We start from the raw sequence: 62,433 nt of genomic DNA on the forward strand, positions 1-62,433 counted from the left end.
GGACCATTGCTGATGCACGGAGACGCTGCGAAACTGACAAGGATAGGGAGAATTTGGATCGCATGTTAGAGGATCACAAAAAGTCGTTGTATCCAGGATGCGATAATAGTCTGAAAAAGCTAGGCTGCACACTGGATTTGCTAAAATGGAAGGCACAGGAAGGTGTAGGTGACTCATCATTTGAAAATTTGCTGAAAATGTTGAAGAATATGTTTCCGAAGAATAACGAGTTGCCCGCCAGTACGTACGAAGCAAAGAAGGTTGTCTGCCCTCTAGGTTTAGAGGTTCTGAAGATACATGCATGCATTAACGACTGTATCCTCTACCGCGGTGAATACGAGAATTTGAATGAATGCCCTGTATGCACTGCATTGCGTTATAAGATCAGAGGCGATGACCCTGGTGACGATGTTGAGGGCGAGAAACCCAGGAAGAGGGTTCCCGCCAAGGTGATGTGGTATGCTCCTATAATACCACGGTTGAAACGTCTGTTCATGAACAAAAAGCATGCCAAGTCGTTGCGATGGCACAAAGAGGACCGTAAGTCCGACGGGGAGTTGAGACACCCCGCTGATGGAACGCAATGGAGAAAGATCGACAGAGTGTTCAAAGATTTTGCAGCTGACGCAAGGAACATAAGATTTGGTCTAAGTACTGATGGCATGAATCCTTTTGGCGAGCAGAGCTCCAGCCATAGCACCTGGCCCGTGACTCTATGCATCTACAACCTTCCTCCTTGGTTGTGCATGAAGCGGAAGTTCATTATGATGCCAGTGCTCATCCAAGGTCCAAAGCAACCCGGGAACGACATCGATGTGTACCTAAGGCCATTAGTTGATGAACTTTTACAGTTGTGGGCCAGACCTGGTGTACGTGTCTGGGATGAGCACAAAGGAGAGGAATTTGACCTACGAGCGTTGCTTTTTGTAACCATCAACGATTGGCCTGCTCTCAGTAACCTTTCGGGACAGACAAATAAGGGATACAATGCATGCACGCACTGCTTACATGAGACTGAAAGTGTACGTTTGGTTAATTGTAAGAAGAACGTGTACCTGGGTCATCGTCGATTTCTTCCCCGAAATCATAACGTAAGAAAGAAAGGCAAGCATTTCAACGGCAAGGCAGATCACCGGCCGAAGCCTGCGGAACGTACTGGTGCTGAGATATTTGATATGGTCAAGGATTTGAAAGTCATCTTTGGAAAGGGTCCTGGCGGACAATCAGTTCCGCGGGGAGTTGACGGGCACGCACCCATGTGGAAGAAGAAATCTATATTTTGGGAGCTAGAATATTGGAAAGTCCTAGATGTCCGCTCTGCAATCGACGTGATGCATGTTACGAAGAATATTTGCGTGAACCTGCTAAGCTTCTTGGGCGTGTATGGGAAGACAAATGATACAAAGGAAGCACGGCAGGACCAGCAACTTTTGAAAGACCCAGATGACCGGCATCCGGAATGGTTTCAAGGTCGTGCCAGCTACGCTCTTACCAAAGAAGAGAAGGTCATTTTTTTTGAATGCCTGAGCAGTATGAAGGTTCCGTCTGGCTTCTCGTCGAATATAAAGGGAATAATAAACATGGCGGAGAAAAAGTTCCAAAACCTGAAGTCTCACGACTGCCACGTGATTATGACGCAATTGCTTCCGATTGCTTTGAGGGGGCTCCTACCGGAAAATGTTCGAGTAGCCATTGTGAAGCTATGTGCATTCCTCAATGCAATCTCTCAGAAGGTAATCAATCCAGAAGATCTACCACGGTTACAGAACGATGTGGTCCAATGCCTTGTCAGTTTCGAGTTGGTGTTCCCACCATCCTTCTTCGATATTATGACGCACCTCCTGCTCCACCTAGTCGAAGAGATTTCCATTCTCGGTCCTGTATTTCTACACAATATGTTCCCCTTTGAGAGGTTCATGGGAGTATTAAAGAAATATGTTCGTAACCGTGCTAGGCCAGAAGGAAGCATCGTCAAGGGCTATGGAAATGAGGAGGTAATTGAGTTCTGTATTGACTATGTTCCTGACCTTAAGCCGATTGGTATTCCTCAATCGCGGCACGAGGGGAGACTAAGTGGAAAAGGCAAGATCGGAAGGAAATCCACGATATGTATGGACGGTCATTCTATGACTGAAGCACACCACACAGTTCTGCAAAATTCCAGCTTTGTGGCTCCGTACTTCGAGCAACACAAGAATATTTTACGCTCGGACAACCCGGGGAAGCCTGAATCCTGGATTAGAAAGGCCCACATGGAGACTTTCGGCAGTTGGTTGCGAAAACATTTAATGAATGACAATGATGTTGGAGATCAGCTGTACATGTTGGCCAAGAAACCATCTTCGACTATAACGATTTTCCAAGGGTACGAGATAAATGGAAATACATTTTACACCATCGCCCAAGATAAAAAGAGCACCAACCAAAACAGTGGTGTCCGCTTTGATGCAGCAACCGAGAATGGGCGAAAGGTCACATATTATGGTTACATAGAGGAGATATGGGAACTTGACTATGGACCCTCCTTTAAGGTCCCTTTGTTCCGGTGCAAATGGTTCAAGCTAACAGGAGGTGGGGTAAAGGTGGACGAGCAATACGGAATGACAATGGTGGATTTCAACAATCTTGGTTACCTTGACGAACCATTCGTCCTTGCCAAAGATGTCGCTCAGGTTTTTTATTTGAAGGACATGAGTAGCAAACCGAGGAAACGGAAAGATAAGAAAACGATCAGTACATCATGCGATGATCCAAAGCGCCACATTGTTCTTTCAGGGAAAAGAAACATCGTGGGAGTGGAGGACAAGACAGACATGTCAGAAGATTATAATATGTTTGGTGAAATTCCGCCCTTCAAAGTGAACACTGACCCAAGCATTAAGTTAAATGATGAGGATGCTCCATGGATACGGCACAATCGTAAGCAAGCAGGGACACAAGGGAAGAATTGATGTGTAATAATTTATTGTACCAAACTTTGTATTTGGTCGATGAATGATGTATCAAACCTTTTGTCAAACCTTCAAGGGATTTTAAAATGAATTAGTTTTATTTTTCTGATTTTTTTGATATATAATTGTATTTTTAAGATTTTAAAATGAATTAGTTTTATTTTTCTGATTTTAAAAGGAAAAAGGAAGAAGAAGAAAGAAGGAAAAAGGAAGAAAAAACAGAAGAAAAAACAGAAGAAAAAAGGAAAAACAGAAGAAAAAACAAACAGAAGAAAAAATAAGAAAAAAACAGAAGAAAAAACAAACAGAAGAAAAAAAACAGAAGAAAAAACAAACAGAAGAAAAAAAAGAAAAAACAGAAGAAAAACAAACAGAAGAAAAAGGAAAAAGGAAAAAGGAAGAAAAAAAGAAGAAAAACAAGAAAAAGGAAGAAACAAACAGAAGAAAAAAGGAAGAAAAAACAGAAGAAAAACAAGAATTTAAAATGAATTAGTTTTATTTTCTGATTTTTTTGATATATAATTGTATTTTTAAGATTTTAAAATGAATTAGAAACAAAATAATATAAACTTTAATAAAATATATAGGTACAAACAAAATAAAAAATATGCCTCCTACTGGGCCAGCACGGCCTGAATACGACTAGAAACCCATCAATGGGCCAGGATTCAGGCCCGCAGAAGGCCCAGTAGGCCCACAAGCACATAGTGACAGAATAGGCCCGTAAGCCTGCATTTGAGAGGAGCTCGAAGTGGTGAGCGCAGCCGCGCTTATAAACCACTGTCGAAGCCTCTCGGCTAGCGAGGTGGGACTAAACATCCCACCGCACCGCGCCAGTTCCAGCACAACGCCTTTAGTCCCGGTTGGGGAGGCGGACCGCGACTAAAGGGTACCCTTTAGTCGCGGTTGTTGTCCCCAACCGCGACTAAAGGGTCTTTCTGCGCGGGAACGAAAGCGGCGCCAAAACCCTTTAGTCCCGGTTGGGGAGGCGGACCGCGACTAAAGGTGACCTTTAGTCGCGGTTGGTGTGGCCAACCGCGACTAAAGGGTACCTTTAGTCGCGGTCCGCCTCCCCAACCGCGACTAAAGGTGCGTCTATAAATACTGCACTTAGCAGTTTCGCCACTTCCCATTCTCCTCTCTCTCGACGCCGAAGCCCTGCCCCGACGCCGATCGACGCCGACGCCGACGCCGAAGCCCTGCCCCGACGCCGACGCCGAAGCCCTGCCCGACGCCGACGCCGAAGCCCTGCGCGCCGCCGCCCCCGTCCCCAGTGAGCGCCGCCGCCGCCCGTGCCCTGCCCTTGCCCGCCGCCCGCCGCCCGCCGCCCGAAGCCCTGCCGCCCGCCGCCCGCCGCCCGCTGGCCCTGCCTGCCGTCCTCCGCGCGCCGGCAGAAGAAGAAGAAGGAAGAAGAAAAAGGAAGAAGAAGAAGAAAGAAAAAGGAAGAAGGAAGAAGAAGAAAGAAGAAAAAAAGGAAAACAGAAGAAAAAAACAAAAGAAGAAAGAAAAAAAGAAAGAAGAAAAAGGAAAACAAAAAACAAACAGAAGAAAAAAACAAAAATAAAGGAAAACACAAGAAAAAAGAAAAAGGAAAAAGAAAGAAAAAAGAAAACAAAAGAAAACACAAGAAAAACAAACAGAAGAAAAAAGGAAGAAAAACAGAAGAAAAACAAGGAAGAAGAAAAAAGAAGAAGAAAAAAAAGAAGAAGAAAAAAAGAAGAAGAAAAAAAGAAAGAAGAAAAAAAGGAAGAAGAAAAAAAGAAAGAAGAAAAACAAAGGAGGAAGAAAAAAAAGGAAGAAGAAAAACAAAGGAAGAAGAAAAAAAGGAAGAAGAAAAACAAAGGAAGAAGAAAAAAGGAAGAAAAAAGAAAGAAGAAAAAAAGGAAGAAAGAAAAAAGAAAGAAGAAAAACAAAGGAGGAAGAAAAAAAAGGAAGAAGAAAAACAAAGGAAGAAGAAAAAAAGAAAGAAGAAAAACAAAGGAAGAAGAAAAACAAAGGAAGAAGAAAAAAGAAAGAAGAAAGAAAGAAGAAAAAGGAAGAAGAAAAAAGAAAGAAGAAAGAAAGAAGAAAGAAAAAGGAAGAAGAAAAAAAGAAGAAAGAAAAAGGAAGAAGAAAAAAATGAAAACCAAATGAAAACCAAAAGAAAGAAGAAAGAAAAAGGAAGAAGAAGAAAGAAAGAAGAAAGGAAGAAGAAGAAAGAAAGAAAAAAGAAAAAGGAAGAAGAAGAAAGAAAGAAGAAAGAGGAAGAAGAAAGGAAGAAGAAGAAAAAAAGAATTTTTACTTAAAGAATCTTATTTTTTAATTCCTCCTCCTGTATGTCCCCTTAATCTTATTTTTTAATTCCTTTATACTTAAAGAATTTTTACTACATGCAGGAGTGAAATATGGCGGACGATAGAGCCGAGCCGCTTAGGGATCCGGAGGCTGAACGTTATCTAATGGGCATCATCAACAACGAGATTCCTTATGTGCCGGGCTCAGAATATGAGCAAGAAGAGGATGTAGTCTCTTCTTTTCTGAACCTTGAAGGTGGAACAGAGATTGTCGATGATCAAGAAGGTGAAGGAACGGACATTGTCGACGGAGGTCAACCGTCAACAAACGACGATCTCGAATTGCAAGTAGCAACCACCTCCGGCGAGGTATATATATACATTGAGCCTCTCGTGATACAAACTTACTGAAATGTGAATACATATGTATTAACGCGGGCGACTCTCTTTCTTTTTTTAGCCCTCCGGATCGAGTACGACAAAGCGTGGCAAATCCAAGGCGATGAAAACAGGAGAAACATATGCCATTGAGTTTGTCAGTGAAACCGGCAAGCCCCTACAGCACACCTCAAAGTTTATCAACCAATGCGGAGTCGTTGTTAGAGACAACGTCCCGATCACCGTCCAGGAATGGAAGGAGCCAAAGAAGGCACGTATTGGTTTCAGTTTTGTCGACAAGAGAACGAAAAAGGATTGCTGGAGAAAGCTTATGGAACATTTCATTCTACCTCCGGAATACAACAAAGTCGATGAATTCGGTAACGAGGTTCCGGGTGGACGTCAGAGGAGGAGGCTAGTTAAAGAGTTCGCTCTTCAGAAGATGGGCGAAGCATTCCGGAACTTCAAGAAAAATTTAACCCGTGACTATGTCAACAAGGGCAAGACTCCGGATTTCAATGGACAACATGAGAAACTGAAAGATGATTGGCCAGAATTTGTGAGGCAAAAGCAATCGGAGCATTTCAAGGAAATATCAAAAAAAATAAGGATAATGCGAGTAAGAAAAAGTTCCATCATATTATGGGGCCAGGAGGATACCGCCTTTCGGAGCCTAGGTGGCAGAAGATGGAGGAGGACCTGAGGGTGCGAGGAATCCCTCTAGGTACAGAGGGATGGGACCCAAGGGCCAAAAGCTGGTGGTACGGGCATGGGGGATCGCTAGACCCGGAGACAGGGGTGTGTGTTCACCGGCAGAGACAGTTTGCTCCCACCCAAGCCCTTATTGACGCAATGACCCAAGCTCAAGAGGGCTTGATCAAGTTCAACAGAGAGAAAGACGCACTGACAATAGCCCTCGGGAATGATGAACACGGAGGACGTGTACGAGGCAAAGGCAAAGTTCCGTGGAAAGTAGGGTTTTCCCAGGACAATGACCCGTACTGTTACAGAAGCCGTAAGAGAAAGACGGACCGGGATGCAGATCTTATGACGAAGTTTGCATCGGAACTCCATGAGTTGAAGCAGACCGTGCATGAACTAGTAAAAGAAAAATCGGCTGCAGGGCCGCATGAAGATCATGAAGCGGATCGCGGAAGCCAGCAGCGGAGAAGCAGCGTGGCTTCCACGGATGCCCCGCCTGGTGCTAGTGCACCGATGATCGAGATTCGTGCACCGGAGCCTCACTACCCCGTGGATGATGTAAAGGAGATGAAAGAATGTGATCTGCATTATCCCGTGGGGAACGTTTCCACGAAGGTAGCTAGCGGCAGTGCTTTACCCTGTACACCTGGAGCACTCCACCACAACAACCCCATTGCATATGGCTATGCTCGTGTCACGGTGGAAGACATAGTCCAAGGGTTTGAGGACCTGGAGATTGACAAACCTACACCCGAAGGGGAGAGCAGACTTGGAGATGTCAAGCGCCAGTTCATTCTATGGAAAAAGAAGTACATAGTGTTTCCAGGCGAGGCGCCAAGGCTAGCAAGTCCACCCCCCTCCGATGGTGGTGGTGGTGGTGGTGGCGGTGGTGGCGGTGGTGGTGGTCGTGGTGGTTCACCTACACCTCCTTCACGCCATTCGACGCCGTCCCCCGATCCACAACCTCCGGCGGGTACGACGCCCCCCAATCCTCCTCCGGCGGGTACGACGCCCCCCAATCCACCTCCGGCGAAGAAGCAGAAGCAGGCGGACAGCAAGGAAACCCGCTCCTGGACTATTAACCCGGACCCTTATGTACCTAAGACCACAAGGGTACCGGAGCCATCACTGAAGCCTCTCCTCCCAAGGCCTGGGGAACTTAGTGAAGCTGAAACCAAATTGGCCGCGTCTGCTGATTATGAGAAATGGAAGGCGGATATGAAGGCGAAAAAAGAGCCTGAGCCCAAGCAAGTATTCACTGAGAAGCAAAAGAAGTGGGCTAAGGATTTTTTGACGACACCGTCCCAAGCCGAGCTGAATATGCCTGACGACTATGGACATGAACTTCGTAGGCAAGCAAAAATATTGAAGGAGGAGAAAGAAAAAAGTAAAAAAAGCGGGAAACAAGTTGACCAGCTCGGGATGCAGAAGAAACAATCGATCCCCCCGCTCATAGTGAAAGCCGGTCCGGAAGAGGACCCCGAGATCATAGCAGCTGCGGCAGCACTTGGATTGACTGTACCGGGTGCCATGGAACAAGCGTCCGAGATGGGTTTGACTCTTCGTGCCTTGTTAGGCCTTGAGGATGCGCTAGTATGTGAGATAGCATTACAATATGTGCGGAATGGGCCTCTCGTCGAGCCTGCGCGGGAAAAGAGTCTACCACCACAAATGCGAAATCTGCTACGTTGGTACAAGCAATTCATAACATGGGCCGACAAAGAATATGTTTATGCGGATGTTACAGATGAGCATCACACCAAACGGTACTCTGTAGAAATTCATATGAGTGAATTGTTCCAGCTGTTCAATCTGCGTGACCTCGACAAATCTATGCTGAGTTGCTACGTTCTGTAAGTGATTTATTTCTACCTCATCTCGTTCTTCATTGCCTGCACTATATATATATATATTGTCCTAACTATATTGTTGCGTACGCTATTATGCAGATTGAAGATTTGGGAATGCAAAATAAGAAACATCCATGATGTTGGGTTCATTGACCCACATATCGTTAATGGACATGTGTTACAACATCACCCCGAAGACGTGGAGAAAGACCTGTACAAGTTTCTTAGAAAGCATCAACTCAAAAGTCATATTCTATTTCCTTACCATTTTGGGTGAGTGTTTCTCTCTTGTGCCCATTCTCTTTTGTTTACTCCATGCATGGTATGTCTAATCGATGAGTTATGCATGACTGTGCATGTAACGTGTCCGCAGGTTCCACTGGATTCTGCTAAATATTGAACTTCACACCTCCAGAGTTCTAATCATGGACTCTATGGATTCGGATCCAAAGCGTTGGGCCGACATGAGAAAAATGCTGCAAAAGTAATTATTTTCAATCATTTGAGCTCTATATCGATCGGTCTCTTTCGTTCATTTCCTAATATCAAGTAACTAATAACTTCCTTATTCATTTAATTTTCTTTGCCCTGTAGGGTTTGGAGACGGTTCTCAGAAGAAATTGTCGGTGAATTCAAACATGAGCTAGATTTCAGAAGGTTAGTTAATGTGGATAAGCAGCCACCGGGGACCAATCTATGTGGATACTATGTTTGTGAGAACATCCGGAGACACACCACGGAGCGGAAGGCATCGGATAGCGTGCGGACCGCGACGGATAACTTGCGGAGGAGGCTTAGTCCAGAAGCTCGCTTCCGACCAATTCAAGAAGAATTAGCAGGATTTTTCATGAGGGAAGTCATCAATCCTAAAGGAGAACACTATACCGAGGACGAAGAAATTTATATGCATACCCGAGATTGAAACTTGTACGAAGTTGTATATGGTCATCCATCCTAATTGTGTATGGAAACTTGTTCGAAGTTGTATATGGTCACCCGAGATTGAATATATATTATATATTCCTCTTGAATTCTTCTTGTTTGAAATTTCATATGCATGTATATAGTAGCGTAAAATATCTGTACTGAAACTTTATCAAAATTAAAATAAAACACAAAATATAATATAAAAGAAATAAAACACTCCAAACTAAAAAGAAACCAGGTTTAGGGGGGCTAAAACCCTAAACCTGCGGAGGAGCCCTTTAGTCCCGGTTGACCACGAGAACCGGGACTAAAGGTCCTCCGCCCCGACGGACCACGGGCGCCCACGTGGACGGGCCTTTAGTCCCGGTCAGACACAAGAACCGGGACTAAAGCCTTTAGTCGCGGTCCGTAAGAGGCGCGACTAAAGGGGGGGGGGTCTTTAGTCGCGCATATTTAGTCCCGGTTGCACAGCCGGGACTAAAGGCTGTTGCGAACCGGGACTAAAGGGCTTTTTTCTACCAGTGACCGGACACAAGGCGGAGGACATGGTGATCAAGGTAGGATTTGTTAGCATACGCCGACGAAAATAGTGGTGCCAATGATTGTTGGAATGCCAAGTGTTCTATTATGTAATGAATAATTTTTAAACCATTAACTCCTTTGTATGAGCCACATTCGGTGGCATAGGACATTGGAGCCCTTGTCCCCGGATCGGATCATGAGCCTTAGCTATGTCTTTGTCTCCCTTTTTAATTTTCGGCCGTTCCAAACCTATCGCCCTAGTGTTTTCCATTTGAAGTTTTTCGGACGCATAATCTCCAAGTTTGGTTCTCTGTGACCATCCAAGGCTATAAATAGGATGGTATAACTGTTTCAACAAAATAATGTTAATGTAATCATTAACTTGGTCTTTTAATACTGGGTTCAAGCTCTAGAGTGAACAACCGACCTAGTAAAATATGAACCCAAAAGCTCGATGGAGGATCTCCTTAATATAGGTCTCCCTACTTGTGGGTGTTATACAACAGCGTAGCCAGTGTGCCAAGTAAGTGACTAATTTAGTTGCCCCTCACAAAAAAAAGTACTGACAGAGTTGATGAAGTTAATGCATATGCGCCATGATTAATCCAGTTAGGGATATAGATTAGATGACCTAGAATTTTAATATGCAAGGACAATACAAATGTTTTTATTCATCATATAGACCAATTAAGTTGTTTGGCACAAGAGCAAGTAATAGCAGGCGCATAGCCCGCTTACATGGCACTTTTGCCTCTGCGGCATGAGAGACATGAACAAATTTGGAGAATGGGCTCTTTATGCAAGAGTCTGCCTCTACACATGCACCTAGGCAAATACAATAATTTGCAGAACGAGAAAAGAGAAGATGGAAAAAAGTACTAATCTTATAATCTACTTTATAGCCAACCTAATTGTATGAGTGATTATAAATGACAATTTTACAGGACATATCAACGTGTTCTAATGTTGGGGTATCTATATGTTGCACATGTTGAGGTAGCTATGTTAATTTTATATTTGTTAAATTAATTATCATGATTGCTAGATGTACCTCTTGTGTGGCGTTGTGCAACATCGATGGATGATTAATGGACTCCCTCGGACTGGTCATAGTGTGAGTAACTTAGACAGTAACATAACGCACACCAAAAAAAGTTTGTTTATGTGATAAGTAGTTGGTGAGGAGAGAGGTCTTTGCGGTAAATATGTTACTGTAACATAACGCAGCCCAACGCAAAAAAAATCTACGTCTAAATAAACGAAGGATTACATGATCCCACACATATGTTACTACCTACTACATTACATTCCACTATGACCAGCCTCAGTGAATGAACTATTAGCATAAGGTGAAGATAGTGTAGCTAGGTAGGAGCATGTAGTTCTCTCCGCATCTACAGGGCATGGATAGTATGAGAAGAGACAATTTAGAGACTAGTGATTGATTGCTTGGAACGCTGTCATTGGTGCACGCGTGAATGAAGGATGGATGGGACGACGAATATGGTTACGCATATAGTGTATGGATGGAGGATCGATGATCCATCATGCATGAATGATTGCTTTTGTATATAGCTGCATGCATGGCCTGCTCTGGTCACACACACGCACACACACACGAAGAAACCGAGAGAGACGGGCGTACGTGGAGAGACGAAGGAGACACCTACACAAGCAACAACACACACAATAATAGAAACTCATACGGACGCGCATACGGACTGTACACTGAAATGTACGTATATGTCGCATGCTATGTCGGTAGGCGCAGCGTGAATCGATCTGGTCGGGATCGATCTATATGACCATTGTCACTGCCGATCCGGTCCCCCCGGAAACATGCATGTGATGTGAGTGAGTCATCACCACCTACGTACGTACGTACTCCCAACGGGTGTACATATATCTGTATACGTACGTTTGTAACTGCAGATCGATCGTATATTACATTCTCGTATTAGAAATAGAGCCTCGACGTCTCCATCTAGGAGGCATTGCCTGGACGTCTGCCAAACTTAATTTGTACCAGGATCCGTGGGCAGGAGTCTCCTTACTGTGTACAAAAGGGACAATGTATCTATCCATGTACTGTATATACATATCTCGTTGTTATGATATATTGAGGGAGGGGACTTTACTTACTGACAATGTACGTACGTTGTCGTCAAGTAGATAGCATACATGCATGAATATTGAATAATACAGCCAGCGGCAGCACCTAGCTAGTCTGCCGACATCGACATGCATACTTGCGTGGCGTGCGTACGTGGAGCTGTCCATGCATGCACATGGGCCCCACCACAAAACTCTTACGTGCAATGCAAACATCCAGAAAAGAGAAGGCACAGACAGATTTGGTCAAATTTCCCACAGCGAAGAGCCTGATCACTGTCATGTCGCTGCCACTGCATCTCCACTAATAATTGTTCATCCGTCACTCCAATCGTTGCCTCATTCAAAAATTCAATCTCATCTCTGCATCATTGCAAATTAAGAGTATCTCTAACCAGAGATAACGAATGTGCCTAAAAAAACCTTTTTCATCATGGGATTTTAGAACACCTCCAAGAATAGCTTGTCAGTCCAAAACTATCTAGAAAATTCAGCTAGGGCCTTGGGCTGTAACACATTCATGGTCGAAGTAATTTGTCCTATAGTTTCACATATATAAGATGCCGTACGTATTTATTTTGCCAATTTAGAACAAAATAAAATTTATGATGTGTATGGGCGTTATTTCCCCTACAGCTCCCTGACCACTAGTAGAAAACAGGGCTTTCGTTCGGGCCTGGCCAGCCCATTAGTCCCGGTTCGGCATGAACCGGGACCCATGGGGTGCATTAGTCCCGGTTCGTGAGCCCAGGGGGCCAGCCGGGCCACGTGGGCCACTGGTTCCGGTTCGTCTGGACCTTTTGGTCCCGGTTCAAGGCACGAACCGGGACCAATGCGCCTCGCCCCTGGCCCATGACCATTAGTCCCGGTTTGTGCCACAAACCGGGACTAAAGGGTTGGTCCAGTTTAGTCCCACCTCGCCAACCGAAGGGCGCTCACACCGCTTTATAAGCCCGTCCCTCTCTGCCTTGTTGAGCTCCTCTCAAAATGAAAATAGATGCCCTTATACAGGGAATTTGACCTAAATTCATAGTGAGTTTCTCTGAAATTCATAGAAATTTATTATGAATTTAGGTTGAATTTTCTCTATTGGCGCATCTATGCTCATTTTTTTTATGTTGGGGTTGGCGATCTTTACAGACTTTTTGTGTGCTGAATATGCACCATTCAAAATCAGTCTCTGCTTTGAATGGTTCATTTTGAACACACAAAAAGTCAGAAATTCAAATAAGTTCAAGAAAATGAAATCCCCTTGTAACAGACGAGTTTTCGTATGAAATCCTGATACTTTGAAAGAGATTGTCCGTTTTGTTCACGAAGTGCATCCACCTTTTGCCGGGACACTCTCAACTTTCTTGCACATGCTATGAAAAATAATTAGTAAATGCATGAAAATAACAAATGAAGTCAGAAAGGATTGAAAAATGATGATGTGGCTTTGAATGGTGCATTTTGAACACACAAAAAGTCAAGAGTTCAAATAAGTTTTAAAAAATGAAATCCCTTTGTAACAGACGAGTTTCCGTATGAAATCCTGATACTTTGAAAGAGATTGTCCGTTTCGGACACGAAGTGCATGCAATTTTTGCCGTAACCCTCTCAAATTTCTTGCACATGCTATGTGGATGAAATGATGATACCATGCCAACTTTCAACCTTTTCAGAGTTCATTTGAAATGCTTTTCAATTTTATGGTCTTATAGCTCAAAATAATTAGTAAATGCATGAAAAATAACAAATGAAGTCAGAAAGGATTGAAAAATGATGATGTGGCTTTAAATTGTGCATTTTGAACACACAAAAAGTCAGGAGTTTAAATAAGTTTTAAAAAATGAAATCCCTTTGTAACAGACGAGTTTCCGTATGAAATCCTCATACTTTGAAAGAGATTGTCCGTTTTCTACAGGAAGTGCATCCAGTTTTTGCCGTAACCCTCTCAACTTTCTTGCACATGCTATGTGGATGAAATGATGATACCATGCCAACTTTCAACCTTTTCAGAGTTCATTTGAAATGCTTTTCAATTTTAGGGTCTTATAGCTCAAAATAATTAGTAAATGCATGAAAAATGGTGCATGAAAAATAAGAAATAAAATAAATAAGTAATTAGAAACAAAATAATATAAACTTTATTAAAATATATAAGTAGAAACAGAATAAAAGAAACTTTAATAAAATTTATGAAACTAAAATTAATAAAGTATTTTCTGTTCAAAACATTATAAGAAACCTCTAGTATTATTGAAACTAAAATCATATAAAATTGATGCAACTAAAATTATAGAAGTATTTTCTGTTCAAAATCATTAAAAACAAAAAGAATTTTCATAAAGAACTTTTTTTGATAGAAACTTTAATAGCAAAAAGAATTATCATAAAGTAAAATAAATAAGTAATTAGAAACAAAATAAAATAAAATAAATAAGTTTTTTGTTGTAAGTAGAAACAAAACAAAATAAATAAAGCAAAAAATAAAACAAAAAACAGGCAAAAAATAAAAAATATGCCACCTACTGGGCCACCACGGCCTGAATACGACTAGAAACCCATCCACGGGCCAGGATTTAGGAGCGCAGGAGGCCCAGTAGGCCCATAGGCACATAGTGACAGATTAGGCCCGAAAGCCTACAGTTGAGAGGAGCTCGAGAGGGTGGGCGCAGCAGCGCTTATAAACCACTCTCGAGCCCTCTCAACTAGCGAGGTGGGACTAAACTTTTGGCCGCGACACGGGCAGCAAGAGGCATTTGGTCCCGGTTGGTGGCACCAACCGGGACTAAAGGGGTGCATTGGTACCGGTTCGTGGCACCAACCAGAACCAATGCCCCCCTTTAGTCCCGGTTGGTGCCACCAACCGGGACCAAAGGCCACCGCTTCCCGCCATTTGGGCTGCTGAAAAGAGGCCTTTGGTCCCGATTGGGACTAAAGGTCGCATTCGTCCCGATTGCTGTCACGAACCGGGACCAATGCTCTGTCTATATATACAACACTTGTGAAATTTTTCGTTCAGTTCTTCGATCCCGCCCCGACGACGCCGCCAGGCTGCCCCTCTGCGCCTCGCCGTCGTCGCCCCTGCCTCCGACGCCGTCCCGCGCCGCCCAGACGCCGTCGCGCCCCGCGCCCCTCACCTCCGCCCCCTGCCTCCTCGTCGCCCGTCGCCGCGCCCCTCACCGTCACCGTCGCCGCCCCCTGCCTCCTCGTCGCCCGTTGTCGCGCCCCTCACCGTCGCCCCCGTGCCCTGCCTCCTCGTCGATCGCCGCCCCCTTTGTGAGCTCATATGAATTTTCCTAATTTAGATGTTCATAGATTTTTTTTGTTCATAGATTTTTTTCTGTTAGAATATGCAAATGTTAGAATTTTTTTCTGTTCATAGATTTTTTTGTGATATTATTATTGAATATGCAAATGGTTGTGTGTTCATATATATGCAAAGAATATGTCAATTTGTTTCTGAGAATTTTTATAATTTTTTCTGTTGTAATTTTGTTCATAGAATTTTTATCTTGTTCATAGAATTTTTATGATTTTTTTCTGTTGTAATTTTGTTCATAGAATAAGAAGAGAAAGTGTTTAATAGAATTAGTTAGAAAAATAATAGAACTAGTTAAACTAGTTTATTTTTAGTAAGAACTACTTTATTTTCTATATTTATAGTAAGTGCTTAGTAGTTGAACTAGTTGATTAATTAATAAAACTACTTATTAAATTTTACTATATATAGAAGTAGTTTATTTTTAGTAAGAACTACTTTATTTTATTTATTTATAGTAAGTGCTTAGTAGTTGAACTAGTTGATTAATTAATAAAACTACTTTATTTTATTTATAGTAAGTGCTTAATTAGTAGTTGAACTAGTTGATTTAACAAAACTAGTTTATTTTACTAAAGAAGTAGTTTATTTTTAGCAAGGAAATTCATAGAACTAGTTTGTTTTTTTTAGTTAAAGCAATTATTCCCGCATCGATGTCGACGTGGCCTATCCCGCATCCTCGTCGTCGACTCGGCGGAGGAGGCCGGCTTGATCAGAGGGGCCATGTCCGGGACTGGGCTCCGCTGGGCTGGTTTTGTGAGGTGCTACCTTCCGGTGGGCGTAGGTTGGTGAGGAGCCAGCCCGTCGTTGACCCGATCCTTGTTTGATGGCGGTCGCGTGGGCCCGTGACGGTGCCGAGGCTTCCGGACACCGCGAAGGTGGTACGTCACCGTGTCAGCGAGGAGGACCAGCACGTCCGTCGCTACATGGTTGCGTTGGAGGGCAGGTTCGACAATACCTGGTAGGTTCTTCAGGGATCTCACTGGAGCTATGATCCTGTGATGGTTCCGTCCCTTTGGGTGTCCACCGCCCGCGCCGATATCCGTCGGGCGCTACAGTTCTAGCTGTACTAGCGATGCTATATGTATGATAGTATTCGAGGTGTATTAGTGATAATATTCGACGATGTACGGACGCATGGAGATGATGTAGTTTTGCTTATAATTGAATGCATCCTAATTTGAATACTACTTTATTTTGTGATTTGATTTTGCTTATTGAATGCTCAAAGTGGAAAACTACTCCTACTTTGAATGCTAAAATTGGAGAGCACTATGCAAGGCGTATGCATATGATTAGTTGATAGCTTATAGGGTTTTTGTTTTCGCAGAAATCTAGGAGCCCCCGGCCCCTCCATCATCCCCGCCGTCGTCCCCGTCACCGCCCCCTCCGCAATCGAGGTGAGACTAGCCAAATCCTCTTTTAGAAAGATAATTAAATGATATTTCGGGTTGACTGTAAGTCTGTCGAGTCTCCACCATATATGAGAGGACGAAGAATCCCGACTGTTGTCGTGGGGGTAGCTTCTCCTTCATTCCCGTGTGCTAGACAATTTGGTGTAATGCACTCGAGAACGAAAGGAGGAGCTACCATCACCGACGGTCGCAAATGTCAGAGAGGAATCAGTGAGGGAGAGTTCCACCATATATATATGAGAGGACGAAGAATCCTGACTGTTGTCATGGGGGTCGCTTCTCCTTTGTTCCCGTGTGCTAGACATTTTGGTGTAATGCACTCGGGGACAAATGGAGGAGCGACCATCACCAACGGTCGAATGTATACACCACGTGAGCTGAGAGTTTTCAAGAAAAGACTCGACAAACCGATAGTCAACCCGTGATGAATAATAATGATCTAACTTAGGTTTTTTAATACATTTATTTAATTGTAGACATTTAATATTTGAATTATGAACATAGGAAATGTCGTACTCGGACGACGAAAGTCTCCCGGGGGAGTGCGACTGGTGCCACCACGACCGAGGTCAGTGCGACAGGCCTCACCTGGACGAAGATCGGCGCTTCAGTATTAAGCTGGAGGAGACCTTCGATGTTGAAACGGTACGCAACAACGACAAGTGTTATTTTTTCGTAATTAAGCACAACTTCAACTATTTCAACGTGTACTTTTCATCTTTTACAATTCGGCTAGCTTATCCCATGCCATGCAAGACGCTACGTCTTGGAGAGGATGGGTTTTGAAGACCATGAAAGTATGGAAACAAAGAAAATTCACCTAAGGACCCATCATGATATAGATTTTGAAGTAAATCTGTATAATTCTGAGAGCGTAACCCATTTTGGTTGCAAAAATTGGGAAGCATTTTGCAAGATGTATGGTTTTGATGAGGGTATGCTTGTCACCATGGATCTTGGTGATCCTGACATCGAGTAAGACAATATGGACATTTGGGTCCTTGTTGATACGCCTCCAATTCTACCGCTATGTGAGTTTCTCAAACATAGTTATTAGCTAATTTATATTGTTCATTTCAAAATAGTTGACAACTTATTTTTATTGACAGTTTATTTTGATTGTTCAAACAATGTGCGGAATATGGTAGACAGAACCTACTACACCGATGGCTCTGAGTTAACTTATAAGGAGAAAACTCATCTGGTCGGATTTTGTACTGATCTTGAGAATTACAATATCTATTGTAAAACTCCTTCACATTATGGTCAATACGTGCCACTAGTGCACGTGTTGAACTACGGTAACTACTATGGAGATACCCTGGTAAGATTTCTTACTATTACGACATCCGTGCATCTTTTGCATACTTCTAAAACTAGTACATCATTGCTAACTATGAAGTTATTACTATGTTTTTCAACAGATAATCCCAGAGGATTGTGTGCCTCGTTTGATGTATCAGAATGGTAGGCTTGATGTTTTGAACATACAACCAGGTCATCCTACGAATCTCAACTGTCCATACCGGATTTCTAAAAGAAGTGGAGACATGCAAATCAAAGAATGGAAAAAATGTATGGACAGTCGCAAGGAGGTTCTTGGAAGTAAAAGGAAGCGAAGCGCAAGAATTGGAGACAGGATGATCTCCATTCTCCATAATGGAGAGTCAGGGTCTATATTGTTTTATGCTATTTTATCTTAAAGAGGGTATTTCGGTCCTACCTAATACTGATGATCATGTGCTAAGAACAATTAAGTAGGGTTGGTTCGATGACTATGAGGACGATGATCGTATGACTTGTTATTAATAACGAGTAGAAGTTGTATGATGATGATTAGTAGGACTTGTTATTATATATGGTGATGCATGATGCGCGCATGAAGAGTTATTATATATCAGCGGGTGAAATGAACATGGATTGGATTGAAGTGAAGGCAACATGCATGTGGTGCATGTTGAAAGTAGTACAATCCAAACTTGATCAAGTTAGGATTAGTATTACTTTCGACATGCACCACATGTTGCCTTCACTTCAATCTAATCCATGTTTAGGCATAGCAGTACGTAGTGTTGGTAAACCAAGCACGGAGATATAAGAGAGGACAATTCTCTCTAATAGCTACCTAATAACAATCTAAACTAACCCCCAAAACCCCTAAATCAGCCCCTTTCAAAAAAAAACCTCAGCTCCAGCCAGATGCTGACGCGTGGATGCCTATTGGTCCCGGTTGGTGTCACCAACCGGGACCAAAGGCCCCCCGGCCTGGGCTGGGCGCAGCGGCCACGTGGAGGCCCATCTGTCCCGGTTCGTGTAAGAACCGGGACTAAAGGGTTAAGGCATAGTAACAACCCTTTAGTCCCGGTTCAAAAACCGGGACAAAAGGCCCTCACGAACCGGGACAATAGACCCTTTTTCTACTAATGGACCTAGGCGATGTGTGGCGGCAGCTGATCTGCCCTACTCTCTGGTGAGTCCAAAGGCCCCTACCCCTATGACTGTCGTTATTTGGGGCTGTGGCCAGATCATGGTGTTGTTGTCGGCGTGGAATCAGGTCTCTCCACCTCTCCTTTGTTCTGGTGAAAGTTCGTTAGAAGGCGTTTGGAATATGGTGTCTCCTAGAACTAGTTCTCCTCGTTTGGCGTTTTTTCTGAAAGTTTGTCTCGGTCGTGCAGCGGGTGGAGTGGACAACGTGGTTTTGTCTCTTGATTCTCCCGCTCGAGTTCCAAGCTTGGACCGACGAAGGGTGCCTAGCCATGGCCTCGTCGGGAAGATTGTGAGATTTATGTTCCCCAACTCTATTTTGCCGAAACTGGGGCATTTAGCCCGTGTTTTCTTCTTTGGCCAAAGATTTGATGCACAAATCATGTCGTCAAAGTTCTCTAGTCTACATTGACAACTTTTCAGCTGCTGCTTCTACGAACTATATATTTGGTTTAAATAAGTTTGCTCCGCTGAAATGGAGGTCTAGAGGCGGCAAAGCTTTGCCCACAGCGTGTTGCAGGAAGAAGACTTTGACACACTCAAGGATAATTAATTGTATGGTTGTTTTGCAAGGGTTTAGGGCATCTCCAACGCCGACCCGCAAATTCCTCTGGTATATGTCCATTTTTGTGTCCAGACATGGTCCGCGGACATGATACGGGAGGGAGTCATCCAACGCTAATTACAAAGTATCGGTTGTAAGGAGAAAAGGTAGGTGGAGACCATGTATGTGGTGGGATATTTGTTGTTTTAGTGCCTGGTTGGGAGGAGAGAAAGAAGAGGGGGACCATGCATGTGCTGTTGGGAGGAGAGAGAGAAGAGAGGATGATTGGTCAAGTGCATGTTCGGACTCCGGCAAAACTCTCCACTTTTGTCTCTAGAATATCAGAGTTTGGACGTCCAGAAAGCTTCGCGGACTGATACAGGTCCCCATTGAATTGCAAAAGTAAACAAAAGTTGTCCGGACACCACATGTGGGAGTTTCGCGGGTCTCCACTCGAGATGCCTTTATGCTACTTAATTTAGTGAACTATGGCCTTTTCACAAGAAAAATAACTAAATAAAATTTGAGGAACATTTTACACAGTAGTGCGTACAAAAACGGGATGGCCGGGCATGCATGGAGGCAGGCGTAGGTGTGGGTGTGGGAAGGAAGGACCAGCAAGCTGCACGTAGTGCCGACTTAAAAAAGCGATCTAACGCGACGAGAATGCCCTGTCATCTCACAGCAACCAGGTGGAGGTACCAAGTTGAAAATAATTCATCTAGTCTAGGCAATATAATCTGCAAAAGTTGATTTCAAAAGCAGTGCATGCATGCATGCAGCTCAGGTGCCACCTCTATCTGGGCTGTTGTCAGTATGGTCTGCCTTGCCAATTGCCTTGTGACTGATGATTTAGCTTCTAAATCAAGGATTGATGTATGCATGCATGCGTGATTACAGTAGATACGTAAGTTGGCACGTACCTAGCCTAGGCATGCAATGGCTTAACGTACGAGCTGAGCTGCTAGTGTGTTCCATCAACAGTCGCCGTAAGTAACCAGTAGCTGTAACTGTAAAAGAACGACGTCGAGATCGGGATCGGGATGGAGAAAGCAATGTCTGCCTGCCTGCCTGCCTTCATGCGTACGTACGTGTACATTTACTTTGTAGTATATGCATGCATGGTCCCGGCCGATCGATCAACCACACGATATTCATATTATGTGTGGTCAGCAGAGACCGAGAGAGAATGCATGCACACATCGTGAAAACGGTACTGGTACACTGCAGCATTTTGTTTTGTCGCCATCGCTATACATGATCTGACACCATTCATTCATTCATTCCGATTCAAATTCAATTAGCCAGCCTACAATCCATATAAATTCAAACCGGCCCTTCGTTGTTCTTTTTCCCGGGAAACCCATGCATGTCACCAACTACGTACGTACTATCTGTGCCACTCGTCCAGTGAATTTCACCCATGCATGGACCATGAGTATCCTAAAACTATCTATCTCCGGATTTCATACTTGGGTCGTTTCTTTGCCTGCTAATCGTGGATATTATTACTTGCGCTCGGACTATAATTTTTTATCTAGGTTTCCTTTTATTTATGTATTTATGTTAATAAATTAATGGAAATGGGCAGTGCCCGATTGAAAAAATAATTCCTTTTATTTTTGATTTTCTTTCCCTTCTGCAAGTATGCCTTCTAGCTAGTTGGCTTACAAGTGTAAATTTATTTTCAGTGCAATTGATAGAATGAGCGGGTGTCTAACTGCTAGCACTAAATTAAAAAAGATAGGGTATATATCGAAAGTGCTATTGTGAGCTCGAGCTCACAGGCACCATTTGCTACAGTACAAACGAAAAAAATTTAAAAAGTTCAAAAAAATCGGACATTTTTTGTCAAGAAACTTTGATGTTTTTTCTACATGCGTGACAATTTTCGTGATGAAATGACATTCATGCTGGTCTTGGCAAAAAAATAAATTTGATGCTCCAAAATGCTTCCAAAAACAGTTTTTTGGAGCATGATTTTTTTCTTGCCGAGACCTCCACAAATGTCATTTCATTACGAAAATTGGCACGCATGTAGAAAAAACATCAAAGTCTCTTGACAAAAAATGTCCGATTTTTTTGAACTTTTTAAATATTTTTTTGGATTTTACTGTTCATCCAGGATCATTGGTGCTCGGGATCACATGCTCCATGTCCGGGTATATATGTACAAAGATAGGGTATGAACCCACCCCAAATCTATTTTCTATAAGCATAGAGACGTGTATGCATATGATTGTGCTTTTGCATCAAAGTTTATAAATAGGTCTGCATAATGTATATATACATATCTTAGTTATTTGTGAATGCTTTATAAGGGTGGAATAAGAGAGACTGGCCCCGCAAAAAAGAAAAGAGAGAAACTGGAGCTTTAGAGCATCTCCAGCCGTTGAGCCCCCAGGAGGCATTTTTTCCGCCGCTTGGAGGGCTGCCGGCGAGAATTTCGGCCTGGGGGGACAAAATTTTCCACTCGTTGCGCCCCCAGGAGCAGTGTTGGCGAGAAGCAGGGCCTGACGCGCGCCTACGTCGGGGACGCGCGCGCCATGGCGGCCACTCCCACCGACGTGAAGGACGAGCGGGTGCTGGTGATCAGCGGCGAGCGGACGAGGGAGGAGAAGGAAGATGGCCAGGCAGGGGAGGTGTACACCGGCGAGGAGCCTGGTGTTGAGCGTGTACGCCTGCTGCACCGACGACGCCCCTGCCGCAGACGACCACACGGCACGCCGAACCCGCCGCCGCTGGGGCTGTCACCAGCCTCGCGCAACTGTCCAACCACGCGCGCGAGGAGATGGCCATGCGCGACTACTTCGAGTTGCTGGGGTACTCTGTCGACGAGCTCGGGTTGTCGCTTGATGCCATGGCAGAGCCCATCAACAGCACGAAGGTGGAGATGGAGAACCAGCACGGCGCAGCGTCCGGGGGTGTCCGCGGCGGCGCGTGCCGAGGAAGACCTGCACGCCTGGCCGCAGCGTTGCGCGTGCGTCCAGGCGTCTGTGGCCGCGCGCACCCCGCCTCACCGCTCGCCCCACCCTGGCCGCCGCGCGCCCCGCCTCACCGCTCGCCCCGCCGCGCGCGCCTCATTGCCAGTTGTGCCCGTGCTCGCCCGCCGGTGCGTAGCTCGTGGCCGGGGCCACCCGTGGCCTCCACGCTCGGGCCCGTTGAGGAGGCCGAGGGAGGCGTGGACGTGAAGGAGGCGCCCAGCGCGTCCGTAGCCACCGAGTCAAGCTGCGCGCGCCAGCTCCAGCTCCCCGGAGGAAGGCCACACGAGGAGGAGTCTCGCCGGAGTGCCCTTCCGGGACACGCCAAGGCCCGAGAATACGTCGAAGGCGAGGCGCGCGAGGGAGCCCGGTGAGTCGTCGATGACAAGGATCTCGGCGCGGAACCGGGCCTGCCGCTGCTACTTCTTGACCTTCCGTGGCCAGGCAGGACCTCGCCTGCGCGACCGCTTCCTCCCTCGACACCAGTGGCGAGGGGATGCCGTCCTTGGGCGGGGACGGCGGTGTCGACAAGGACTGGACGCACCGCGGAGGAGGGCGAGCTGGAGAAGAGGCAGGCGCGGCGACGGGAGGAGGAAAAGTGGGGAGAGAGAGACGAAAAGGTGGGGAGACAGGAGATATCTCACTGCAGGTGGGGCAGCACCTGCAAAACAGGGAAATTAGCCCCCCAGGTGCCCCCAGCTCCCTGGATTTGGGTTCGGGTTGCCGGCGCCAGCTTTTGCTTCATGGAGACTTTGGGGCACGAGTGGGAAGATTTTTGTCCGCCGGCGCGAAAAAAAATGCTTGAGGGGCTTTCCTGGGCCGGCTGGAGATGCTCTTAGGCACGCAGTGCACGAACTGTAGGTACATTGACAGGCGAAGGCGATAGGTACACAGGCAACAACGCACACAATAATAGATACTCATACGGACACGCATACGGACTGTACACTGAAAGGTACACATATGTACGCATGCTAGGTCGGTAGCTGCAGCGTGAATCGATCTATACGATGTAGCGGTCCCCCTCTCCCCCTGGAACCATGCATGTGATGTGAGTGAGTCACCATGGCCCGGCCACACCACCTACGTACATACTACGTGTTCCCAACTGGTGTACATATCTGTGTAGGTACCTTGGCAGCTCCCGTTCGATCGGATGTGACTGATTAGAGATACCAAACTTAATTTGTACCAGGATACAGGAGGAGTCTCCTTACCGTGTGGACAATGTATCTATCCATCTACTATAAAAAAGGCTTTCTTCCCTCTTTATATATAAAGTAACGATTACGAACAACCCAATACGAACACACGCCAACACAACACACACCCAAGGCAGGATACAGATGCACTGAGCGCAGCAACAGCACTCCAAGCACTCCAAGAGCAACCGGAGTCCTCAGCCGTGAACACGCCACCAAAAAGATGAAGCCGCACACGACGAACCGTGGGCTCCAAGGCGACGCCTTCAGAAAGGGAATGACACCGGAGCGCCGCCGCCGCCCGACCCAAGGGTTAGAGTTTCCCCTGAAGCAACACGACGGGCAATGAAGGCCGTGACGACGCCTTTAAGAAGGGAACGAATTTCGCCACCGCCGGTCTGTACGAAGATAGAGCAGGTTTTCACCCCGGACAACACTCACTGCCACCGAACGCAGACCCCGGCAACCATGCCACCCACACACGGCCATGGTCACCGGGCAGCACCAAGCCACGGGCTATGCTCATGAGCACCACGCTACCACCACCAGGGCCGCCGCCCCGGCATCCAAGACCATGACACCACCTCACCCGAGACCACTCCAACCAAAGAGAACCCCTAGCGGTCCCCAGCGCCGAGACCCAATAGGTCGGCCAAAACTGGCCTCAATCAACCCGTCCTGCTGCACCGGGCATGAGGCGAGCTCAATCCTGCTGTCGGGCGCGAGACGAGCTCGGTCCTGCTGCGGGGCACGAGACGAGTTCGGTCTCGCAGCACCGGGCCCGAGACAAGCGATTGACCATAGCTGGGAGAGGGCCATCCCTTCGAAGAAGGTAGCGCCCAAACGACAAGGGGAGGGGGGAAGTCCGAAACAGGCCACTCACCGACGGGCCGACGACGGAGATGTCCAGCTGCCGCCCTGAAACAACCCAGACCACCACGAGCCACCACCACGCCATGGCAGCCCACATCCACGTCGGGACCCCGAGGGGTAGCCCCAAGCCGCCCTGCAATACCAGTGCGCAGAGCAAAGCCATCATCGCCAATACCAGCGTGCACCACCACCCTCGTGCAACCCTCCGCACCACCATGGACGCCCAACACCACCGCCAGTCACCGCCACAGCGCTGCCGCCGCACCCCGCACCACACCGCACCCCGGCCCGATTGGATCGACCCGCGGCGACCCCACCACTCAAGAGGAAGATAGCGTCCCGCAGCCGCCGAAGCCGGACGGGCTATGCCCACTGGCGCGAACATGCAGAGGCGAGGAGGGAGGAGGAGAAATGGGGCTGTGGGTCGGAGGTGGCTAGGACTCCACCCCTGCCACCCACAGGAGCGACAGAGGGAGGGAGGGATTAGCTCGCGGTCCATCTACTGTATATACATAATATCTTAGAGCAACTACAACCGCATTGGGCAAATCCGACCCCTCAAATGCCCGCCGACGCGCCCGGCAAGTCCGCGGGCACTGACCGGGCGCGCCTCATATTTAGTCTTCCACATTCGCGTCCCTCGTATTCTATACCGCAAAACCATGCAATTCATGCAACGCTACGTAAAACACATGATCATAGCGCAGTTCATCGGATTAGTCGGACAAAAGGAACATGATTCATCGGAGTTCAACGGTGGACAGTGCAAATCCATACTAAAAACATAGATAAAATATAAACAGAACGAGGAGCGGAGTGGCCGGAGCTGAGTGCCGGGCAAGTAGGGCCGACGACGTCACCGGCGCTGCGGGCGCCGGGCGCTGACGAAGTGGATCCGCCGCTGCCGGATCCGCCTTGGTCGACGACCGAACGCCTCAATGCGATGTGGAGGGCGACCTCCTCCACATCGTTGGGGTCTGCTTCGCGCAGCAGGCTAGACCACTCGTCGTGGGAGCCGGAGTCCCCACCGGAGGCAGCGCTGCTTCGGTCGCCGGCCATCGGATGCGTTTGGAGGGGATCGGAAGTGGAGTGGGCGGAGAGGGCAGTGAAGTGGAGTTCGGGTTGACTGCGGTCTAGGATTTTCCGGACGGCGATATTTGTGGGCCGGCGTGGGCCAGGCTGGGCCAAGTCGACGTGACAGGCGCCCTGGACCGCCCCATATTTGGGCTGGATATGGGGGTGCCGGTTAGCCTGGACGTTTGAGGGCGGTTTGAGAGGCCCGTCTAGGTCCAAATTCCGTGACCGGGCGGTTTGCCCGGGCGTTTGGGACGGGTTTAAGAGGTCCAGTTGGTAGATACTCTTACATATGGAGGGAGGAAACTTGACTTACTCTACCTACGTTGTTGTAGAGTGGCTAGCATACACGCAAGAATGATACGACCAGCGGCAGCACCTAGTTGGTCTGCCGACATCGACATTACATACTTACGTGGCGTGCGTACATGGAGCTGGCCGTGCATGTATGTGGGCCCCACCACAAAACCCTTACGTGCAAATATATAAACATCCAGAAGAGCGAAGGCACGGAGAGATCTGCCCAAATTTCCGGCAGCAAAGAGGTTGATCACTGTCATGTCGCTGCCACTGCATCTCCACTAATGATTGTTCATCCGTCACTCCAATCGTTCCTTCGTTCAAAACATCAATCTCATCTCTGCATCGTTACAAATTAAGGGCATCTCCGACCAGAGATGGCGAATGTGCCTAAAAATATCCATGCGCGTCGTGGTATTTTGGGAAAACGCCTCCAAGAATAACTTTTCGGTCCACAACTATCTACAAAGGCCAACTTGGAGGAAGAAGACTCCGCCACTTTCAAGGATATTTAAATTTATTTTTCAATTTCTATGGGTATTTTTTGGTACTTATTTTATGAACTTTGGCCTTTTCACAAGAAAACTAACTAAATAAAATTTAAGGAACATTTTACACAGTCGTGAGTACAAAAACCGGCTGGCCGGGCATGCATGCAGGCAGGACCAGCAAGCTGATCATGTAGTGGAGTAGTGCCGACTTAATAACGCGACGAGAATGCCCTGTCCCTGCTACTATAGCTGCTACCGGTTAATTGCATTTGCATTGCATGCACGTAGTAAGTTCAAAATAATCCATCAAGGCAACATAGGAATTAATGAAGGACAAAACTATTGATGGAACGATAGACGTACGTCCGCTAGTCCGTGATATAATCTGCAAAGTTGATTTGAAGAACAGCGCATGCATGCATCCTTTGTCTGTGGGTGTTGTCAGTATATATATGGTGTGCCTTGCCAATTGCCTTTGAAAAGCTTTTCTTTTAGATGTAAAACAAAACTTCTAAATCATGGATGAGTATGCATGCATAATTGGTTGCTTTTCTTTTGAAGACAGTACAAACGACAATCGCTCATACATACACTTACCCATATAAACATACACACGTATAATCTACTCATATGAGCAGCCTCGAGAGACTAAGCCGGCATATCATCTTGAACCCTAGTGGGTAGGGGATACCACTATCCCATCTGACCATCCAACCACAGATTGTTTCGCTGCACGATTGGTTGTTGACTTGTGGAGATTTAGGCGTCAACTCTCAACTGCACCTGCGAACTACTCCCTTTATCCCAAAATATAAGAACGTTTTTAACACTATATTAGTGTCAAAAACGTTTTTATATTATGGGATGGAGGGAGTACGTACGTACCTAGGCTTGCATGCAAGGGCTCAGCGAAATACGCGTGTAGAAGCTGAGCTCCTAGTGTTCCAACAACAGTCCACGCAAGTAACCAGTAATTGTAATTGTAAAAGATCGACATCGAAATCGCGTTTGAGATCGGGATGGAGAAAGCAATACGTGCATGCCTGCTTTCATAGTTTGTAGTAGTATATGCATGTTCATGGTCCCGGCCGATCGATCGACCTATTTGTGGCCAGCAAAGATCAAAGAGAGACCGCATGCACACGTCCTGAAAACGCTACTACTCTGCAGCGTTTTGTTTTGTCGCCTTCGCCCATCGACCATCGCCGGGTCGGGCTCTCGTTCCCAGCACGCACTATTGTGCAGGGCCAACAGGTGGCCGACACCTATCCTGGTACGACCCCACCACTTAAACAACCGGTATCTTTCTAATTGCAGTTAGCTTCCAGAAAATCAGCAAAACCACATGTTTCCCTCCCGCGTAACAACAGATTGCCGCCAAAATCTCTTCGTGGCTTCATCCATACTCTCATACCAATCTGTTCCATTGTTAATTGTTGCCCCTGGATCAAAGGAAAATATATAGATCAAGTTTGATAGGAAATTGTCCTCTCCGTGGATCAACATCTACCGTGTTCTTTAGCATGGACGGAGCTCCTGCCACTTCATCGTCCGCTCCTGCCACTTCATCGTCCGCAGGTATGTTCTTGCGCCTGGGATGTACAGATTGTCAACACTCTTGATCATACGAAGGTGATAAGATTGAAAGAAACAAACAAAGAAAGAGTTGAATCTATGACATGCAAATTACTCCCAGTACTTCATCTTCCGTAGCCCTGTTTCTTTCAAACACATGCAAATTAATCCTTCAGAATTGCATTATAATTATGTTAGTGATGATTACTCCTATGATGTTGCGCACATTATGCATCAGAGTACCACCTAAGTTTATTATAAATTTTACTGCCTGAGATTCTCCTTTGACATATTCTCTTTTTTGCTAACTCTAATGATAGAGATTACTATATCAAAGAAAAAGATCAATATTTTGCTAATGCTCCCGTGAATACCATGTGTTGTTTTCAAAAAAAAATAGCTCTATCTTTAAGCGCTTTTCAGGTTTCACTAAAACCAGGACTGTGAATATCGTGTGAACTTTTACTCCATGTGTCGTCCGTGAACTAATTAGTATATGATATTTTTTTATGTTGTGTAGATCATGACACCAAAAATGTGGGAGAGGCAGGTCGAAACACAGATGATGATTACAGCAAAAGGTTAAAACCAGAGATAGGAATGGAATTTGAGGATGAAGAGATAGCATATGAGTTTTATAATGCATATGCAGGTCATACTGGTTTCAGTGTCAGGAAATTTTGGCATGATAAATCCTCAACGAATGTTATTCGAACAAAATTTGTATGCTCAAAGGCAGGTTTCAAGGACAAGAGCAAGGAACAATGCCAGCGGAAGCGAGCAGATACAAGAGTTGGGTGTCCGGTAGAGATGACCATCAAAATAAGTGCTAATGGAAAATATGTTGTAAGCAACTTTGAGGATGCTCATAATCATGAACTCGTAACTCCAAGCAAAGCCCATCTACTGCGATCTCAAAGAAGAATTACAGAAGCTCAGAAGGCCCAGATTGACATATTGAATGATTCTGGTATTAGACCAAAATCTGGTCATGAAGTGATGAGTAGACAAGCAGGGGGTAGGCGATGTCTTAGCTTTGGTCAAAAGGATTATAAAAATTATCTCCGATCAAAGCGTATGCAGTCAATCCAAGAAGGAGATACAGGTGCCATTCTTCAATACCTACAGGACAAGCAGATGGAAAATCCTTCCTTTTTTTATGCTATACAAGTAGATGAAGATGAGATGATAACCAATATATTCTGGGCAGATGCAAGATCAATATTAGATTATCACTACTTTGGTGATGTGGTATGCTTTGACACAACCTTTAAGACAAATAGTTATGGCAGACCATTTGCCCCTTTTGTTGGTGTCAACCATCATAAACAAACAGTGGTTTTTGGAGCTGCATTATTGTATGATGAAACATCTGAGACGTTTGAATGGTTGTTTGAAACATTCAAAAGGGCCATGTCAGGAAAAGAACCGAAGACAATATTGACCGATCAATGTGCTGCCATTATTAGTGCCATTGGCAAGGTTTTTACTAACTCAATACATCGTCTATGTGTGTGCCACATGTATCAGAACGCTGCAAAACATTTGAGTCATGTTTTTCAAGGTTCCAAGACATTTAAGAAAGATTTTGGCAAGTGTGTTTATGATTTTGAAGAAGTTGATGAATTCATAGCAGGTTGGAATGATATGCTAGTGAAATATAATTTGGAAGATAATGACTGGCTACATAGATTATTCCAGAACAAGGAGAAGTGGGCTTTGGTTTATGGTCGACAAACCTTTTGTGCAGATATGATATCCACACAAAGAAGCGAGAGTATGAATGCACTATTGAAACGATACCTGCATGTTCGCCTTGATTTATTAGATTTCTTCAAGCACTATGAGAGGGCCGTGGATGATAGAAGGTATGCTGAAGTGGAAAGTGATTTCTATGCGAGTCAAACATCACCAAAGGTGCCATATGTGCAGATGCTTATACAAACATCGAAAGTATATACACCTGCTATGTTTGAGATATTTAAAGGAGAATTTGACATGGTAATGGGATATTGTGTGTACGAGAGTGGTCGTACTGGCTCTATTTCTTATAACATTTTGAGCAAAGCAGCAGCAAACAAAGAGGCATATGCACTACTGCAAAGTATGTCAATTGAACTAATGGAAAAGGTGGACCAAATTTTACATGGAAATCAATCAAAAGATATATCACCAAATCATGAACAAGCAGAGAAGCAACCAGTTGAATGCAACATTGAGAATGTAGTCACAGAGAAGCAACCAGTTGAGTGCAACCTTGAGAATGTAGTCACGGTACAGGGAATAAAGAGAAAAGAACAAGGAAATAGCAACAAGAGGATTAATTCTGGACTGGAGCTGAACAATAAGAATAAATGTAATAAAAAAGGTATGGTATTCCTCAAGAAATAGCTAAATAAATATCTGGTCATGTTATTGAAATAGATCTGACAAATTGTTTTGCAAATAGGTCAAGGAACAACATGCAAGAATAAGAGTGGTGATTGTGCTTCTGCATCATCTGGACCAAATCCTAGCTTCAGCATATCAGATGAGAACTATAATTTGCAAGTATTACAGCATGCTATGCCTCCACTACCAAATGCTGCTAATTACAATTTGCAAGTATTGCAGCATGCTATGCCTCCACTACCAAATGTTGCGAATTACAATCTGCAAGTATTGCCGCCCGCTATGCCTTCGGCACCACAAGCTGTTTCCTCATTACCACATGCACATAATTATAATTTGCATGTACTGCCGGGTACTATGACATCGGTACCACGACCTGAGAACTATAATTTGCAAGTATTACAGCATGGCTTGCCTCCGCTATCGCCGGCAAGCACTACTAGTTTTCAACAGTTACTTGGCTTGCGACCACAACAACCATATGTCTATCATAGCATTCAACCGAGTCAGGTATGTTTATTTAGTTATTTTTTAAAATTAAGACGAGCATGCACGGGTCATTTACTTTTTGATTAACACTACATGTAGACTTATGTGGTGTCATCGGACTCCGGATGGCCAACATCTCATAATCACCAGCCGCCAACTAGCACTCAACCAAGTCAGGTAGAATTTTATTAGTTAATCGCTAGAAATTAAAATGAACATGCACATGTCATTTGCTTGTATTGACTTTTGAATCAACATTGTATGTAGAGTTCCCAAATGCTATCAGACTCGGGATGGCCAACATCTCAAAAATGACCAGCTGCCAATTCAGGTATTGTTCACTTGCAAGTCATATTCCCAATTGAAGTTTATATCTCCTAAGAAATCATTTCTTTGTTCTTTCAGGTCTTGGGTAGCCAATGAAGTCACATACAAGATAAACACTTTTAAATAGCTCTATGTAAACTTTGTATCCAGGATTGCTCTACAAGACAGTTCCCTTGAGATGTAATAATTTATCTTACTGTTCCTTTTGATGTTAGATGCGCAATGGTTTTATGCTCAAATAAAAATATATACATGAATATGGATTAGTTGTTGGTTATTCCTTTTGATAAGTTAGATGCGTAACTGAGGTTTGGTTTTCTAGTTAAATGTGGTCTTATAGGCACTAAATTCATTAAAAGGTGCTTTCACCAATTTGTGATTTCCCCTGTACTGTATGACTAAAGAGCAGAGGAGAGTAGATAGCTTGCATACTTCAGAGTTCAGTACATAGCTACTAGTAGTACAGAGCTACTCCCTCCGTCCCATAATATAAGAGCGTTTTTGACATTACACTAGTGTAAAAAACACTCTTATATTATGGGACTGAGGGAGTAGTACATTGCTACCAGTAAAGAGCTCGCATACGTATATAGCTGAAAGCTAATTAGGTACTAGCACAAAGGTAGATGAAGCAGTGAATCATCTCTCACCTTTGCCTGTTGAGCTTGCATCGAGTTCGCATCTTCCACTGTGATCATCCAACCTCCCGCGGAATCTCGGCCACCGGCTGCACGCGCTGCAGTTCCACCATGCCACCATCTTACAGGGAGCGGGTCAGCCACAACCTTTGGCTGGCCTTGAGTGTGCCGGAGCCGGACGACAACAGCCGCGACGGCCCCGTCTTGCCGCCGGCCAAGTCCACGGCCGAGCGTGGCGCAGCGCGCCTTAGCCGAGCGGAGCTAGCCGTGACGGATCCCACCTTGCCTCCAGCCAAGACAACGGCCCCAGGCCGCGCAGCGTGCCGGAGGCGAGCGGCGGCGACTCCTGCCTTACCGCCTTCCAACCCTGCAGCTCCTGGCGGCGGCGCGCCGGAGACGGGTGGCGCTAGCCGTGACAGCTCTGGGCAGCGAAGCGCGTAGGAGACGGACGGCCATATACAGCTCCGGTCTTGCCGCCGGCGACGGACCTGAACGGTGGATTTCATCTGGTCGGAATCCTCCCTCCCAGTGGAATGAGTGGCTGTGGAAGAGGGAATGGCAGTAGCGGTACGCTGGGATAAGGCAAAGAAAAATCATTTTCAGTAAAAGGAAAACGTTTTATTAAGTGATGGGGTCCTATCAGGATAGATGTCAGCTACCCGTTGGCCCTGCACGATAGTGCGTGCTCGAAACCCAGCAGGAGAGCCCGACCCACCATCGCCCATCAATATATCGTAATTTCTGGCCAAGGCCCACTCGACCTCCCCCACCGGCGCCCAAGCCATCTCTCTAGGCCCCTATCATCAGTGAACAACTCCGGTGACCATCGTGCACACACACCCACTTCTAAGATACTCTTACATAATGGGGTTGCTACTTTCACCTAAGATAGATAGATAATGTGGCTGCTCTTTCTCTTAAGATAGATAATAAGATTGCTGCTTCTCTCCTGAAGTTTCTTCTTCTTCGGCGAGGTCCGGCGTGCCAAACAAAAAAAGACCTAACACATGAAAAAATATTTAGGCGCCTGAAAAATAGCAAAACCAAATTTATTTAGCTAACCAGTGATCCATATAAATTCACCCACCCCCTCCCCCCGCGGCCGGTCTCGATCACACTACTGCTACGTACTGCTGCCGCTTCTGCGTCTAGCTACATACAGGCCCTTCATTGTTCTTGTTCCCTGGGAGACCCATGTGCATGTGACCAACTACAACTATCCGTGCAGTGAATTTCATCGAGATCCATGGACCATGGGTATCCTAAAACTATCTGTCTCATCTCTAAGTAATTTGTGAATGTTTTTTAAGGATGGAGTAAGTGAATTTGAAGCGTCGGGGTGGTAAAATTTTGTCTCCGGCGTAAGTACTCACGTGGCTGGCAAAGGGGTGCATGGGGTGCATGGATCGGACTTTGGAGAGCTGGGACCAAATTGACACCTCTATATACATGGCCGACTAAACAACACTGATTTGACGAGAATACCCCGAGTCAGATTCACGTACAAATACGATGCAAAAAAAAAGATTCACATACAAATAAAGCACAATGGGAGCGGTAACCTAATTAGATGGGTTCATTAGACGGGCAATGTACCACACGCATACGCTACGCATGGATGCAAGATTTCGAGCACTAAAATTATTGAAATGAAATTTAAATATAAAAAAAATAAGGACACCGGTAAATCTCGAATGTTCAGATTTTAAGCACGTCATCCCGAATGTTTTTTCATGGCAACTTTAGTTGACGCGAGGTGGCAAGTTTAGTTGTTAAAACATGGCAACTTTGTCCCAGTTAGTTTTTTGTTAGAAAATTGCCATGTTTGCCATCTTCGTGTGAAATAGAGATGCCATGAAAAATGTTTGGATTGCCATGCTTAAAATCCCAACATTCAGGATTATCATTTCCGAAAAATAATAAGACTATTGAGAGGCTGTGGTAGATATATTGGGTGAACAAAGGAAAGGAATGATGGATGGAGAATAAGGACCGGTAAATATACTGACCGACGGTCGACGATGACGTACGCATGCATGATTGATTTATTTTTTTTCGAAACAGCGCATGATTGATTTTGCATGTAGCTGCATGCATGGCCTTGTCCGTCCGGGCCACTGAATCCATGTACCGTGGAGCACAGCGCACGTACTCGACCGTGGAGTGGAGCATAGTAAACCGATCATGCATGCTAATCATGGACGTACGTGTTGACGGCTGATGTTGCTGATAACATTCAGATAAACTGGACCGCAAAAAAGAAGATAAACTGTGAACTTTCTATTTCGGTGGCCGGTGTTTTTGGGGGCCAAGCAGTAGTCGTGTGTAGTAAACTGTATACAAAGTTGCACGCACAGTATTTCACATGATTAATTTGGCACGACCTATATATACAGTATATGGTCTGACTGACACCCATTAATACACGCATCAAATTCAGATCCAATTCAAAATTTGTCCATATTCACAACCCTGCAGGGGCAGTAGTACAGCACTGCTTGTCCAGTGCTACGCAGTACGGTGGTCACTGTCCCCTGCCTCGCGCGATCCATGCATGCTTCCCCAGGAAACCCATGCATGCATGATTTTTACTCCCTGGATGGGGATGGCTGATGCAGATCCAATGCTTGATGTCGATGAATGACGTAAATTACATACAACCACGACTTTCTCGGGCAAATGTCTTTCAGAATAATCAGCTTACGAAATATAGGCGGGTTCGAGAGAAACTTGATGTTTTAGTTTCAAGTCTAATTTCTCGGTTTAATATTCAAACTACAAAGGAAATTTGAAATATTTTCATCTCAGCCAAGGATGAGGTTGACTTGCTCACTGCGCTTGCTTTAGCTGTGGTTTTCTGAGGATTAGATGCGTCACTTCTTGCAGCAATCCTCTTTTGCCTCTCTTGCTTAAGCCTTTCGAGCCGTTTCATCTGCTTCACTTCCTGAAAATATTTATTTACAAGGAAAAAAAATCATGAGAGGTTTGAGCAATCATGCTGAAAACTGCAATTCTGCTGATGCAAACAAATGACATTCTCCACCACATTATTTTCCCTATTATTTGCTTGTAGGTAGTGGTGTTCTACTCTAGAGACACATATTAAAAATATACGGTTAACAGGGGTAGCAAACAATGATGCAAAAATGACATGAATACTTTTATTTTATTTCTTTTTTGCTATTTTTATATTTACATGAACAATTTCATTTTTTTATTTCTTTATTTTTTTTCCTTTTTTTATTCTTACACGAACATTTAAAGAACACTTTTTTAATGACATGTATTTTTTGAAACACATGATGAACAAATTTTAATACACAATACTATTTTCAAAAATAGTTATACATTTGCACTACTTCAAAAACAATATTTTATAAGGAAATTTTTTTAAAAAGAATGTGTTCCATCGCTAGGCCTTGGTCATTTAAGGCTGCGCGTGGGAGAGCTTGCCCTCCTAGCTACAGGCGATGGGCCAGCCATATTTGTCGTGCGGGTTGCTGGGTAACGAACAAACGCATACCCCTATGAAATCATTAATTGAGAAGTACTCCTTCCAAAGGTCACTCCAACTCCAGGTTGCGACAAGTGACACACTGCATATGTGCCACTTGTCGGAACCTCCGAGTTTTCGCTTTTTCGTAGATTCGTTTATTCAAAATGTTTTATCTCTTAAACCGTGCGTCTAAATCTCGAACCGCTTTCATCATTGGATTCCTCGCGTTGAGATTTTCAAAATTAGATCCCATGTTGATAGGTTTTGAAGAACTTTTTTTCACGAAAAAACGGGCGAAGGAAACCGAATCGAGAGCATGTTTTTTCCCTTTCTGAAAGCCGTTTCCGAGAGGTACGGTCATGCCTCTCACGGAAGCAAAATCGTGCCTCTCATGGAAGGAAAAAAGCGCATGGCGGCGGCGCCCAGAGCGCGACACATGGCGGCGGGCACGCTCTCGGCCCACCCCAAGTAATCGTTTGGAGGCTCCTGAAGGAGCGCTCCTCAATTAGGATTTTTAGTAACAATTTTGAGTAATGCTCCTAATTTAGTTGCTCAGATACCCCTATTATTCGCTACGCACAGATACTGGGCCGGGCATGCTCCCTATTTGTCTACTTTCCTTTCTATGTTTCCCTTTCTGGTTTTTGTGTTTTTTTAATTTAGCAAATAATTTTTAATATCGTGAACAATTTTGGAATTCTCAAACCATTCTTGTATATGTGAACACTTCTTAAAATTCACAAACTTTTTTCTAATTTGTGAACAATATTTGAAACCCTGAACATCTTTTTTGATTCTCAGACATTTTCCAAAACCACAAATATTTTTTGAAATTAAGAAAAAATTTAAATTTAAAAACAATTGATGTATTCATGAACATTTGTTCAACAATTTTTGAAATCTTATATATTTTTTGAATACGCTAACATTTTTCGAAATCATGAACATTATTTGAAATCTTGAACAGTTTTTTGAATTCATGAACATTTTGTGCATTCATGAACATTTTTCAAGTTTGCAATTTTTTTTCCATATTTCTTGAAATTTCGTTAAAAAGGAAAAAGGAAAAGGAGGGGAAAAACAGACCCAAAAAAACGAAGATAAAAAGTGACGCCCAGCACCCCGGCACTGGGCTCGCCACCGCTTTGGTCGGGGAATAGGAGCTCCAACCTTTGTTTGATCTGAAAAATGCACGACCCAACCTCCTTTTCAGGGAAGAAAATGAACCTGGGCCAAAGAAGTCTCACAGTAAAATCGGAAGACTGATCTAAAATCATCATCTGAATATATAGTAGTATACAGAAGTTTGCATTTATGAACCAATGACAATCAGTGGATATATTCATAGCTGACTTAACCATAACATGACACAAGAGCACATCCTATAGATGACTTTACAAAACCAGATGGATCCTCTACGTGAAGTGAAGCATGGCATAGCTGCTCCCAGTCAGAGTCAGTTGAGCTGACGAGGAATGTAGCAGCCTCCTCGGAGTAGCAGAGTAGAACAACATTAGTACGTAGTCAGTTACTTCAGAGTTCTTCCACCATCAAAATATGTTCCTTGAGAATCCCATCCCAGCGAGCTTTGTCTCCTTGAGCTCGTCGTCCTCTGACCACAGGGCAGAGGGAGTCCGGGGTTGACATGAAATTACTCAGCCGCAGCCGTGATATCCATAACTTCCACCATGTCCATGCGGCCTGCTCCATGTCCATATATACAAGTAAGCATCTCATGAAACTTACAAATGACTTTTACAAAACTAGATAAATAAGTAAGTATATAAACTCTACGTACGTACATGGCTGTTCATTCGGCCGCTTGGCAAAATGAGTTGTTGCCTTCCATTCCATTCCCTGGGCGCCCAATTCAGCATGGTACCTGAAGCAGCACGCCTGGTACCTAGTATTGTCCACAGGCAGGCCCAAGATGTGCACTATCTGGAAGACAATTAATAGCCACTTTAAAATTTATACAAATTAAAAAACAGTAACACAATGGGTAAATTACATACCTGAACGAATGGGGCATTTGCCAAAAAGTGGTTGAGTTGAAATTAACAATCTTACGAGGTTTGAGCTGACGGGGCACAAGAACCATGACCTTTTAATCCTTTATGAATCACAACAGACAAATACTACTAGAGCAGAACAACATTAGTTAGTCAGCTACTTGAGATCTCTTCCTCCATCAAAAACATGCTCCTTGAGAATCCCAGCGAGATTTGGTCCGAAGGAAACTGCTCCCTGGAATCGGCCGCTTCCTTGAGCTCTGCTTCATCATTTGCATTGTGAAATTGATCTTGTGTGAGATTCGGCAAGTCCGGAACAGCAATGTAAGCCCTGCACACATGATTGACCAATAACAGTCATGTGGATGCCAGCTGGATGTTATGGCACAATTAAAATTGCCTCCTTGAGTAGATATTTTTCAAGTTATGTACGTAGTAGAAACAGAGAAGAGAACCAATAAGAAATTGCATTCCGAGCATGTTGTGCAGCCAACCAATGAAAGGCAAGTCCCTTTAATTAGTTCTTGGATGAAACTTCAGTTTCTAAAAGTTGACAAGACTAGCTACAACTGTATATGTTTCTGCCCTTGAAAACTGTATAGAATGAAAGAAAAAGAGCTAATACATGGTATAATCCATTTGGCGACAGTAGCAAATATACTTCAACTTAAGTAGTAGGAACAAAGAAGAGAACCAATGGCAAGTTGTACTCAGTAATTCATAGTTACTTGTTCGATTTCTAAAAGTTTGACAAGATTAGCTACAAGTAAGACTGCATGCATAAGAAAACAATCTGAAAAAAGTGGTAATGCATGGTATAATCCGTTTGGGCATAGTACACTTACAACACTTGAAAAAGAAGGCTCCAGGCCGCTTACCTCCTCTGCAGGACAGCCTCCAACACTTGTTGGTATGCAGACGTATGTATCCACCGGGAGGCAAAGATGGGACAGGTGGCTGGGTGACGAATCAATCAGAATTCGACAATTTTGTAAGCATTGCTTGCTTCACGGTTTTTAACTCCTTGGTCACCAGAATTCGACTGTGGGGATATGACGAATCTTGTAGGCATCCTCCCTATGGCACCTCACAATTAGCCTTGGACATCGAACAATTTTGAGTAGCGTCAAAGCAGAGAGACTCCGTATGCTTTCAGGCAAAGATGTCAGGTTGGGGCAATCGCAGGTGATAAGTTGCTCCAGAGACATCAACTGTCCCAACCATCCAGGTAATGCTTCCATGCCTATGCAATTTTTCAACCAGTCTTCTAAGAGCTGTGAGGTTCTTCATGCTTTCAGACAAAGATGTCAAGTTGGGGTAATCGCTGATTATAATTTCTTCTAGGCAGGTCAACTGTCCCAACCATCCCGGTAATGTTTCGAGGGCTTTGCACCCTTCAAACCTCAGTTTTTTAAGAGCGGTGAGGTTCTTCATGCTTTCAGGCAAAGATGACAGGTTGGGGCAATTGATGATTACAATTTCTTCTAGAGAAGTCAACTGTCCCAACGATCCTGGTAATGTTTCCAGGCCTTTGCACTTCAATGTCAATTTTCTAAGAGCGGTGAGGTTCTTCATGCTTTCAGGCAAAGAAGTCAGGTTGGGGCAATCGCCGATTAAAATTTCTTCTAGAGAAGTCAACTGTCCCAATGATTCCGGTAATGTTTCCAGGCCTTTGCAGTCTTTCAACATCAGTTCTCTAAGAGCGGTGAGGTTCTTCATGCTTTCAGGCAAAGATGTCAGGTTGGGGCAATCGCCGATAAAAAAATTCTTCTAGAGAAATCAACTGTCCCAACGACCCTGGTAATGTTTCCAGGCCTTTGCACTTCAATGTCAATTTTCTAAGAGCGGTGAGGTTCTTCATGCTTTCAGGCAAAGAAGTCAGGTTGGGGCAATCGCCGATTAAAATTTCTTCTAGAGAAGTCAACTGTCCCGACAATCCCGGTAACATCTCCAGGCCTTTGCACTTTACCAACGTCTGCTTTTCAAGAGCGGTGAGGTTCTTCATGCTTTCAGGCAGATATGTCAGGTTGGGGCAATCGAAGATAAAAAATTCTTCTAGAGAAGTCTGTCCCAACCCTCCCGGCAATGTTTCCAGGCCTTTGCACTCTGTCAACCTCAGTACTTTAAGAGCGATGAGGTTCTTAATGCTTTCAGGCAAAGAAGTCAGGTTGGGGCAATCGCCGATTAAGATTTCTTCTAAAGAAGTCAACTGTCCCAACAATCCCGGTAATGTTTCCAGGCATTTGCACTTTATCAACGTCAGGTTTTTAAGAGCGGAGAGGTTCTTCATGCTTTCAGGCAAAGATGTCAGGTTGTGGCAATCGCCGATTAAAATTTCTTCTAGAGAAGTTGAATGTCCCAACGGTGCCGGTAATGTTTCCATGCCTTTGCACTCTATCAACGTCAATTTTCTTAGAGCAGTGAGGTTCTTCATGCTTTCAGGCAAACATGTCAGGTTGGGGCAATCATCGATTGAAATTTCAACTAGAGAAGCGAGGTCACCGAACCATACCGGGAGTGCCTCCAAGAACTTCAATGACTTCAAATATAGTTCAGTGAGAGAGGTGAAGCCTCGCATGACCACTGGCAAAGTCCTCAATCCACTGGCCGAGATTACCTGAAATTTCTCAAGGGTGGGAAAGTGTTGAAGTCTATCCCACTTGTCTTGAGAGAAACTACACCTCTTTAGAACCATCAAAGAAGGACGGATGGAAGACGAGAGCTTTCCAAATCCTTGTTCTGGCAAAACTGTCTCGCTGTTGCTCAAAACCCAATTCATACTTCTTGGGGGATATGGTAGGAACTTCAACCTTGGGCAGTCCTTTATCTCCAAATGATGCAAATTAGGGATCAGAAACCCTTTTGTTTCTTCACTTGACTCTGTTGTCCACCATTCCACCAAATTTTCCATCAACGTCAATAGCAGTATTCTTAGTTTCATACAAGGTCCACCCTCTCCATAGAACTCCTTACCAATTTTCCTAATGTTGGGAATGTTTATCAAACACAGCCTTCTTAAATTTGGTAGTGCCCCAAATGGAGGAAGACAATCACATGCTTCCAAACCATCAAGAGTCAGTTCACTGAGAAAAGGCAGGTAGGACGAGATGTCAAACATCCAGTCAGGGAATTCATTGCTCCTATACCCAATTAGCGAAAAGTCTTCAAGAGTCCGAGGAGGAACGAGCCTGCCCAGTACAGATTCACCTCCTTTATTTCCGAAGTGAAGTTTTAGTACTTGAATATCTGATTTATCACGCAGTTTGACTCTGTCTGCATCTTCTGACTGCCTGACATTCTGAAGGTCTAGAAGCATCAGCTGTGAACAAGTCAATCCCACAAGATCCACTATACTGCTGCATCCTCTACTCTCTATCTCGTGTACACGGTGCTCTACTGTGCCCACAAGATTTAGACGTTTTTCAATGGCTCGAGCCTTTTCAGGCAAATCATAAGTTGCATTATCAATCACCAGCTCGGTGAGACTAGTCATGTCACCAATGCTATCAGAGCAGTCCTTCATAAGTACAAGACCATTCATGTGCAGTATTTGAAGCTTAAGGTCACCAAATGAGGAGGGGAGCTCATTGAGACTCAGACAGTATGACAAATAGAGATACCTTAGCTTGAACAACTTGCATAGTGACTCTGGTAATTGTCGGAGTTTAGGACAGCTTTTTAGATTCAAATATTCAAGCTCGAAGAGTTGATCAAAACATTCAGGGAGCTCTTCGAGGTTATGACAATTTGACATGTCTAGGTGGTGTAAGCATCTAAGCTCACAGATTGATTCAGGCAACTCTTGGAGTATATAACACCCGGATAGATTGAGGAAGAAGAGTTGAGAGAGCTCCCCTAGTGATGCATTTAGCTTACTGAGGCTGCTACTGCCAGATAGGTCCAAATAGCAAAGTTTGCTGAGGCGACAAATATTGTCAGGCAAGGTTTCAAGCAAGCAATTGGACAGGATAAGAGTTTCCATGTTTTGAAGTTCATGAAAATACTTAGGAAGTGATGTTATTGGCAAGCCTGTGGCATCAAGGTACCTAATCAGCTTCAATTTCTTAACAGAAGATGGCAGTGCCACGCTACTTGGAGCAGATTGGCCATTAGCTGAATGTCCACTTAGGTCCAGGACACGTATGTACTTGGACCGAGAAAATGCCTTTTTTGGGAGTTGCAGTCCCACCAAATCCCTAAAGTGGAGGGATCTAAGCTTGTGTGGAATATATTTGAAAATCTCTGGATCATTCTTGAAGTTGGTTAACTGTGCATGTCGGCAGTAACGGGCTCTCTTCATCAGATCTAACCTCTGGGTGCTTTTGGTAGCATCCAGATCAATGAATTCATCAGCAACAATTATTGATGCGAGATCATGCACCAAATCATGCATGACGAGTTGTGGAGGAGCTTTGAAATGCAATGGACTTGGACTAACCTGCAGAGATAACTACTATCAATATAGTATTGCAAAGAGAAATGTAAAATCCCTAAAGAATAGGAAATGTTAAAATGGACTTGAGAGAAGACACTGAACTGGTCTAGTAAAATCGCAACTTGCTCAACATCTGAGGAGCCCTTATACAGAACAATTTTCATATACATTTTTTTACTAGAAACGATGGATTCTCAAAAATTTGTATAATCTAGAATCATAACAGAGTATAATTTATGAAAGCGCATCCTTGTCTATAAATAAAGGAAAAAGAAAAGATGGTAAAAATGAACCAGCCAGAAATGGTGCCTATAGGTACTAACCGAAGTAGATCCTGGAATCTGAAGAAAGGACATCCCCAAAAGGTAGTTGATGCACCTTTGACCATCATGCCTTGAATTAATGTATCCAAGTGCATTCCATTGCTGGATTAGACGATTGCTGTCCAAGACAAAGCCCTTGGAGAAGGTTGCCAAGTACGTGAAACACATTTTGTATTCTAGCTTCATGTAGTAATAGCTGAGCATTAGCCTCTCTAATGTTTCTTTCTGATGTCCTTCTCTCAAACCCAAATCAACCTTGCTGTCTCTTATATGTTCCCATGCCCCCACGGTCCTTAGCTCGGACATTACTTGCCCAAGAGCATTTGCCACAAGTGGTAAACCCCCACACTTGGCTGCAATCTGCGAACTACAACCAGATGTAGCACATCTTCTCATTTGGGCTGGCAACTGGCAAGCATGCCATGGATTCCGATGAGCCTCTCGGTTCGCTCATGCCCGAGTTCCAGAGACCCCGGACGCGGAGGTAGTCCTTGATGGCCCTGACAAGCCCTTTGAACACGTACATGTGCTTGATGGGAAGAGGAAGAGGGGCGGCTTGATGGAGGAGGAGATCAGTGTCTTCACCAGCATGATTGAGGCCGTGAAAAGGTGGCAACCGCCAACAGGGAGAGCAACCGTTAGTAGTCTGTATGATTTGACAACAGTGGTTAAGATGAGGCAGAAATATACATGGATGGCGAATAAACCTCGTTTCATCAGAAATAGAGAAACAATCAAAATAGGGAGGCGACAAGTGTTACCTTGGGTGTAGTTATGTTTCGACGGATAAATCTGGGTTGGTTCTTTTGATTTTCTCAATTTGCTCCTCTATCTCAGCGCTGCGACCAGTCATATATAGTTTTCTCAGCGAAACTGGGAGGCCCTCCTTGGGCATGGATCGGATATTTGGACAGTACCTGACACATAACTCCTTGAGAGAAGAAAGGCGATGTAACCCTTGAGGAAGGGACTGCAGACCCTTGCGGGAGTAAAAACTTAGTTTCTGGAGGGAGGTGAGGAGCTGCAGCGCTTTCTCTTGCTCTTCCGTGAAGCATTCCATCCTCCCATCAGAACCAAATCCTTTTCGAAAAAAATCAGAACCAAATACAAGTGTGTGGAGGGCTGGGGCGAGGAGATTGCAAATAGGAGCAACAAGCAATCCAGAGATGTCGTCCGTGATGAGTACCTCCAATCTAGAGATGTAACCTGCAGGCAATAATAATTTGGCCCTCTGAAAGGCTACCTCTGAGAGCATATCTGCTGCTAAGGTGTTGCACCCACACACTTGCAGTTCTCTGAGGTTGACTGCGATGAGAGGATTGAATCCATCCACTGTTAAATTACCGCACTCCTCTAGCTTTAGAGTGGTGAGAGACGTGAGGTTTGAGAGCAGAGCCATTGACTTCATGCTTGCCTCTCCTTCGACATCAAGTTCCCTCAGGGAAGCAGGGAAAGGGCAAATGGTCTCTGATTCTCCCTTTCCCATGGGCCACCCACAGAAAAATCGACCACAATTGAATATTGTTAATGATTGGAGCAATGAGTTGTCCTCCCGAATTCCTCCTCCATTCTCCTTCTCCACAGGCACAAGAACCAGGCCCTTGCAGCATGAGAAGTTAACTTTCTGCAGTGAGCTGGATGATGGGAACTGCATTACACATTCCTCCTCACAGTGATCTATGTGCAACACAGAAAGAGCTGGGAAACAGTTTAACACTTTTGACGATGATGATTTGCTGCTGGTAAGATGAGATACATGTAATGTGAGATTCTTAACTGAACGGAAGACAAAACCGCCATCCAAATCTTCAGGGAACAAACCGTCGCATCTGTTGACAATCATATCTTCTACTTTATCCAGATTGTGGGAGGCCAACGCACCGCCATACTCTCTAACAGCCAATCTCTTTCCATCATAACGCAACCTTTCGGAATCACATCTTCCTACATCACAACTTGTCAGTGTGGATGTGTGAGGCATGGACGGCAGAGACATCTTGGGGCACCCAGAAACAAAAAGTCTGCGCAAATTGGTGCAAGACACCTCAGAGAAGGGCATCACACTGAGGTTGGGACAATCGATGCATTCGATTGTTTCAAGACTTGGAAACGAATGGCAATTAGGTTCCACAACCCATTCAGCAAGTTCTGGCATCTCATAAAACCCAACTTCCTTCAAGCGCATAAAACATTTCCCTGGAGCGCCACCACATAGAGGCCCAAACTGATGCATTCCAGAAATTTTATTCAAATAGAGGCCCTTGAGATTTGGTAGCTTCGCAAAGGGTGGGAGGTTGCTCCAAGATACGCCTTCTAGAGTGAGAGTCTCTAGACTTGTCAACCAGATGTCAAGACACAACCAGCTAGGACCAATCATACCACCATGATTTGCAATTGTAAGTACTCTAAGATTAGAGTGTGGTTGAAGAGCATCAAGAATACCAGCATCTGTAGTTGGGCCATCTCGGCCTGACCAGAGTAATTCCAATTTCTTCAGATTCCTTTTCAATATCAGTTTGGCTGCAGTAGCCTCCTCCTTGGTTGCCACGTGTTCAAGACCACGTACAGTCAGTTCTTCTTCAAGCTCTGACAATGCCCCAAGTTCTGACAGTTCAAATCCCATGCTCTCCTTCCTGACATGGAATTCTTTTAGCTCCTGCAGATGCTTCATCTCTCCGACATCGCGAATATTGCAGTGAAGTTGACTTCCAGCACGGAAATCATGTAAATTCTCAAGGTGGCTAAAGTCTGCAGGTAAATCAGAACGACCATTCCAATCATCTAGGTCCAAGAATTTCAAGTGATAAAATCTTGATAGTGTACTAGGCAAACTCATTTCCCCGTCACTGTAGAAAGATGAACTAATTTTGAGGTGCTGGAGGTGGATCAGTTTTGAAAACCTATATGGAAAACATTGCGCAGACTTCACCACTGTAAATAGGACACGCAGACTATTTATTTCCTTGAAGCTATCTTTTAGAAGCTTGTTGATTCTTTCTTCTTCATATCCTCTAAAAGTCATCAAACTTCGCAGATTAGCAATGTCTATCCTCTCCCTCAGTTTACACATTTCTTGCTCAAAATTTGCATCATATCTGTCTTCTATGTTGATAGATAAGTGTCGAACAGATTTTGGGACAACATCAGCTCTGAAATCTAGGCCACTTATATTGAGGCATTCTTGTGCAGAAACACTCTTAGATAGCTCATGCATTAAATCATGCATTACATAGCAATCAATTTCCTTCTTTTGTTTGTATCGATCATGATCCAAATAATACTTTTTCTTCTTCATGAGAAAACCATTGTCCACTAGTTCTTCCAGGTAATTCCTATTGGCTTGGTGATCAGAGTCTATGATGCCTATTGCAACCCAGAAATGATTGATTTCTGAAGAAGTAAACGGATAATCTTCAGGGAAAAGGCCACAATAGGAAAAACATTTCTTCAGATCAAAAGGGAGGCAATTGTAGCTGATCTTTAAAGATGGCATGATATCATCATTGTCTTGCTGCTTTAGCCACTGATGCTTTTCAAGAACTCCACTCCAATGTTCCTGAGAAAGGTGCTTATGCAGTAGCTTACCAACTGTTTTGGCTGCAAGCGGGGAACCCTTTAGCTTGTTTGCAATTTTTCGTGCAATACCAGCAAACTCATCTTGGTAATGCTCGGGCTTTTCTTCTTCACCAAATATACATGCTTCAAAGAATGTGAAGAAGTCATTAGACTCCAAACCTCGTAGCTCTAGTGGATCAACTGTTTTCACCATGTCTGCTACCTTTGGGAATCGAGTTGTGACAAGTAGCATACTTCCTTTGCTTTCCCCCTTTGTGAACGGAGCTACCAGGGTTTTCCACTGATCCTGACTGTCACATTTCCATATATCATCCAAGACAATTAGAAACCTCTTGGACTTGAGACGTTCTGCTATGGATTTCTGAAGCTGGTCTAAATTGGCTGTTTCATTTGCAACACCGCTGCTACCTGCTCCTTCAGTTGCAAGTATGCAGCCAAGGATCTCCCTGGTGAGCTTAAGCACATCGAAATCAGTGGATACACATACCCAAACCCTGACTTGGAAGTGGTCTTGAGTCCTTGCGTCATTGTACAGGTGAGTGGTGAAAGTTGTCTTTCCAATACCCCCTGGACCAACTATAGGAAGAACAGAAACAGTCTCAGTGTGTGTGACAGTGGTGATACGGTTGACAGTTTCCTCAAAAGTGTGTCTCCTGCCATACAATGTATCTTGTATAATCATGGAAGCTGTCTGAGGCCGATCTTGGACGACTGCCACTGCCCTGCTGCTGCTGGTTGGGATAGTGCAAAGCAAATTGGAGACGGAATCACAGTGGGACTGCATGTCCTGTAACACGGACTTGATTTCTCTGGACATGAACACTCTGTCAAAACGCGGTGTATCACCATCATCAGCACTAGCAGAGTTGGAGTTGGAGTTGGTGAGTCCGGCAGCAGCAGCAGCAGCATCACCACCAACGCCGGCAACAGCAACAGCAGCAGCATTCCTCTTGCTCTTGGGTGCACAGGAGCAAGAAAAGCAGTGGAGCAAGGTGCTCTTGGTGACGCGGCGTGGTGCAACAGCAGCAGCATCATCACCTCCATCCCTCTTGGTCTTGGGTGTAGGCGAGCAAGAAAAGCACTGGACTAAGCTGCCTAGGGTGTGGCGAAGAGCAGTACCGGCGTGGAGAGCTTGATGGTGGACAAGGCTGTCCAGATCCGGGCCGGCCTCTTGGGTGGTGGTGGCATAGTTGGTGCCGTGGAGCCTGTCATGGATCTGGAAGTAGTGGACCTCATCCAGCAGGTCCTCTGCCTGGTCGGCGTCCCTGCTCAGCTTCTCCAGCAACCCCTGCAGGCCAGGGTTATGGCTCCCCTGCCCCTGGGCGTTGTGCAGCAGGCCTTGCGCGTGCAGCAGCTTATCCCTGATCTGCTGGGAGTTGTGGCCGAGCTGGAGGCTGTCCACGTACGCCGCCACCACGGTGTCGGACAGCGTCGTCCACACCTTGCCGAGGACCGAGGCCGCCGAGCCGAGAGCCACCTCCATCGATCTGCGCTCCGCCTCGCCGGAGCAGTGGTGGAAGGAAGCAGCAGAAAGCGCAGCTACTAGTGGCGAAGAGCGGCGTGGCGTGAGTGTGTGGCGTTGAGCGGGGAGCGGCGACTGGTAGTGGTAGCAGGAGCTGGGCGGCGTGGGCGTGGCGATGGTAACGTGGGGTGGCGGCTGGGAGCTGGCCGGCGTGGCGATGGTAGCAGGAACGCTATGAAACTAGGTTTCGGTGGGTGCTTTGGGCTTGGTTGTGTGCAGCGATTTAACCATTTTTACGGGGTTGTGGCTATACTATTTGAAATCTTTGCAAGAAATGACCATGCTCCACTCGATCTGATGTCCTCAACACATTAATTAGGTTATCCTGATCCAAGCTAAAGGAAAAGCATATATGGCTCTTGGAATCTTGAATCTTAGTTTACAAACTCTTCCATCTTATCTCTTGTCCTCCTATGTCTAAGCGTTGATGCATGTGCTGTCACACACGTGAATCCTGGAGCTTTTCATTGGGTATACCGCAGGCAGGCATATAAAAAGTGGAGAGTTCATCAATTTGTTTATTTTTATTTTTTACAATTTGACCAATATTATACAGTAGAGCTTGTTGATTTTTGTGTTGAACTGACAGCCTTCACATGCTGTGCCGTGGTTCGTGCATGAATCAATGTGATTAGGGGCACAGTTTAAACCTTGAGGCACAACTACTAGTACTGTATTCATAAACCCATGCTTTCACCTAATCGGTGAATTTCTTGACATATAAGTACTACAATTGATAACTTTAACCAAGATCGATGCGCGTGGTAGCATAGGAGAGTACATGACAAAGGCAGTACTCGTACGTTGTTTTGTAGTATATATAGTAGTATAAGAGCAACTTGTTGTTCGAGATGCCTTTGAGAAAACTCAAACCAGACCAGGACTAGCGCACACATAAATTAGCTTGATTGATTCTCCAAAAAAGAAAATAATTGACAGCTGGTCCTTAATAATGTTATAACAAAAGATAAGCACAACAGTTGTAGCAGGAACAACACCAACCATCAATGAGGGCAACCCCAGGTGGTAACATGAAAGATGCTTCAACAACAATGCCTCTAGAAAGGGGACGACAAAGGAACACCGTTGTCGCGGGACCTAATCACTGCTTGAAGGCTGACTGAAGTTGCAAGAGGATATATTCAGAACAGGTGTAGATGACACATCAATAAAAACGGTAAAATTATCTATGTGTCACAAACTCTTATCCAGTAAAGTAATCATATACATGTTTCTATAATGAGAATAGAACTGACAGCCAGCGACCACCTTCACTTACCGGCAGCAAGTTCTTCTACCTTAATTTTCCCAAACTTGAAATTAACTTTCTAGAAAATCTGAGTGCAATGCTTGAAACAAAGCAAATGGGCAGTTAATGGAGAAATCGGCAACTAAAACGGTAAGGAAGAAACATTCAATCATTCTAGCTTCTCCCTCAGTTATTAATTCTGATTTCGAATCAGCACCGAAAGTTTTTTTTTTTGTATTTGGACTTTCTTTTAGTTATTCCAAAGATTTCATGGTATTCTAAAAATAAATATTTAGCCAATACTTTTGAGAATATCCCCCCACCCCATATTGAGGAATCAGCGACAGACAAAGATCAAATTTGAAAGAATAACCCCACACCCACAAGTCCACTAATGGCAAGACTGCTAACAGAAATATTTGTGTGAGGATTGGGTTGAAGGGAGAAGGAAGCTTCGTGGCAGCTTCTTCCTGCGTACATCGTAGTCCTTTCTGGAATGCATTCAAAAGTATGAAGATAGCATTAAGCTATGTACACACTGATGCCTTCACACAAATACTTGAAGAAAGGATGTGTCTGCTCAAAGACAGGCTCCCTATATGCCTGCACTCTTACAATTCACAAACACAGCAATATTAAAGTGCAATTGAGTGGTATGTGTAAAGTGCAACTAAATATGTAAACTAAGTGCCACTCATGGCTCCTTATCCAAGCTATTGTTCTCTCTTTCTACCACGAGAGTATTGCTGTGTTTATGAGCCATGAGAGTATAGAGGATGTGAGTTGTGTTTTTCTCCTTGGTTCTGGAGGAAAAGATAATGGTATTTTTGTGTAGGGGTAGGTGGAAAAGACAGCTCCCTCAAGGAAAGTTGCTTGAGCCTTGAGCCTTGAGCCCATCCAACTGGGAGAGACACTACTCTGAGTTAGCTAGCTCGAATTTCTTTTTAGCAGGTGGCAGATTTGATTAAGCCAGACAACTTGCTAGCTTTGTAAGTAGTATTGTATTTGGTTAGGCTACTATGTCTCGTCTGGCCGGCGATGACCAAACCCAGATACCCACTCGATCATTTGTTCCTTTGGTGCTCGAGGTGGTGGGAGATGGAGTCCTTTTTGGCTTTTTTGCATAACAGAAATGGCAGATATTGGTGTGCTAGAACTATATGTATGTAAGTATTCTTCATGAGGCATATATATTCAATCCTTGGTTCCGAAAGAGAGATGGCACTTAACTCGAGTACCCATTGCCCATCGGACATGGCTAACGGCGTTTAGTCTTTTCAATATTGTATAAGTTGGGCTAGTTGTGAGCTAAAGTGAGCCCAATCTGTGCATCAACGAACATCGACATGGAAAGGCATGACTGAAGTTGCAAGAGGATATCATATATATATATATATATATATATATATATCTACTCCTAATGGAGCAGTTGGTGAATAGTCTGCGCGGTTTATTTCCGCTGGTTTTTTTTCGTCATCCTCCCACCTCTGGTTTTTTTTCGTCATCCCACCTCCGTTAACTCGCAACCCACCCGCAAAAAAACCGTGCCAGAAAACCCTACGATCGATGCCTCCAACCCCCAACCTCCTCCCTGGCTCCCGGTGCCGCCCGCCCCCATCTCCTCCCCGATCCCGGCGCCGCCCGCCCCCATCTCCTCCCTCACTCCCGGTGCCGACCCCGCCCGCACCTTCTCCCTCACTCCATAGCCCGCGCCCGCGTTCTTCCTCCCCCATCTCGTCTCATCTCCGGTCGCTGCAGAGGAGCCTCAGCCCCCAATACGAGCCGCCGCCGAGATCCAAGACGAGCCCCGCTGAGATCCGAGTCGATCCGCCGCCGCCGAGGACCGAGTGGAGCCGCCGCCGGCGCTGGCCAGGCTCCCCACGATGTGCGCGCCGGGGCGCCGCTCCCGCTCCCGCAGCCGAGCATAGCAGCAGCGGCGGAGCCCTGCCGCTGGCGAGCTCTCTCTGGCGGAGGAGGGCGGGGGCGAGCTCACCGTCTCCCTCGCGCTCAACGCCATGGAGAAGACGCCGCCATCTCTGCTCTTCTCCCTCTCCTCTAGGGTTTTGGCGCCGCCATCTCCGCACTTCTAGAAAGAGATCGGGAGAGGCTGAGCCCAGAGCTAGATGAAGGAGAAGAGAATGTCCATGGATCATTAAGGGGCGGCGGCGAGACGAGGCTGATGAAGGTGTTCGTAGGTGGCCTGGCGTGGGAGACGAGCAAGGAGGGCATGCGCGTCCACTTCGAGCGCTTCAGCGAGATCCTCGAGGCCGTCGTCATCGCCGACAAGGGCACCGGCAGATCCAAGGGCAGCAGATTCGTGAGTACTCACCCAAACAATTCTCTCTTCCGCTCATCATCGATTGATCTTCAGTAGTTAATTCTCTTGATTAATTATTCAGTCCTGTTAGTTGATGCTATGCCTGAATGGATCCTTGGTAAGTTACGTTCTGGAGGCAGAGGCGGACATCAAGACATGGTGAATGACGTCCAGAGGGCCAACTGCAACCTCGCCTACCTTGGGATCCAGAGGTCCAAGGCACCACAACCAACTGCCTCTGCATCCATATTCTGGTAATTTATTAGTTCGATGCTTTGATTTGCTATTACTGAATTATATGATTAGTTAGTGAGAATTAAGTGCTAGGCCCGTCTTAGTTTGATTGTTAGTCGTTGACCATGTGCAGTCAATTAATTAGATGCTTTCATTAACTTCTAATTTGCTGAATTATTATTGGTTAAGCACCGTGCAGGTATTCATTTGATTGTTAGTCATTGACCATTAGCATCAAGCTAGCTAGGTGTGCGTGCATGCTACACACACACACACACACATATATATATATATATATATCAATTGTTGCAAGTTACAATCATCTGCCAACTCTCTTTTCAGAAAAAAATATGCCAACTTAATTAATCAATCATGTCGAATTGTAGACGCAGTGACCAGACGATGCAAAGTTCCTGTTTAGTTTGACATTTTTAGTAGAAGGTTTAGTGTCAATCTAGATTTGCTAGGACTAATTTGAAAACTACCGGTGTTATAGATTTGCTAGGACTAATTGATCTGCTTGCATGCCTAATGCCCTTTGTGATGTTTTCCACTGTCAAGATTACACTTCTAGAAAATGTGTTTATTTTGTTAGTTTCAATCTATAACAAAATCTGATTTGATTCCACTCTGGACAATCTGCAAACAGATGCTAATTCTCCATGATTATTAACTTGTCCGAAATCTTAATTCCGTCTTTCCTATTGCAGGTTTATTTCAGTTTAGTGTGGTAATCGGCAGCAACCAAGTTAACAAATCTTAACTGAAGTATGTGTTTTAAATCTTCGGTGGTGATTTTTTTCTTGTGAGTAGACCAATACAAACTGAAGTATGTATTCTGAATTTTGTTCATGTGACTAGATGCATATGAACTGAACTACTGAAGCTCTGTTATTCTTTCTAAGACGACGATGGTCGCAACTCCATCTAAACTCGAAACAGATATCGGCCATCTCTTATTCTTTCTAAATCTTAACAGAGGAAAATTTTCACAAGCTTTAGATGGAGTCTGGCGTGTTATTCGAATTTGATTCAGAATAGAAACAGATATCGCAAACTTGAATGTACTAACGTGACACGATTCAGATTGCATTGGCTGACATATGTAATGATCTTCATATAAAAGGGAAAATTAAATCAATCACATGTACCTCCGGGTTGCCCGACGCAAATGTTTGAGAAGCAGTACATGAGATTGCCGAGGAAAGCTATTAAGAGAAGCATACAAATATACTAAGATGACACCTGATTCTCTAGGTGTGCATGACATACTGATCATCATTTGAACTAATCTATGATCTTGTTTGCAATTTCAGGGTGGTGTAGCAAGCAAGCAAGAATTGGAGAGGTATCATTATGAGCTAATCTGGACCATGTACAGAGTTGACAATAGTTCAAAAAATATCTGTTCACTGAAGGTTGATCTGAGTTCCACTATTCCAATTCACATGTACATTGTTCTGCATTTTCTACAGTCTTCGGTGCATGCTTGGAGAAGAGGCTAAGATGAGAGGCTTCAATCTGGAGATGACAAGGATAGTCACCTGGTGCAACTAAAGGTTCGGTTTCATACTTGTGAAGTTGTGATGATATTGTTCAGGTAGTACTCCCTGACTGATTTCACTTGTACTATTTCTTCACAGAAGGTACTAAAATATCTTGTCATACTAATATTTAATTTCTACTGATACTTTGTGAGAATACTCAGTTTCCTTATACTAAAATATACCTGTTTACTTTTGTACTGAAATGTACCTTCTTACAAAGATTTCATAGGAAGGAGGAGGTTAAGGGAGCAAAAGGCATGTGGAGACAGGAGCCAGCTCAAGGAGAAGTTAACCCATAAATTACTTAAATAATAATTTAATAAACCTCTGATTTACCTACAGAATAAAAGGCCTATGATGAAAGAATAGCATCCAGAAAAAATACAACTAGATAACGGGACAATTTCATATGGGAGAATGACAAATTAGAGAGCTTAAACATTAAGTTGCCTCCAAAGCTTTGCAAACCGCAATGGTACAAAACTAAGTTCAGTTCTTACTGGTTTCTTACTGCATGAAGAACTCTCGTCGTTACCATTTTCCAAACCTGTAGCAAGCAATGCATTAGATGACAATTCAAATTATTGGACACCAAGACTGCTGAGAAGCATTATTGTAACAAACATGGAAAGAGCTTACATCCATGACATCATCATCCCCATGCCTCTGACTTTTATCCCTTTGTTCAGGTGTCAAGTAGTTGGCCATTTGGCGGAAGTCAGGTCCAGGGGGAGACTCCGGTGTCCAGGAACTCTGCCCAGGAAAGATGTCAATCATAAGTTCCAGGTAAATTCCACTAACCAACCCTTTGCACAAAGAATTTCTAGAATTGATAAGAAAGTGAAAAACAGGTGCTCAGGCAAGTAGTAACATACAAGGCACACGATGGAAGAGATGGCGTTCCCAGAGATGTGAATCACATGGGTGCGGCATCAAGAATGGTGAGAAGTCTGTGAACTTGTTCGTCCTCCATGTAGACCCATCCTTCAAAAACAATGTTTTTTACAGATCAGCATAAGAAGCACCAGTTATAGCTTGACCACAACATGGAGAAGAAAACTTTATTTGACTTAAGAAATCATTTCACTTCGGTGACACAATGTGAAATCTCCAAACAGTCCAACAAGATCAGATACATAAAAGACTATCTTTCCCGACACCATACATCTTTAATCTTACAACACTGATTCAATCGAATAATATCCTTTGTTCTTCAAGCATTTTCCTTTCTTTTTCTTTTGATACTATCTCCAAACTTTGTGACAACATGATCAGATATTATCACATAGTAGAGAAAATCTAACATATATTTGCTTGGATTACCTAGATGCAAAGTAGAATCTGAACTGGAAGACACATCCACACCTGATCGTGTGGTACCAGGAAATTACCGAAACTCTTTCACGCCAAGAAAATAATTTAAGCCATGAAACGAATACTCAATGTGACTGGATGTTGAGCTTTGCCCACCTAATTTTGGGATGGTCACCCAACTCTTTCACGCTGAGTTGCAACAAGAAAATATATGACCAAGAACATAACTGAAGAAGTGTGATTAAGGGGGAGCTTTGGAATAGATAAAAGCAGTCTCAAGCACCAATAGGATATGAAAATAGCAATGCTCACCCAGACTCATCTCTTTGGTTCTAACAGTTGCATAACTCTAGGGGTCCCTAACGGCTCTGTACATCCCAGTCATAGTGAAATTTCAGTTTTCAGTTCACAAACATCTTTCAGAGAAGTAACATTACCACACATGGCCATTGCTAAACTGAAAATGAACCTGAGGATTGTCCAAGGTTCCACCAAATACACAAACGACACCTGAACAGGTGCGGAAGGGCGCAGATCAGTATGGCCCGTGTGGGGTTCGGGGATTACCATTTTTGCGAGCTCTGCGAGGACGCTGGAGGCGCGGTCGGCGTGGCGTCACGAGAAGCAGTGGTGGATGGCGTCGACTTGCGTGCGGACCTCGCGGGCGACCGCCTCCTGGGAGTGGCGGCAGAAGATCTCGGGGCCGAAGGAGCCCTCGTCGTCCTTGTCGTCTTCATGGGCATCGGCGTTTCCGAGCGGCGACGAGACGACGGCGGCGGCGGCCAAGACAGACTGCGCTTCTGTGCCTTGCGTCGCGAGCGCTGGGGTGCTTGTCGAAGGCGGGGGAGGGGGGAGGGCAGAAGCAAAGAGGTGGGCCGGTTCAGGGAGAGGAGGGCCCGGACGGCGCCGTCGAGGGGAGGGGAGGCGCCATGGATGGGAGTAGCTGTGAGGGGAGAAGGTGAGAGGAGCGGCTCTGAGTGGAGAAAGTGAGTGGCTGTACTGTGAGGATAAGTTTTTTTAGTTTGTGAAAAATTTGGTTTGTCTCACTTTTATTTACATGTTTATAATATAAAATGTCATTTATATGTTTATATATTTATATGCTTCAGATTTGTGGATAAGTGTTTCAACTGATGGATCCGGATGAAACTTTCAAAATGTCGACTGACACTGCCATTGATGTAACGATATCATCAAGTTTTACTCAACTACCAGATGAGATGCATACAAATAACTATTCTTTTTTGTATGTGTGGTGCACACGATAACGTAAAGGGTGTATTTTTATATATGTTTATTTTTGAAGAATGAGATGGATTATGTCGATGTTTAAAAAGAATCCATCGACAAGGGTCCCGAGGCGACGTCGTTCGGAGGAGACGAAAATTCAGCGAGTTTTATAGAGAGTGAAAAGCGTGCAAGCGAGGATAGCCCATAAGAACATTAAAGGCAAAATAAATAAATGTTACCCATGGGATATTATTTTATTGTGATTACCGTGATGTTCTTTCATCCATTTTTTTGTATTCATGTGATTTGGCTCATTGTGATATCATAACGGCAGATTATGTCTGCACCCCTAAAGATATTACCATCATTGAATCAATCATGTATGTTATAAAAAAGTTTGCAAAACATTAACATTGCCAGTGAAATGGATTCAAATTATTTTCCATTTGTTATCTTTTATATACATGCAAATTTTAACACCTGTTATGTTTATATATAATACCGGCAAAATATTTAAATGGCCGTGGTGAGTATTCTCCATTACACATTTTAAGACCTTCAACATGAAGTATTCGTGTTAACTACATATATTGCTTGTGTAAGATGGTTATGAGTTGAGGAAGAAGTTTTTATTATGCTTGCTCAAATATCATCCAAATAAAGCTAAAAACAACATTGCTGATATTGTGCGAGAATTTCTTAATCGAATCAAGAATACCTTAATTAGTAACAGATTCTTAGTCGTTGGATCATCGCTCTTATGTATGAATCATCAATTTGCTTTTATTATCTATTTACATTGCAAGTAAAGTGGACTTCAATTATTACGCGATTGCACCCGTGCTATTGTGTCTTTATTACATGTAAAATTTAACATGTGTTTATATAACTCCAGTGAAATATTATCTATTTACATTTGAAATTAATTTATTGTACTGATTATTCAGAACATGAGTTTTAGATTTTGTAGTCCAAAAAGATGATAATGAAATTGAGAGAGGAGAGTATGCCTAGGATCTATGAACATGAGGTGTGACAAGAGATGGTATGACTTCTTCAGAGAACCATCTTGATCCTTCTTTTTTCTTCATATATGGCCAACCATTGATTATTGTGGTGCGGAAGCTCGTGAGCGCTAGAGATTGTGGCACTATTTAGAGGGTTGGGCGGCAACTCGGGCAGACGGAGGTAGTGCGTGACAACATTTGCTGACTGTTGATGGTGGAGGCAAGCGGCTTCGTAGGTAGAGGTGGGCGGGTGAATAGACTGGACGAAGAAAAAGGTATGCAGAGGGAGGAAGAAGAGTAGTAGCAGCAGCGGGTGTTGGCGGCGGAGGAGAGGCAAGGGGTTAGCGGTCTCGAGTGCGGGGTGCGGGAGGTCGTGGGCACCAAAATGGTGGTAGGTTTTAGAGGAACGACTAGCGTCAGCGTTGACGGAGGTGGTGACTTGAGCAAGTGGCGACGTGTGGCAACACTCGCCGGCTGTAGGGTGGCGGTGGTAGGTGCTTAGGCTGGGAGAGGCGGGCGGGTCGATAAAGTGGTCAAATAAAAAATCTGCGGCTACGGGAGGAAGACGAAGAATTAGAGGCAGGTCATCGTTGGATGAGAAGGGGCAGGGGATTAACGGATTTTAAGGCGGGGTACAGGATATCTCAGGTGGCGGAGATGGTGGTGGTGTTTAGAGGGATAGCCGACACATCATGTTAGAGCATTTCGTTTGCACCATCCATCCCGAACAATCACGGAAAATAGAAGAAATTGCTGGAACTATGTTATAAAGATCTATTTGGGTGAAGAGATGAGGAATAATGTAGTTCATGACGGTCATTTTCAACGTCTACATATTTTCAGCCTTGTCGGCACATGAACACATAGAGTGAGGGGTGCGTGGGTTGAAAGAGTGAGAGGGCTGGTTGTGGTGAGAGAGTGACTGAGGTCAGAATAAGGCTAGGCGGTAAGCTAAAAAAACTGGATAGACAACATTTCTGATTGTGAGAGAATTTCTTAAGTGCATCAAGTAAATTTTAATTTGTAACATATTTTTAGTTAGATAATCGCTCTATATGCATACATCGTCAAATTATTTTTTTAATCAATTTACATTGCAAGTAAAGTAGACTTCAATTATTACCCAATTACGCCCACGCTATCTTTTCTCTACATGTGAAATTTAACTTGCGTTATGTTTATATAACTTCAGCAAAATATTTCAAAAGCCCGTGGCAACGCACGGGCATTATACTAGTGTATATATATTCAGAACAGGTGTAGATAATAACCATACAACGAAAGTAAATACAGTAACAAGATTTCGAGAGTACCTTGATTCTTACTTTTCAAAATCTAAACGCAGATGCTGTCCCGGATGTTATCATCTCCTCGATAGAAATGCTCATTAGCAATTAATCCTTTAAAAAGTCGCCAATATAATTAATCTTGTCTTGCTGCTGCTGCAGCTGATGAATTTTGTAGCAGATCCATCCATCCATCTGAATCTGAATCTGAAAGAAAGAAACCACTGAGAGGCAACAAGTAGGAGTACAAGAAGAAGGCACATGGGGCGAACTCATACCTGATTGATTGGATTGGATTGGATTGGATTGAGCTAAACCCACATTGGAGAGGATGAGGCACCGCAGCTTCCTCATTGACCGGGGCACCTCCGCCGCCGCCCCCATCCCACTCTCGCCGCCGGTGGCTCATCGACGACCGCCTCCCGGATAAGCCCAGATCCGCCGCCGGCATGTCGTCGATGGCGAGGTTGCCTCTTTCGCTTTTTTTTTCGAGGACAAATGAAAAATCCGACTTGATTGAAAACCTTTATGTTTTTTCTTAGCATAGAAAATGTTTATGTGTTTTTTAAACAAAATGTTTATGTGTTGATGATGCCACAAGTATTGATACACACCCCAGATTTCTCGGAAGAAAAACAGTAATCCACCCTCACAAAACACACATCAATTCACTTATAATACAATTGGATCTTCAGATTCACACTGTTGTGTTGGTTATTTCTTTTCTTTGAGCATCCACTGTTGTGTTGGTGGGTGTACACCGGCAGCCTCCGCATGTGTTGTTGGTGCTCTGTTGCAGTGGGCTTCTTTGTTTGTGGGTTGGCTCGTAGGTGGTGGTGGTGTTTTGGCGGACTTGTCAACACCGTTGTTTTGTATGCTAAAAAAAAACTGTTGCTTTGTACATGAGCTTGTGTAAAGACCCTATCTGGGCCTTGGGCATGTGACCAGTGATGGCGGCGGCTACGGGCATCGTTGATGTTCTTGGAGGCAGCATTGTTGCCACCCCCTCTTCAGGGCCGGGCGGACAAAATCTGAGGCCATGTGCGAAACTGATAAATGGGGCTCTATCTCATTAAAAAAAACTAAGTATCAACAGACTGATTACCGGACGACACCGGCGGTGCTTCTTTTCTAACATATCTATCCATTCCACCTTTATAAGATTTATCAATTAAATTCTGTTCTTTTTCTTTCCTCTTGTGCTTAGAGGAACCAGACTGATGTTTCCCCAAAGTGACTCCAAAATGTATTATTGAAATACAAGATACAAAAGATGAATAAAATACAATTGAACAGTAGCATATACCAATAAGTTTATGCGTCAATGTTTGGCAATTAGACGAACCACCTAACTTACCTAGTTCTCACCTAGTTTGGGTCATGTCCGCTTGACTCACCTAGTTTTGGGTCCTTGTCCGGTTGAACTGCTACATTGTGAGTGTGATCTTTAGCCGAGGAGGTAAGTGGAACCCGCGGAAGATGTCGGTGTTGGCATTGAGGCTGAGCGAAGTCTGAGGTGTGGCAACAATTGCGGTAGTGTGCCAATGACTCTCCCTTTTTTGTCTGATATGAAATACTATCAGAGAAGGTGTGGCAATAATTGCAAAGTTTGGTGGTCAAATAACATTCGAGGAGCTCTGTACAAAAAAGACAACTTTGCAAGCACCCATAATTTGTTGATGATCATTCAAACAAAGTTTTGGATTTTTTTGAAATATTTTGCTATGTTTTCTTGCGTGGGTGCACCGTGGGTGCACTGAGTTGTGTTTCAGCCACTACTTTCCCTTCTCTACACAAGTGAGATGGACATTGCAGATGTGAGCCCATGGTGATGTAGGGTGGAACCCTAGGGGGCGATCTTTCACGATTTGGAGGGGGGTCCCCGAAGAACACGATGAACACACAAGAGGAAAACACGAGGAGAACGAGACGGAACACTCAAATCAACGAGAAATAGTCACACATGTGCTACATCCACATACACATAGATGTAACAAAGATCAAAGGACAACAAGGGAAGATGCAAGGGTGTAACTAGCTCATCCCAATCCTATGAGGAGAGAGGTCTTAAATCCATATAGGATCTTCCCACAAGGGGGGTCTTGAATCCACTTGGGGGATCTTCTCCTAGGAAGCCTTGGTCTCCAATGGAGTAGAAGTGGATGAGCAAAGCTCTATCTCAACAATGAGCTATCACAATGCCAACCCTAGAAGGAGGAGGAGGAGGACATCTATATATAGTCAAGTACGGAGGTGGGATGAGTGGGAGAGATACATGGGCCTTCGGCCCGTTCACTGTGCGCAGACATGTGCCGAATGTCCGAGCTGGCGGGGGCCGATTTCGGTTGCTCTATGGATATGGGGTGTCGGATTTCCGGGAGGGGGGCGGATGTCCGGGCTCTAGCCAGATGTCCGGGCCCTGTAGCTTCGGCTGCTGGGTTGTTTCTATGGCAGATTATCTTCAAGGGTCAGATGTCCGGATCCTGTAGACTCCTTCCGGTTCCTTTTGTCGGTCCTCTTCATCCATGTACTTGGGGACTTGTCCATCGTCACGAGCATCTCCGAGAGCGTCTTCTACGTACCTAATCACACATAGCATTCCGGCTTTAGGTAGCTAGTAGCCATGTCTTGCTTGGGTCATACGAAATATCACAAAGGAGAGATGTCACCTCGGTTTCTAGAGATCTTCCACGTGCTCATGTCATCGGTCCACTTGGCACTTGGTGAGATGTCGATAGGTCCATGGGCATGTCCATAGGATGCTCCGCATCATCTCCCCCCACCCCCTTGGGAAAGATCCGACCTCGGATCGAAAAACTCATCACCATGAAAAGGGAGATAGGTCCGTGACGTTGAAGATATCGCTCACATTGTACTTGTCGCGTGGTATGTCGATCTTGTAGGCGTTTTCATTGAAGCGTGCTAGCACCTTGAAGGCTCCATCGGCATGAGATAGTAGCTCGGACTTGCGCTCATTGGGGAAGTGGTCTTTGCGAAGGTGTAGCCACACAAGATCTCCGGGGTTGAACACCGTGGGATGCTTGGTGAGGGTGCGTGATGACCCACAAGTATAGGGGATCAATCGTAGTCCCTTCGATAAATAAGAATGTCGAACACAACGAGGAGCGGAAGAAAATGAGAAGCGGTTTTCAGCAAGGTATTCTTTGCTAGCACTGAAATTATTGGTAATAGATAGTTTGATAGTAAGATAATTCGTAATGGGTAGCAATTACAAGTGTAGCAAAGGTGGAGCAAGTTGTCTTAATCCTTTTTAGCAAAGGACAAGTTTAGACAAACTCTTATATAAAGCAAAGCGCTCCTGAGTCAATACATCACCTATGACGCATAGACTGGACCGGAACTCCTCGAAGGTGGTTGTCGGTAACCCCAATTTCTGAGCAGTGGGAACATGCAAGACGCGGACGCGCACAAGAGCCACATGCTCATGCATGAAGTGAATGTCAAGCTCAATGTGTTTCGTGTGGCGATGATTAAAAGGGTTGGCGGGGAGGTAGACGGCGAAGACGTTGTCTCAATAGATGGCGGTGGCCTTGGGAACATCAAGATGTAGTTCCTGAATGAGTTGGCAAAGCCATGAACACTCTGCGATGGCGTTAGCCACAGTCCGGTACTCCGCCTCGGCACTGGAACATGACGCCATGGTGATTGGCTCAAGGCATCCTCAACTCATGTGACGCAGATGGTCGAAACAAATTACTGCTCACGCTATCGCGTTCATGGTTCCTAAGAGATAATATACTTCTTCTGTTTCTAAATATAAGTTTTTGAGAGATTTTTTTCCGGAAAAAATGAGTTTTTTCTAGAGATTATAATAAAAACTACATACGGATGTACATAGACATAATTTAGAGTGTAGATTTGCTAAATACTGACGCCCATATTGAAATCGAGGAAAATAATGGATCCCTCCCCCAAGCGGTTCAGTGAAGTTGAATACTGACGCTGCTTTTGACGCTATTGCAAGGAACGGTCATGGGGTCTCTTAATTTCTTCTCGATCATGTGGTCACATCAGGTCGAACGGATATATGTAGACATATTTTAGAGTGTAGTCCATTTAACATACGGAGAAAAATGAGTGAATCTACACTCTAAAATATGTCTACATACATCCGTATGTTGTAGTCCATTTAAAATGTCTAAAAAGACTTATATTTAGGAACGGAGGGAGTAATATGCTTGCACACAACCTTGCAGCAAGAGTGAACTTAGTGAGTTATAGTGACAAAGGAATGTACTTAGTAAGTGTTGATCCGCATTGGTGATTCTCAAAAAAAAGAAAACTTTTTCATGTTGACAACTTTTTCATTTGATGCCATATTAATTAGGGTTTCGGCCATGTCAAAATTGGTGTCAACACAAGGTCACCAGAACACTTCTCTCACTAGTATATAAGCTGCATTTCATGGACAAGGAAAGCATGCATTAATCAAACCTTTTTGGAGTATTAAAGAAATAAACAAAAAAAATCTCCGAACTTCGTTAATCATGGAGTAGCTGTTAAAATGAGTGATGGAATCTTTCACGCAGTCCAGTTTACTGGCTTGGTTGGCTATTTAATTAGGTATTGTAGCTATCTTAATCGCATACATCTTAATGAGCTAGATTTGGTTCTTCATCCATCTTAATCACATCCTTATCAAATATTTCCAACTAGCTTTCCTCTCCAAATAAACACCATGTGGCACTGACTATCCAACTCAAGCATGGCATGTAGTCTAATCTGCCGGGCAGCGTGAACACTTCAATTCAAGCGTGGAGAAACTAAGCACAGCTCTCACAATCTAGAAGCAACAATGGTTGAAATAAATCTGCAAAAGAATTAACAGGAGTAACTCACGATGTTGTTCTTGAAATCACCCTTACCTATAGCAGAGAATTGCTTCTTCTCCTCACCCATGTGTTCTTGAATCCCTCCAAAAAGCACAGCTCTCACAATCAGTGCTCATCTCGTCACCCTGAACGATGATGGACAAAGAAACTGCTCAAAGATGAAGAGGAGGAGACCTGTACCAAGATCCAAGGAGCTGAGACCGTACAATATCAGAGACCCATACCT

At 44.5% G+C, this 62,433-nt stretch overlaps 1 protein-coding gene, 3 long non-coding RNA genes and 1 pseudogene across 13 annotated transcripts; 1 reads left to right on the forward strand and 4 right to left on the reverse strand.

Moving 5' to 3' along the window:
• Positions 1-27,531: 27,531 nt before the first annotated feature.
• Positions 27,532-32,453, reverse strand: LOC123123993 (uncharacterized). Its single transcript, XR_006460925.1, has 2 exons — positions 31,819-32,453; positions 27,532-27,978 (listed from the first exon to the last, which is right to left on the reverse strand). It is a non-coding gene; the product is annotated as an uncharacterized lncRNA (long non-coding RNA).
• Positions 32,454-36,620: 4,167 nt separating this feature from the next.
• Positions 36,621-42,686, reverse strand: LOC123123995 (disease resistance protein RPV1-like; annotated as a pseudogene).
• On the reverse strand, positions 42,479-47,329 carry LOC123123994 (disease resistance protein RGA2-like). The gene is made up of 2 exons (XM_044544683.1): positions 42,834-47,329; positions 42,479-42,718 (listed from the first exon to the last, which is right to left on the reverse strand). The coding sequence occupies exon 1, from the start codon at positions 47,129-47,131 to the stop codon at positions 42,845-42,847; it is 4,287 nt and encodes a 1,428-aa protein (XP_044400618.1). The 5' UTR covers positions 47,132-47,329; the 3' UTR covers positions 42,479-42,718; positions 42,834-42,844.
• Positions 47,330-49,992: 2,663 nt separating this feature from the next.
• On the forward strand, positions 49,993-55,318 carry LOC123123996 (uncharacterized). 10 transcript variants are annotated; one of them, XR_006460931.1, is made up of 6 exons: positions 49,994-50,736; positions 50,819-50,990; positions 51,681-52,318; positions 52,446-53,303; positions 53,369-53,458; positions 54,941-55,318. It is a non-coding gene; the product is annotated as an uncharacterized lncRNA (long non-coding RNA). The 10 variants fall into 10 exon arrangements; XR_006460933.1 differs by lacking the exon at positions 54,941-55,318 and having other exon boundaries at positions 49,997-50,736; positions 51,681-51,775; positions 52,287-52,345; positions 53,369-53,674; XR_006460929.1 differs by lacking the exon at positions 54,941-55,318 and having other exon boundaries at positions 49,998-50,736; positions 51,681-51,775; positions 52,287-52,318; positions 53,369-53,674.
• Positions 53,159-54,929, reverse strand: LOC123123997 (uncharacterized). Its single transcript, XR_006460936.1, has 3 exons — positions 54,399-54,929; positions 53,393-53,501; positions 53,159-53,270 (listed from the first exon to the last, which is right to left on the reverse strand). It is a non-coding gene; the product is annotated as an uncharacterized lncRNA (long non-coding RNA).
• Positions 55,319-62,433: the final 7,115 nt, after the last annotated feature.

This window comes from Triticum aestivum, chromosome 5D, assembly GCF_018294505.1.
Source record: "Triticum aestivum cultivar Chinese Spring chromosome 5D, IWGSC CS RefSeq v2.1, whole genome shotgun sequence".
In the NCBI taxonomy this organism is placed as follows: Eukaryota; Viridiplantae; Streptophyta; class Magnoliopsida; order Poales; family Poaceae; genus Triticum; species Triticum aestivum.

Coding starts and splice junctions, on each gene's coding strand:
- LOC123123994 (XM_044544683.1), bottom strand. CDS start 47,131: ATGGAGGTGGCTCTCGGCTCGGCGGCCTCGGTCCTCGGCAAGGTGTGG.